The sequence below is a fragment of the Haplochromis burtoni genome, unplaced genomic scaffold (assembly GCF_018398535.1).
Source record: "Haplochromis burtoni strain Fernald_Lab_line unplaced genomic scaffold, NCSU_Asbu1 Contig_7, whole genome shotgun sequence".
In the NCBI taxonomy this organism is placed as follows: domain Eukaryota; kingdom Metazoa; phylum Chordata; class Actinopteri; order Cichliformes; family Cichlidae; genus Haplochromis; species Haplochromis burtoni.
In genome coordinates, this window is record NW_024582368.1 from 1653337 (window position 1) to 1723689 (window position 70353).

The 70353-nt window shown below is 39.8% G+C and overlaps 7 protein-coding genes across 8 annotated transcripts in view; 2 read left to right on the forward strand and 5 right to left on the reverse strand.

Moving 5' to 3' along the window:
* hif1an (hypoxia inducible factor 1 subunit alpha inhibitor) overlaps positions 1-10849 on the reverse strand; it is a 15364-nt gene extending 4515 nt beyond the window's left edge. The window contains exons 1-7 of the mRNA XM_005914010.3: positions 10434-10849; positions 6195-6445; positions 5096-5244; positions 4864-5009; positions 2193-2299; positions 156-219; positions 1-72 (exon numbers count right to left, since the gene is read on the reverse strand). The exon at positions 1-72 is cut by the window's left edge and continues 39 nt beyond it. Of these exons, the coding sequence (XP_005914072.1) occupies positions 1-72; positions 156-219; positions 2193-2299; positions 4864-5009; positions 5096-5244; positions 6195-6445; positions 10434-10613 (969 nt within the window). The 5' untranslated portion in view covers positions 10614-10849. The remainder of the gene's footprint in view (positions 73-155; positions 220-2192; positions 2300-4863; positions 5010-5095; positions 5245-6194; positions 6446-10433) is intronic.
* A 5403-nt stretch (positions 10850-16252) lies between these two features.
* Positions 16253-21393, reverse strand: wnt8b (wingless-type MMTV integration site family, member 8b). The gene is made up of 6 exons (XM_005914012.3): positions 21143-21393; positions 20599-20632; positions 19614-19752; positions 18883-19008; positions 18646-18788; positions 16253-17468 (listed from the first exon to the last, which is right to left on the reverse strand). The coding sequence occupies exons 1-6, from the start codon at positions 21211-21213 to the stop codon at positions 16899-16901; spliced, it is 1083 nt and encodes a 360-aa protein (XP_005914074.1). The 5' UTR covers positions 21214-21393; the 3' UTR covers positions 16253-16898.
* Positions 21394-23553: 2160 nt separating this feature from the next.
* On the reverse strand, positions 23554-26483 carry scdb (stearoyl-CoA desaturase b). Its single transcript, XM_005914011.3, has 3 exons — positions 26199-26483; positions 25227-25459; positions 23554-24332 (listed from the first exon to the last, which is right to left on the reverse strand). The coding sequence occupies exons 1-3, from the start codon at positions 26459-26461 to the stop codon at positions 24124-24126; spliced, it is 705 nt and encodes a 234-aa protein (XP_005914073.1). The 5' UTR covers positions 26462-26483; the 3' UTR covers positions 23554-24123.
* A 1802-nt stretch (positions 26484-28285) lies between these two features.
* On the reverse strand, positions 28286-31325 carry trmt2b (tRNA methyltransferase 2 homolog B). The gene is made up of 2 exons (XM_005914019.3): positions 30471-31325; positions 28286-29059 (listed from the first exon to the last, which is right to left on the reverse strand). Exons 1-2 carry the CDS (start codon positions 31323-31325, stop codon positions 28439-28441), a joined length of 1476 nt encoding a protein of 491 aa, XP_005914081.1. The 3' UTR covers positions 28286-28438.
* A 213-nt stretch (positions 31326-31538) lies between these two features.
* dnajb12a (DnaJ heat shock protein family (Hsp40) member B12a) lies at positions 31539-38436 on the forward strand. The gene is made up of 9 exons (XM_005914013.2): positions 31539-31681; positions 32027-32204; positions 33881-34026; positions 34113-34283; positions 35619-35698; positions 35821-35930; positions 36014-36186; positions 36934-37076; positions 37833-38436. Exons 1-8 carry the CDS (start codon positions 31549-31551, stop codon positions 37053-37055), a joined length of 1113 nt encoding a protein of 370 aa, XP_005914075.1. The 5' UTR covers positions 31539-31548; the 3' UTR covers positions 37056-37076; positions 37833-38436.
* Positions 38437-40907: 2471 nt separating this feature from the next.
* Positions 40908-42739, reverse strand: LOC102298259 (DNA damage-inducible transcript 4 protein). The gene is made up of 2 exons (XM_005914020.3): positions 42486-42739; positions 40908-42245 (listed from the first exon to the last, which is right to left on the reverse strand). The coding sequence occupies exons 1-2, from the start codon at positions 42643-42645 to the stop codon at positions 41737-41739; spliced, it is 669 nt and encodes a 222-aa protein (XP_005914082.1). The 5' UTR covers positions 42646-42739; the 3' UTR covers positions 40908-41736.
* Positions 42740-52222: 9483 nt separating this feature from the next.
* Positions 52223-70353, forward strand: part of spock2 (SPARC (osteonectin), cwcv and kazal like domains proteoglycan 2) — a 39040-nt gene continuing 20909 nt past the window's right edge. The window contains exon 1 of one of the 2 annotated variants that reach the window (XM_005914022.3): positions 52223-52587. In XM_005914022.3, the coding sequence (XP_005914084.1) occupies positions 52399-52587 (189 nt within the window). In that variant the 5' untranslated portion in view covers positions 52223-52398. The remainder of the gene's footprint in view (positions 52588-70353) is intronic. The other variant, XM_005914021.3, reaches the window with a different exon arrangement.

The window sequence follows — 70353 nt, forward strand, 5'->3', positions numbered from 1 at the left end:
AATATTCCTCATGATGGCTACTTTCTGATGAGCCCGCAGAGGGTATTCTATCCTCTTAGGTGTGGGGGCACCCTGGAAGTACATGTAATAGCTGAGCAATCATGAACAGACATGTGGTGGCAATATACCACATGTTTTAAAGTAACTGTACATACTTTGTACCAGAAGTTTACAGTGATTGTCACTCCACCATTCAGCAGCGATTCAATGTGATGCCACCTGAAGACAGAAGAAAAATACAATCAACTAAATCCAGTGAACTGAATGTGTTAGAGCAAAATTAACCATCACTTAATCCTAGCATTACAAATGCAAGTAAGAAACTACAAGCAGTCTAAGTGAAAATAAAACAGAATGTCAATGGTGTAGTACCCCAGTATCCCAATTTCTTGTAATGTGTGAAGTACACAAAGTAAGTGATAGGTTTTCTTGTCATTGGTTGTCTGTGCATTACTGGTGTTAGCATCAATCAATCAATTTATTTATAAGCACATTTAAAAACAACACAGGTTGACCAAAGTGTTGTACATAGTAAAAAAGTAGATCAAACACACACAAAGAACAGAACAAAACTCAGTGACAATTAAAAGCTAGAGAGTAGAAATGTGTTTTCAAACGGGTTTTAAAAATGTCAAGTGTTTGAGAGATCCTAATTTCAAGAGGCAGACTGTTCCAAAGTTTGGTTGCAGCAATCGCAAAGGCCCGATCTCCTCTGTTTTTTGGCCTGCTTCTAGGGACAACTAGAAGCAATTTATCAGCTGACCTGAGAGTTCTACTAGGAGTATTTTTAGTTAACAGATCAGAGAGGTATGATGGAGCTAATCCATTTAGAGATTTAAAAACAAGCAATAAAATCTTAAAATCAATTCAACAACGTACTGGAAGCCAATGTAAATGAGCCAAGACTGGGGAAATATGGTCATGTTTACGTGTGCCGGTCAGGAGTCGAGCTGCAGCATTTTGAACTAGCTGAAGACGAGAGAGCAGAGCCTGGCTGATACCAAAATAAAGACTGTTACAGTAGCCAAGTAGTCAAGCCTGGATGAAATAAATGCATGTAGTCAGCAAATGACAAAATGTTCTTAGTTTTTGCAAGTGCCCTGAGCTAGAAGAAGCTGGCTTTTACAACAGAATTTATTTGTTTCTCAAATGAAAAGCTGCTATCAAAGAACACTCCGAGATTCTTTGCAAGCACTGCAAATAGTACAATCTCAGTTTTTTGGTCGTTTACATTCAAAAAATTTAATGCAAACCATGATTTAATGTCATCGAGGCAGTCTAGCAACACTTTTAGAGAGTCCGTAGAATTATTTTTAAGAGGAAAGTCAATTTGAAAATCATCTGCATAACAGTGAAATGAGATTCCGTGTTTCCTGAAAATAGAGCCTAATGGGAGCAAGTAAAGGGAAAAAAGAGTACTGGGCCCAGGATAGATCCTTCAGGAACCCCACATATAAGGTAGGTGGATGTGGATGAAGAGCCACCAAACCTGACAGAAAAACTTCTATCAGTTAAATAGGATCTGAAGCATTCAAGTGCAGTTCCTTTAATACCCACACAGCTCTCCAGTCTTGATAAGAGAATCCCACGATCTACTGTATCAAATGCCACACTTATATCTAAAAGCACAAAAATGGCAGAGTTACTAGAGTCAGCAATTAATAAAAGATCATTAAGAACTTTTAATGCTGACTAATGCTCAAAGCGGAGTAGTGGATTGTGAATCGTGGACAGATGGACAGACAACTGACTCCTCCCCATGGCACAAGCTCATTTGTCCTTTGGCTACATTAGCTAAAATAGTAAGGCATAATACGATGAGCAGACATGTACTGAGTGACAAAGTGACACAAGACACTACTTTTACACTAAAAAAAGGAAAAGATCATGTTTTAAAACCTCTTAAATGACAGAGGCGGAATACAACGCACGCTTCCTCCTCACATGGATGTGAAAGTGCGACTCAGAGAACTCCATCACATGACACATTAATGTCGCGCTTGCTTTTTCTGGGCTAATTAATGAGGCCAACCTAAACCAAACGACTGATGGATAATCCTGCAACAGCCTGCTAAGTGCTTAAATAAAACAAAGCCATGCCGAGAGCATGAAAACACAACAGCTGACAGGGCTTCCAAGAAATGTTTGCACACATAAGATTGATAGAAAGATCACAGAGATATTATTCTTACCAGTACATTGGGATGTAGAGCACGTCTCCGGGGCCCACGACAGCCTCATAGCCAACAACATTTTTAAAATTTGGAAACTTCTCATAGTCTGGATTATCAAAATCAACCTATAAATGAATAAATAAATTATATAAGAAACAGGAACATATTACTCATCTGTCTTCATGAAATATAAAACACATTTAAAAGATGCAGATTAAAGTTATTAAGGTAAATTAATAAAACAAATCTAATGTTATCACATTAATGACGTCCATGGAATCAAACTTGGGTGTATTGCTACATACAGCACACAAAAGTTTGGTCAGTACTCATCAAAATGTGACAAATAATTATATTAGAAAGTTAAAGATGAAATATTCTTTTCAATATATTATGCAATGTTGTATTATTTTTGTATTTCACAGTTTTTACAGTATAAAAAAAGGAAAGGAGCAGAGTGCAAATGAAATAGAACCCTAACCCTTAATGCAATGGAGCTAAGGCTCCTTTATAATCATAACTAAGGAAGGCCGGAGGAACCCAATTAAAAAATAAAAATATTACTAAAACCTTATCCAGTTTTCATGTGCCGTCTATGCAACTGCCTGGTGTGACACATTTGAATAATTATGTTACTAAATTCCACTAAATGTGTTGTTAATGTGTTTCAGCTAGCAAGAGATTATTTAAGCCTAGCTGACGCAGTGAGCAGCTTCTCATCTCTAAAACAACTCTGCAGCTAGACACATCCTGTGGTTGTGGCGAAGATAATATTCTGTTAGTGAAGGGTCAAATTACTCTCCTGAATCAAGCACAGAAAATCACTTAACAACTCAACAATCATCTTTGAGTTAGAAATGTGGTTTTAAAAAAAGTTTTATAGAGAAAGCATTATGATCTGGGGTTGCTTCGATTGGTCAGGTTGAGGTTTAAGAGAATTACAATTTAAAAAGTGAGGTGTATAAACTGAACGACCAGGTTTTTTAATCAAAGGCTTTTTTTCCTGAGCTTCCAAGATTAATTGGGCTCAAATTGCGAAAGAGTGGTTCAGGGAGCATGAGACATTTTCACACATGGACTGGCCACCCGAGTCGAGACCTTAACCCCACTGAGAATCTCTAGGATGTGCTGGAGAAGACATTAGGCAGTGGGCCAACTCCCCCACTGTCAACACTTGGCAAAACATGAATGCAACTCTGGAAATAAATGCTGTAACATTGCACAAGTTTATAGAAATGATGCCACAATGAACGCATGCTGTCATCAAAGCTAAAATTGGTCCAATGAACTATTAGACTGTGTGCCTTTTTTCTTTTCCAGGCAGCGTATATGGACACAGTGCAGGCATCTGCACGTGAGCATGGCCGAAAGCCTTTTCGCAGGATGGAGCTGGCTTTGGACCGGAGATCAAACATATGAAGCTTTCTGTGTGTTGTGCGTGTCAAACAGGTAAGTATACAATGTTGGGCAAGCGTCACCTTTCAACCCATCATTTCATCTCTAACAGAAAACGCAGAGTGGCACAAACACATACTGGCACTGTGAAAATAAAAATCTGATAGCCTACAGAAGAGAAGGCTATCACAGGATAAGCAAAGGTAACAGTTTCTTCAAATTTGTAATGCAAATAAGGAGTTCAAACAAATGCCGCAGGGCAAGTCTGGAAGAGCAAGAAAACTGCATGTCGGATTGTTACTGATGACCTGCAAAAGACTGAGAACATTTTAACAGTCTCTGGAGTGGTGGTGCACCGTCTTACTGTGCAGCAACACCTCTGCAAGTTTGCAAAGTAACATCTAAGCAAGCCTGACACAATTTGTAAATCCAAACTGATATTGTTGAAATAAAACTGACACCAATAAGCAGCCTGGCTTAATAACATGAACCCCTCCTGAATGGAGCAGCTCAAACACACTTTGGGTTTGTGCTGCAGCTAGTAGTATGGGAACATTTAACCGGGAAGAACGCATTTATGTAAATGCCAACTCCTGGAAGCACATAATGATAGTTTAAAATCCATAACAGCAAGGAACACAAAATACAGGTTGCACCACAGCCCTCAGGCCCTTAAAGTGAACATCAACAATATATTTATAAACCTCAAAGGAGAAGAGCATACAAGACCCATACAAGAGAATAACACAACTACACATCTTGCAGGATAAATTGGTGAAAACTTGCCAAACAAGAATTGAGACTCTGAGTAGAAAGAGGAAAGAAAAAAACATCTGTATGGCTTTGGCAAAGAGGGTGTCATTAAGCAGAGAGTGATCCTTTCCTTTTTTTGTTATTTTAAAACTGCAAAAAATTTAAAAATTTAAAAAAAAATGGAAATAACAGTGTCATCTTGCTGAAAGTTTAAAGAAATTTAGCAACTTTCGGGGTGGCTGTAGCTCAGGAGGTAGAGCATGTCAACTGCTGATTGGAAGGCTGGTGCTTCGATCCCTGGCTCCCCCAGTTTGCATGCCAAATATCCTTGGGCAAGATACTAACCCCGACTTGCTCTCCGATGCATCCATCGGAGTATGAATGTGTATGAATGACAGTTAGAAAGTATAGATAACTGTATGGGTGAACCCAGCATGTTGTATAGACTCCAGTAGAGTAGAAAAGCGCTATACAAGAATCAATCTATTCATCTTATTCTTTAATCATTTGACCAAATTTCTGCACCTACAGTACAACTTACTTGGCTCTGTCTGTCACAGGGGTGATGAACAGGGTATGGATAGAGACATTCAAACTGGTCTGGCGGGAAGAGGATGCATCTCTTATGGCCTTTAATCTGTGCAAAGAAATTCTGCTGCTCGTCATAATGCGCTGGCGTCACATTGCCTGCGGTGACAGATTAACAGAAAACGTAACGCAGGGGTGACAAAAATAACTTTGAACTTATTTTCTTTCTGCTGCCAGAGCCTCACCCTCCATGCCAATGAGCAGGAGGTTGGACGTCAGCTGTCCCCAGCTTCTCTTGGCTTGCTGCTTGTTGATCCAGTTCCAGTTGAAACCAAGAAAGTCAACAACAATCTTCTTTCCTACTGTGTCGTTCAGCGTCTGCTGCAGATATACCCTTGAAATGCACGAGAAAAGGGCACATGCAAAATGTATGAGCCTGAGACAAAAGTGGTATAAAATACACTGGCATTATAGTGTACAATGACAACTTGTTTACCAGCTCCTGTTTCAGCTGACTACATCTCCTTTACACCACAAAGAGAAATTTAGCATTTAAGGAAGTGGCTAGTTTAAATCCAAATAGGTAAAAGCCGCTTTGCGTGTCGGCAAGTCAACAGTCAGCTCTCTTTAGTAAATGATCTGTCTGTGTGTGTGCTGCCAGGCCAAGTCAGGTCACAGGAATAAGCTTCTCCCATGGTTCTCTGGTGGAAATGCTTAGTCATGGCCACCGCTTTCCTCTGCTGCATTACGCTGTGAGTGTAAAAACCCTTCCCTGTTAAGTACACCTGCAGCACAAACACATCTTGTCCCTGACATTCAATGAGGCCCTCGTGCACCATATTTCTATACTTAGGGGTGCACATAAGTGGTCCGCAGGTGCGCATGCGCTGTCAAAATAAAAGACGCGCACCAGATAAGAAGTTGTAACGCGCGTTTGCGTACATAAGATTTTGTGGAGGAGGACAGACATTTGTTTAGAACTCTTAAAGATGTCGAAGAAGCAAGCTCCTTTAAGCAATTACTTTGGTGTTCCTCCACCTCCAAAGAAATATCAGGAGTCCGAACCGCAAAAGAAGCACGTATTCTCGGAAAAGTGGTTGCAGGAGGCGAGCTGGTTTCAAACAAATGATGAAAACACAGAATGGGGTGCAGAATATGCCATGAAAATCCCACTGTAGTGGACAAAAACAGTACCTTTGTACGCAAACGCGCGTAGCAACTTCTTAGCTGGTGCGTGTCTTTTATTTTGACAGCACATGCGCACCTGCGGACCACTTATGTGCACCCGTCGATACGCCTATATAACAAACACACCGCTTCGACTAAAATATCATTTCATCCTACCTTTCATCTCCTCCCCTTTCCTCCGTTTCGTGCATTTGATCCACAAATTCGTTAAACTTCATTTCCATTCGCTGAGACTTCGGGACAAAGTTCTCAAAGTTGCACATTTTTTTCTCATCGTAGTAAAGGAATTTGTGGTTTCCTGAAATGTAAACAGAGAAGTCTCCGTTTCCAATGTTGTCCTTGAGGTATGCGATATCCCATTTGAGAGCTGGGTACACGAGGTTTGTGTCTGTCAAAACCACCGGTTCCTGAAAAAAATAAAATAAAAAGCATTTCAACACAACAGAAAAATCTAACTTTATTTCACGCACTTGAAAGGTGACGTAAGTGACTTTGAACATGGCATTGTTTATGGAGACCGGTCAGAATACTTCAGTCTGATAGGAGGAAAAAGTAACTCATCACCACTCATCACACCCAATGCATAAGAGCATCTCTGAATACAAAACGCATCAAACCTTGAAGATGGGATACAGCAAGAGAAGACCAGACTGGAACATGGACCATGTCCATTTCGCCTTGTATCAACCATTCACGCTCCTGGTGGTGGTGAAACGATGTGGAGGATATTTTCTTGGCACACTTTGGACCCCCTGATTCTAACTGAGCATTATTTAAACACCACAGCCTACCTGAGCATTGTTGCTGACCATCTCCACCCCTTTATGACCACAGTATCTTCTTCTGATGGCTGCTTCCAGCAGGTTAACATGCTATGTCACAAAGCGCAAATTATCTTAAACAGGTTTCTTGAACATAACAATGTTTACTGCATTCAAATGCCCCCCCTATTCACCAGCTCTCGATGCAATAGATGACCATCACCATTATAGTGAAATGGGAGATTTGTATCATGGGCGGGACTCCAAAAATTCTGCACCAACTGCGTGATAACAGCATGTCAATATGGACAAAAATCTGCCAAATGGTTCCAGCAACTTGCTGAATCTACTACTACTTTTAATTCTTTATGGCAGCGTGGAAAAATCTCACAACTAGACTTCAGTAGATTGCAGATTACAGTCAAGTGATTTCTGTTTTTCTACTCAACCCAATTCAAGCGCCTAATCCTAGCTACAATGGCCACCATAGGTCAAAAAAACCCAAAACAAAAACAGCTGGCCACTGTTCGTCTGCAATTAGTGCAGGCTGTCAGTCCACTGTTTACCTTATCTGTCAATATGCCAATTTTCCACATCTATTTACTCTGAATGACAACGTCATTTTGTGAAAGGAGTCCAATATGAGTTGATGGATCAGTGAAGTTCACAAGCATGTTTTGCATTTTTTCATATTTCAAAGGTCTGACTTCAGTTCAGGAGATGAAACGTGGGGTGAGAAGGAAGAGGATGAGTGGAAAAGAGGGAAAACAGAGACATAATGAAAATATACATGTAAAACTGTTAAATAGTCAAACAACTACTGTATTGAAGACAGCCGGTCAACTTGGTGGCTTTTGCGAATCTGTGCCCTGTCTGTTTTTTTATGGACTAATTCTAGGCTGTTAAAATGCATCAATCTGTTAGAATATGTAATTATACACTAATAAGTGTAAATCTTTGATTACAGTGTTCTTTTTGCCATTAGAAATCCAACCCAGTACTACCAGGCATACCTAATATAGTGGACAGCGAGTGTACAATGGTAGGATAAAAATGTAAAGTTTTACTTTACATTTCTCACCTTTATGACCAGCACATAACTATGCTGCATAAATTAAGAGGAATGCAAAAAGACTGCTGAAGTGTCTTTCAAGGGCGACTTTTCAAGCTTTTAAGTAAAAATAATAATAATTAATTAATTAAATTATTAATTACACATAAAAAATAAACATTAACTGTTGCTGCGTGTATCACCATGTTGATTTTGTCGCATTGTTGTTCATAAAATCTCCCAAAATATTTGTTTAATAACTGCTCTGAATGCCATTAAAATAAATATATCCCAGCAGCTTGCAGCGGGCTGCACGGGGAGTATATGGCAGCACACTCTGAGCTACGAGGCCTACGTGACTAACTGAACGTACACCGCTGCGCGCGCCCCCGCCGCCCGCGTGTCTCGTACGTTGTGCACTGTGCTGGTTCTCGGTTTCACTTTCACCGGACAACTGGGAGAATTTTCGGTGGCAAAGGCTTGAAATGATGCTGTAAATCCTCGACGCCGTCAACTAACTGTAACGTTTTGAAATATAGACACTTTAGTTATGGTCTGTGTTTAAATTAAGATGGCAGGTGGAAGCAAATAAGGGGGGAAACTGCCATTTACTTCAAATACATCTTTTTTTTTTCTTTAGTTTTTACGCCCGCGCTTTATGTGCGTCGTTTTAAAATAGTTTAATATATCTCATTATTTTCCACTCTGCCTTAATACTGCTGGGAAAGAGAGTCGGTAGTTTTAATATGGATGTTTTTGTTAACATTAAACAGCTAATAAGGCGACACAATTGACATGTCACATTTGAAGCCGTGTTTGGTAGCTACAGGGGTCACTCCTAGCACAACCTGTGATCTACATTACACATACCCCTCAATGTGTCTTTTTTTTCACTCATGTATTAATGGTTGAATCACAATGGCTGCAGCTGTTAAAAGCAGTCTCTCCAATATGACAACACCAAATAAACAAATTCCAGTGTAAAAGATGCCTATGATAATGAATAAACGGGGGCAATTATACTAATTTGATTATCTCTGAGTGCATTTACCCACCCTAACCTGCCTTTGCTAAATATTCTACACCATCATACATATTACTATTTTTTAACTGTTGCACAATTTGCAAAGTAGAGATCTTGAAGCCCAAATACAGATAACTGCACCAGTTTTGAGGAAGTTGGAAGAGCACAATGTGTAAGAAAAGGTGTGAAAATGTGTAAGAAATTTTCACTTCCCTTGTTCCATATATGGTAATAAAAATGAAGTGTGAAACGTGAGTAAGCTTGACAATATTACTATCCGTGTTCTGTTACTATTCTTAGATAAACATGTCTCAAGAGCTGAAAACTGTCATGGATTAGTGTGCAGAAGAATAATAAAAAGCAGAGCAGGAAGCTGGTTTATTTGGAGAAGTATTAGTAAGATGACACATCTACTTCTGTGCAAACCAATTCTGATTACAAACAGAGAAAGTGTCAGCTCTATTAATGTGCCATTTTGCAATATGCTTTTGTTGGGCACATACACCTACTCCATAAAGTTTTATAACGCATACCATATCTTAAATGAGGAAAGTTAATATGGTTAACAGTACCTTTATAGCTCTATATTCCACATTAAATTCTTGTGAGACAACACTGAAGTGATTAGAGTTTTCTATGGAGAGTGACTTAGGTGTCACTTCTTTTTAAATGCAATGGCCTGCATAGAAGCCATTCACTTCTTTGCAGGCCATGCACCTATACATGATTGGTCAGTGGCCCATCAGTAAACTCCTGTAACGGGTAACTATTGTCTAGAGAGGTCTCTTGGTAAAAGGCTCCAGCTAAATTAAACAAAGAATAAGAGCAATAAAAGACAGTGGACGTATTATGATATCGTTTGCCTGCTCAAGATAGAAATTATTACAGCCTCAACCTTAAGCAGACGAGGCATGCATTTCACTTCCATTTGTTATGGTTGGAATTAACCTACAGCTGTTTCATCAAGAAGTTGGGGAGAGGTGAAAAACCTATATCAGATAAGACACCACAGAAACGCTGATTCTTATAAACACTTCTGTGTGTAGACCACAATGATGATCACCCCAAACAGCTCTGCAAAGTCACAAAGCACAGATACCGGATCTGCTTATATTAATACGTTTGCGTCCAAATGTAGAAGAAAAAGAAAGCATCTTGCTTTGGGTGTAATGTGCTGTCACGAAAACCCATTTACAGTGCCAAATTCTTACATGGCAAGCTGGAACTCTGAGGATTTGAGCTTGAAAATTAAAGTCTCTGTACTAAATTTAAATGCAACATACAGATTTATGTTGACCACACTGAGCTGATGTAGTGTTGTGATAAAACAAGCCTAAATCTGTCCAGGATGTGTCCTTGGACACTAAACAAAACTCTAAGATTGTTCGCGATCTTTCACCGTCACCGCGTTGGTAGATAACCTGAAGACTGATATTTCTTAGATGAAGCTGTTACTAAAATGTTTGTGCTGCAGCGGTACTTTTTTGGTTTCTGTAAAAACACGGAGTGCAATTTTAGCGAATCTTAGAAGTTCCCATAAGCTAACTTAGCAATTTTACCTCATTGTTTATTAGCATTTCTGCTCTCGGGTCCGTGTGAGACAGCCTGGGAATGGGCTTGGTGGGGAAAGAATACTTTCGGAGCTGGGATTCATCCCAACCCCGGCTCTGGACGCCAGAGAAAGCGGCACCACCTTCGCTCGTCGCCGGGTCAGCTTCCACCACGGTCGCCGCTGCCATGGTCGTCGACAAGCGCTGATTAGCCGCCTCAGTCTTCCCCTGAATAAAACAACCATACACCGGTTTTCGCTGCTAACGATATCCCGCTAGGCTACACAGTCAGCAACGGCACTCTCTTACAAGCTTTTCCATTCACAATTATTAATCGGTACAAGAAAATGTGCGCAGTCCCACAGAGAGCACACAGCTCCGCTCCGTGCAACTGTTTGTTGACAGCTAGAAAACAAACGAAACCAACTCATATATACTCTGGTCTGATAATGTGATGCTCAGAATACCGGACAGCGACTCCTAGCGTTGTGGCTGACTAAATGCTACTATTGCATCTATTTCCTTTCACCACAAGGGGGAGCAGTCGCACTAACTTTTTTCACAGTTGTGCAGAAAGTCGATAGCAAAGAGGCAACGAGCCCATCAGTGATAGGTTAAAAGTCACACTTATATCATCTAGTGTGCAGATACAAGCTGGAAGACTTTGTTAACATAATGTTGTTACTTCTGAAAAAATATGTCCTAATTAGAGCTCAGCCTGCATGTAATATGAATTTTTTTATTTAAGTGCTTCACTTTATTCCTCTGTTATGCAAAATTTTATTGCATAAATCCGATATTGCATGGTTTTCTTCATTATTTTCTTCTTTTTTGGGTTGTATGGAAGCCCCAAACGCAATTTCATTGTTCTTGACAATGACAATAAATAAATAAATACTAAATACTAAATACTTTCAATACAGGAAACGCTAGTGTAATTTTAACAGGACTTTTAATTCACAGTGACAATTAGAATAGTTTAATATAATGGACATCAATTATATTGTTCTATACAATGGCAGGGCAAACGATGGGGCTGAGTTGGCATTGACCCCCATAGTTAAAGTACCATAACCCTCAATCAGTGTAAATATACCTCCACCATCCACTTTATTAAATACACCCTATTAGTACTGGATTGGACCCTTTTTTGCCTTCAGAACTCCCTTAATTTTTCATGCCATGCATTCAGTCAGTTGCTATCATGTCCAATATAGAGACAGAGTTGCCGCAGATCTGTAGACTGCACATCCATGGTGCACTCCACTCCACTCCACTGCATCCCAGAGGTGCTCTATTGGATTGAGATCTAATGACTATGGAGGCATTTTGAGTACAATGAACTCCTTGTTGTGTTTAAGAAACCAGTTTGAGATAATTTGAGATTTAAGGCATAGCACATGATCCTGCTGGTAGCAGCCATCATAAGATGGGTACACACTGCTCATAAAGGTGGTGTGGTGTTTGGTCTTTAAATGATGCGCAGAGGAACTACTAAGGAGGAGCCCAAAGTGTACCAAAAAATGTCCCTCACCCCGTTACACCACGGCTGAAAGCCTGAACTGTTCAATGTTGTTTGTGCCAAATGTTGGCTCTATCTTCCAAATATCGTCATGTTCAAAGTCACTTAAATTGTCTTTCTTTCCCATTGCGATGCATAGTTTGAGTTACGCAGGTTAGCTAGACCATATCCTACATGTCTAAATGCAATGAGTTGTTGCCAGGTGATTGACTGAGTAGACATTTGCATTAATAAGCAGTTAAAAAGGGTACCTAACAAAATGTCCAGTGAATGTGTAACTATGTAATGTTAAATAATAATATTTGCAAGTTTTAAAAGACAGACTCCCCCTCACCTACCTCACAGTGGTTTGGTATAGTGGACTGAAACCTGTCTTAATATGACAAGACATCCTGAAAATAATGTAGAGAAACACAAACTCTTACTTTAGGGACAGAATGACATTTATTGGCGTGTTATTTAATGCCACCATAATCATGAAATGATATAAAATAAGATCAATCACACACACATTAAATACATGAAATACAATAAATTAGGACCAGAAAGAAAGGATGGCAGCGGCTTTATTGTGTAGTAGTATGTACATTTGTTTGTGAAGCCAAAGATCCCTGGTTCAACTGTGGGAGGAGGCACAGATCCTGCAAAAGCAAATATGTGGCCCTATCTACTGTGGTGACCCCTGTGTGAATAAGGGAGCAACTGAAAGTAGCTTCTATATAAAATATGTAAGAAAAAATAACAAAACTGATGAAGTTAGAAGCTCCGTGAAGGGAATTTTACATTAAACAAACATGTTAAAAAGCTCCACATGAGGATTGAAACTGTAAACCAAAAAGCATGTATTGTACCAAAATACTCTTTTAAATACTTTTGTTGAGTAGTTCCATGTTAAAGTACTTCTACTCCATAAGATGTCAGGGGGAAATATTGCATTTCCCCTTCAGTGCTTCAATTTCTCAGCCATAGTGGCGGGGATACTCTTCAGATTATAATAATAATTAATATTTTTCCTGTAATATTCTGAATTCAAGACTCATACTTTGAATACTAATTTAAATTTGATTATGTGTCCCAGTAACACCACACAGTAACCCAGACGAGCCACCTATATAAGTCAAACTTTCTGCTTCAGATAAAGGAAGATGTAGTATTTTGATAGTGTGGCTCTCATTTCAGGAAAAAGACCAACTGCTTACAACAGTACTGGTCTTAACAAAGCACTGCATATTAAAAGTTTCATGAAGGTTAATCAGTGATGATCTGAAACATGGGACAGCGTAGTCTTTTTTTACTCTAATATTTAGGTACTCACACACTATGCCATGCTCAGCAGGCTGATTAGCCGATGCTGCCTTGTTCTGTTATTTAAATAACAACTGCTTTTAATGCTACACATAATTTTAGTTCAATAATGCAAATGCACTTCCTTTATGTGTTTTCTCCTGATTCAGTATTTATGTTCCCATGCTTAGTGTTGTTTGTTGTGGAGATCAGTGAGCTGAGCGGATCCCTCTGATGCTTTATTTTTCCCGTAGTTACTCACAGCCAGGAGATCAAACAGCCTGGTGAGTCACAAGAAACTTGTTGCTCCATCCTGCTGACCAATACAAGCAAATCTACCACTGCTGTCTTTTCCCCAAACAGCTGACAAAGCAATCACTCTGTGTTACAGTGGATCTCTACTGACGAATAGAAGCTGTTCATATCTATAGCACTTCCAAAAGTTGCAACAAATGTTGGCATTCATTGAGCTTTATAAACCAGAGTAGAGCGCATGATGGAAGTAAAACTCATCTGTACTCATCTGTGTTGCCTTTCATGCTGACCCTCTCCCCTCTAGGTGTTGCAGGTCTAAAACCCCTAAGCCATAAATCCTATTAGCTGAGGATTCTCTGAGGCATTATAAGTCATTTTCCCAACTTTAATTGTTTGCAAACAAAAATACTCCACATCAAAAGCTCAAAGTCTTAAAATTAGGTTTTAATACCGACGCTACTGTACAGATTAAAAGAAAAAAAATCTTTTATACATTATGCATCTCGCTGTTTTGGTTCAGAAGTTCAGATTAATTATTTAAACTGTGAAAGTAAGCAGCTGCTTTAAAACAGATCCCACAGTTCCCGTGTGGTGGTGGTGTAACCTGCTTCCCTGTCACCTCAGGCTCATGTGTTACCGCAGATTGAAAATGGCAGGGCCGGCCCGAGAGACGGAAGTTAAGACCGCTCGGTCAGAGGTCGTGTCACCTCTGCGTGGTGGGAAACTGTGTGCCCGGCTCAGCGACGAACACTTTGCGCTGTTTCACACATCCGTGATAATATTTGGTTAATTCAGGTCAGCTCTCTTCAGTTCATCAGGGTGTGTGGTAGCGCATTTGAGGAAAATGCTGGTGTTTGCATCAAACTTTATGTCTGTCTGCCAGCTTTTTTCTTTATTGTAGTCCAAATATATTGAAGGTATTTAATAGTAATAAAAAAATTATAGTAAAGCAACGATTTAGAGTTAGAGTGAGCATTAATGTTCTCTGTCCTTGTGAATCTTCTCAGCTGATCTTATAGTCCAGCCCCTGATTTTAGATCTCATTCAGTGAACAGGAGAATAATTTCACAGATGTGTCAAACTGCTCAACTTTAACCTCCTAAGACCCGAACTCTTTCATGGCACGCACTTTTAGTTTCTCTTTGCTATTTGGGTTGATTGGGACCTGATGAATGTAAAAACAAAGAATTATGTGATTTCTTTTAACCTATTTTTACTTATTTTTGTTTCTGAGAAAAATGAGATCCACATATGAGGACATTTGCTTTAAATTCTGATATAACAGTATAATGTCCTTGTAAGTGGATATCAGGCCCTTGTAGAGCAAAATTTAGTATTTTGGTCTAGACAACCCAAAATGTGATGTCCACATATGTGGACGCCAGGTCCTAGGAGGTTAAAATGTGTTTTTCATGTTCAGCTTTCCCACACGTTAACCGATTGTTGTGCCAGCATGCTTTCCTCACTCTCTGGGGTGCTTTTTCACACGCGGGTGTAAGTGGGCAGCAAACGACTGCTGATGGCGAATTACTGGATGGCAGCATGGAGAGGAAAGCACAAATGAGAATCACTGCATTGTGCACACTGAGTCTAAAGTGGCTTTGTTAGGTTTAATCCAAAACGCTTGTCCTAATTATATTTCTGCATTACCTTTGAATGCAGTGAATGAACATTTTGTGCCTCTGTTGTACTCCCTAACACAACAAATTTGCAGGACTGCAGAGCCGCGGGGCTTTTGTTCGTGCGAGGGTTTTGCTGCATGCCAGTCGGAGCGATCTGACCAGCCCACGGGGGTCATCAGAGGAGAGAGGAGTTTTGATTATAATCATTATTTGGTAAATAAGATGTCAACAAGGTGTTTCCTTGACACTTCATTGAGTAAAAGGAGGAAGGTGCAGAAATGAATGCCCCCGTCTCAATAGGGACTCTAATCTCCCCTTTCATGTCTCTTCTTGTCTGAAGGGTTTCAGCTTCGGCTGCCATGTGCTAGTTTGCCTGAGCCTGGCACTTCTTACTCGCAGGTGGGGTGAGTATCCTGGCAAGCATGTGTTTATAAAACCCACTTGTTTGGGCACAATACTTGAACTAACTTCTTTTGAGCGAACAGTGTGAATCTGTGCAAAGCCTTTTCCCAAAGTCCTTTAGAAGGCGACAGCCCATTGAGAGTGGAGAAGAAGGGATTACCTTCCTCGACAGTGGTGCATTTCCGAGAGAGCTGATTAGCTCTGCATTCATTGTTAAATCGAGCAAAGGCAGGCCCTAGAGGAGTGAAAGGATCCAAATAGGTGGGCCCAGAAATAAAACAGCCACAGGAAGCCTTGCACAGCTAGCCCAAAGTTTTCCCAACACTTCTTTCCCCCACTCCTAAGGAGGTGCGGCGTGAAAAAGGAGATTAGCATACAAAATTAGAGGCGGGATGATTTTTAAGGGCAACTTGCCTCATGCCCTCCACCCCCATGGTCCTACTCTGTCTGGACAAAGTTAATTAAACTAGTATTAAACAGTGAAGAAACTTCCAAGCGCTCAGGAGTTAGGGGGCTCTTTGAGGATTACCATGATGAGGGAGAGAATGGGAGGTATTTGTTGAGGCGAAATTGAGAAAGGCGTGATGGAAGGAAGAGTATGCTGGAAAATTTTCTATTCTTGTTGGTATCCGAACCCCAGTGGGAGGAATGTGAAGCGTAATGCTGTGTTTACTCCAAACGGCAGGGTATTACTGTCACAAAGAGTGTGTTAAAGAAGGATGAGTACTTTCTCCAGGCTGAATGATAGACAGGGTTGACGGATTTATTATTCTTTTATGGCATTTTAATAGTAAACAAACCACAAAGAAAACTAACAATAAAGCAAAACTAGAAAATGCTTCGCAATAAATTAACAATGTACAGTACAAAGTGCTTCATTTTATGTACAATTAAATACATGAAGAGGTGGGGCAAAGGTCACAACAAGCCAAATGATGGGAGAGAAAATTCAAAACTTGACACTGATGGGTGTTTTATATACAAAGATTACTGACAGGTTCATATATATGTATATATATATATATACATATATATATACACACACACATAAGTTATTTATGCCACAATAGCCACATCCACCAAGATTGTATATCTGCATGAAAATAAATACATGAAGTTGTGGAGAATTTTGAAAGCAGATAAAAACTCTTCAAATGCCCAGTGACTTTTCAAGATGTTGTAAAAAATATAAAAAATATATCTTAAATACATTTATTCCTAACCATCTATAAATTTGTTAAAACCCTTCTCATCTCCTCTATCTTGTGGCCGTTGTGTTTACTTTTAAAACACTGTGGACACTGACGACGGGCTGAGATCATCCTTTTATCCAAAACAAACTATCTAAAAAAGAATCTGCCGAGGAGCTGCAAGAAATCATTAAGATCCTCAGTGCTTCTTCCTCAGTCTGAGGTTCTTCCTGCGGCTCCCGGCGCTCTCACTTCTTCCCCTCTGACCTCCTTTTTTCACACAAAAGTACTTGGTCACTGTCTTTCTGCACTGCTCGCACTTTACCGCACAGCACCAGTGAAATTTACAATTACAGCTCGACACCATCTCAGCCTTACGCTCCTCCACAGCCAGGCCGCACTCCCCACATAGTCTCTTGCAGCTTCGCTTCTCCCATTTGCTCAAGTTCTTGCCTTTCTTTAGGCACTCGCGGCCCTCAGTGCCAGGCAAACCCAGAGTGCGATTTTCCAGGCAGTAATCAGGAGAGTCCTCGAGGTGGACCAGCTCCTTACGGGAGATGGAACTAAAGGTCTCGGCGATGGCCCCCTTGCTGGCCGCGCTGTTCCCCGCTCCTCTCAGAAGGTCTACTTTCAGCGCCCTGTGGTACTTCTCCTTCAAGTAGTTCCCCACCTCTCTGAACTCTGGCAGCTGCAGCCAACAGGTCTGAGTTGTGCAGCTTCCTGACACGCCATGGCACTTGCATGTCCTCTGCATGGTTCCCTTCACAGCCTGGGCACACAGACACAGTTCATGTTATCAAAATAAATAGGAATAGTTCACTGCATTAAAGAAAACTGTGTTTTGCTCTGAGTTTAGTGGAAAAACTGTCAAAACATAAAAACCGTAATTGTGTGTTGGTGCATACATTTCCTGCAAATTCTTGATTGACGTGTGGTCAAATTAACTGATTGTATTCTCAAAGTTTTTCAGATAAAGGCATGAAAGCGGTGAAAAGGAAGAAATGATAGCTTCGAGGTCCATCGCGGAGTTCCTTGTCATCCATTGTGTTTCCTGACTTCAACCAACACAAAACAGCTGTCAATTGAAAAGCGGTGTTTTCTTTCCGTGAAGAGGGGATGAACTTTCTGTTGAAGTGAGGCTGAATCAAAGTTTCACATCAGGTCGCATTGTTCCTCGTAGAATAAATAGAAGTATTTATTTAGCATGTTCATTATCAACATGTTTTCTAGTGTGAGACGACCCAATGGAGAGTCCCATTGAGTGGATAAATGAAAAAGGAGGGTTTTTTCCCTCTCTCTTTCTATCCCCATTTTTTTCTGTTACAATGATGCTCCAGGTGCCATGGGGATCCCAGGGCCCAACAGGGGGGAGCAAAGGCACCGTAAACAAAGACCACTTCAGCTGCACGCCTGTGGTCCCCTCAGACTCCCTCGGGGCCAAACAAAGACCAACATAAATGTGGGATCCTTATTGCAAGAATAAAACTAAACACTTATTTTAAAAAAGCAGAATAATACAGAATGCCGTGCAATGTCTGGCTCCCCAGGATCTCTAATTAAGCGTGCACCAGTGATCCTGAGATTCTTGAGTTGAGGTTTTGTCATAAGGAGCATTCAACACTGGTAAATAGGCCCTTCTGGTACACCGAACACGCTGTTATTATTGGAGACGAGTGGCACCTCACTTATAGCGACGTGAAAGGGATGCTTGGGTGGCACACTCAGCGTAATTCTGCGCAGGGAAAAATGATTCAAAAGGTGCTTTACAATCTGCAATCAGTCGGAGGGCCGTGTAAGATTCTTACATTTTAAGCCAGGATGCCACCCAGTTTAAATAATGAGTGGTTAATTAAAGCCGTAATATTGCATGATTGTACTGCATCTCATGCAAGATGCTCGTTTTTCATTTGCAAGTTGATCGGGTAAATTAAGAGGGCATACTGTACCTTGCGCCCAGCCTCGTTGTTATGGAGATTCATGGCTGCCCGTGCATCCTGTCCAGTCTCTAAAGCATCAACAAACTGTTTGGAGATGGCCTCACCAAAGCCAACATTGTCACTGCAGCCACCCCAGAGCCACCCGTGACCACCTATAAAACAAAAAGAATGAAATTACTGGAATCGCTTTAGGAAGCGAAAACTGTCCTTTCGCATGTCATGTACGCGTTCGTGTATCTCTCTGACCTCGTTGTCCATTTCTGCTGTCATCACAGCCGCAGTTATCAAAGTCTCCAAGGCTGCAGTTCCGGGTTAGGGTGTACATAACGCCAGCTGAGCTGATGGCGTGGACAAACGCCGTCTCTCGATTTGCTGTTATCATCGGAGAAACTTGTTAGCTATGTTGTCTAATACATTCACACAATTATACTCCAGTTGCTTCCTTCCACTAAGTTAAATCAACTACAGAGAGAGTTTAACTTTATGTATTTTGTGTTGTTGCTGTTGTTTTTTTAATGAAAATTATTTTGAAAAAAAATCCCGCCTTCGTGCCAGGAGAGTAAAACCCTCACTGACAGTTATTATAAATATTCTCTAAATTAAACTAATTTTATTTTATATTACCTAACAAATCTGTCTCTTTGTGTTTGTGGATCTCTGTATGTAGAGGCTGTGATTCGGTGGGACATGAGTGCTTTTTGTTTTGGCTCTTGTCTTACTTGCCTCTGTAACAATCCCAACTCTTTGGACTAAGCAAATATTTGTAAGACACAAAGAAGACAAAAAAACTCAAGCATCAGAAATAAACCTAAACTAAAAAAAAAAAAAAAAAAAGCACACAGTTGCATACCACTTTTTAACCATCTTTGAAAATCTGCCATGTTTGCCATGAGCTGGAATCTCAGCCTCGTAGGCGTGTGGGAATATTTGGGATGGCGTTGAGTTGTTCTGTGAGGGGTGGGGGGGTCAGGACTTACCACTGCGCAGGCTGCTGTGCGTGGATAGCTGCAGAGCTCGCTCGGGGCAGTTCCAGCGGTCCCATGCAAACTGGTATTTGCACTCCTCTATGCCACTCTGAGCTCCTGCTGCCACGCTGCTTGAGTAGATCAGGTATGCCTGCATTATAATACAATGCACATTTTACAGCAACAGCAGTGTGATTTCACAACATGGCATCTGCTGTGATTTCAGTACCAGGATGCATCCTACCTAACAAGCATCATATTATATTTTTAGGAAACATGGTTGAACGAGCTTGATCAAGTACAGGGAAAGTCAGTCGCTGCTCTCTACGGGACTAAAAGATCATGAGGGACTGGATCAAGGATGTGCAACTTTCACATTTGTTAGTGTTAAATCCACTGCTTTCATGTCACTTTCTTATCAGTGCAAAATTTAAGTTACTATGTGGAGTTTAAAATGTGGAAGAAGCTGGTATAAAGTGGTTACTCTTTAACAGACAGATTAAATATATATCTGTCAGTTATGTGACAAAAACACTATGAAGCGGCTCAGTTTGCATGTGGAGGTCTCATCAGCTGCAGTAAAGTCTCAAAGCGCCGTCTGTGCGGGTTTCGCCTGCCGCTCTGCTGCTTGTTCGGACTGTGTGAATGATAATATAACTAATATGTCTCAAGTGGCCTTCAGGGAGATGGAGTACCACCTCTTTCACAGGGGTCTGGATCACTAATGATGACCACCCACTACAGCAGTGCCTGCTCTTGCCTCTTAACACATTCAACCCTCGGCTACACAGAGCCTTTGAATAAGGTCAAGTGTACGGATGGGGGGGTAAAGAAAAAAAATCACAAAAGTCCAAGAATATCACAGATGTAGCACCATTGTTCAACGCAGACAGGTACCAGAATTTGTCCCTAAACTTGAGTTAAGATCTCATAAGAAGTGTCTTTCACTTTTGTGGAAAAACAGAGAGGAGAGAAGATCAAAAGAAAGTTGGCTTACCTTGGGTCCAGTCATCAAGAAATTATTCACTGACCTGGAAAAGGAGACAGCTTATTCACCCTGGGAAGCTCAGTGTCCTCCACAAATTCCTCTGCTAATTCATCTCTCATTAGTGCACTTTGTAACATGTTAAACTATGACACCGGTGGGTATTCAAACTTTAGTGAACCACACTACTGAAAGATTTTTTAAAAGTGGGAACTGATGTGGAAATGTTATTTTATTGACTTAAAAAAATTTCGCTGGTTGATGGATTTTAGTTTGTAAGAAATCTCAGGGAATTTTCAAAACCTGGCAACCCGCAAATCGACCTCATAAACGGCTTATATTTAGCCAACACTAAGTGCTTATTAACCGCCTTCGAACCCAATAAGCCCTTTATAAAAGGTTCCTTATTGAATAATTCTATTAAATAAATTGGGCTTTTATTTTTCGAATGAATAAAAGTTCCCCGCGTGTGTTCAGTTAATCCTTTTCAGTAGGCTATTTGGAGCGGACGTCATAGCCAAGAAAGTGGCTAATATTTCATAATAAACCAACTTACCAGCAGCAGGTGGACCTCATGTGAGTCAGGAGAATGAAAATGTAATAAAAAACCTCCCAGTGCATGAACATCCTGACAGGTGAGGGGAGGGAAGAGACGGCAACTCGTCCAAAGCTGCAGACGGCGTGAAGATGGAGAGGACACTGAGCTACCAGCACATGAAACTTCACAAGGGCTTCCAGGATTCAAGGCGGGGGCTCTGAAATGGAGCTGCTCTCGTCCCAACAAGAGATTATCTGCTTAATTAAAGATTTTCCCCCTTCTTACTCTCTTGGCCAATCAGAAGTATTGCACCAAGGAGAGACTGAAATGATCAAAAGGGCACCCTGGGCCTTCAGGGCCGGGCAACGGTAGGTTCCCTGCCTTCCTTTAAAAGCAAAGGCAGATCTGTTTAATCCTTTAGGAAAAGTGTAACAGTGATCCCTTGAATTTCTGCGCAGAGAAAATGTTTATTTAAGCTATCGAAAAGCAGTTGATTTGTCGGGGATTAGCTGGAGGATAGCCGTTTGTCAGTTTGATGGGACAACAGAAAACTTTGGTTCAGTTTAACAAAGGTGTGATTGAATCAGTGTATCTGTCATGGAAACTGTTACTCAACGAAATTTAACAGCACCGAGCGAGTGTGTAGTTTCATACAGGGTCAAATACTCCCGATTAGTGATTGATTTTTAAAATTTATTTATTTATTTTAATTAATATTTGTTTATTTATAGGAGAGTTAAAGCAAAATTCTGCAAATGAATGATGTTTGTGGGGGGTTCTTGATAGATGCATTCTCAGAATAATGTGCGATGACGTGCTGCAGGGAGCGGCGATGTTTATTTTGAGTGTTTAGCAGGTTTTCCCTTAAAATTTTCTATTTATTTATTTTACTGATCTTAGTAGGAGTACATTTTTGTTTACTTGCCTGCTATATTGTAACAGCCACATAAAGGTGGATTGTGACAGAGTGAAGACCAAGCCACTGATCAGAAATAGGACATTTGCATCGCTAATCCAGACGGCCCTTTCCTGACACTGGATAAAGGGTTATTCCCCAATAACCTCGTCTGACCTTTAGGTCCCTTCCTTTATCTGAGGCAGGACTTTTGCGATCTTCTTGTGTGCAAATTGGGATTTGGGGGGGAAGGGGGGGGGGTCATCGTGAGGGACTTCTGAGGGATGTTTTTGGATTAAGATTTAAAAAGAACTCAAGTAAGATGAGATGAAATCAGGAACCACGTTGTTGTCTTAGCTTCTTTTTTTGTTTTTGTTTCTCCAAAAAAACACTACATTTATTTTTTTTCTTATAAATGAATTGGTCCTTATTTGGCATTTCTATACTCTGCCCACTCAAGAGCCCCCCCCCCCCCTTTTTTTTTTTTTTTTTACTCCAAGTCATATTCACCCAATCACATTCACACAAGCATTTTTTCTAACGTTTGTATACACCCCACTGGATTGGGGGCAGCTCTGGGTTTAGTATATTTCCCAAAGAAAATTTCTCATGCAGCCTCGAGTATCCAGGGATTGAATCACCAACCATTTGATGGACAAGCCACTCACCCTCCTGAGCCACAGCCACCTCAAACATAGAGTTCCTCATTTTTACATGTGGTCTCCCAACTAACCGGGCCCAATCCTGCTTAGTTTCCCAGATCAGATGAGAATGCTTAGGGTGCTATGACCATGAGCTACGACAAGAAGTTTGTTATTCCTTACCTGAAACAAACACCAAAAATTTAGCACTGCAGATTTCAGTAAACATGATGGAAACTGAGTAAATTTTTAGCTTCACACAGCATAAAAGTATAGCGTGAAGAGGCATTGTTTATGTATGTGTCATAATTGTTCAAATGTGTGACAGTGTATGAATATTTAATCCCAGGCACAGAAGAATACTAATCTTGCCACACTTGCAGTGCACAGTTTATTTTTATTTGTAAGTTAGATTAAATTCAGAGGTGTCCCACACAAATGCTGCCTTTGTCTCACAGCAAGTTTATCTGCATTTGGTCACCCTGCCACAGTAAAAAAGGACAATGTCAAAGTTTAATGGAGCAGACACGTAATGCTGCAAGTAATGTTCAGACCATATCTGAAAAGCATGTCAAATGTGTGACCTGCAGATGGATATGATCCAAACTCACACAGCTATCAGCAAAGATAAGTGATTTCTATAAGGGTCATTTTCACAGAATCCAATATGTGGCGCTGAAATGTAATACTTAATGTTTTTGAGGGTTTTTAGATTCATTCACACAGTTCATGTTTTTGTCAAGTCATATTATTTTTTTTTATTCTTTAAATAATGTCAAAGTGCATAATCTTCTTGTCTAAAGTAGCATTTTGATTAGTAACATATACTTAGCTGCTTTTGAGTGATTCTTAGTATAGATAGTATAAAAAAAACAAACAGCACTGGTTGTGATTCTTCCTTTTATTTCATTTTTTTAAATTTACATTATTTATTTATTTTTATTCGGAATGTGAATAGTTTTACAGTGCTCCAAAATTTAAAAAAAAAACAAGAAGTCCATTCTGGTGTGCAAAGAATTTGGTGCGTGCTCAAGGTTCATACATACAAAAAACAACAATAAAAAAAGTCTGAAAATCAAGAACAAAGTGCCTTTATCAGTGTAGCAAGTCATTCTTAAAAAGAGACAAACTACTGATTTGGTTGTTTGCAGCTGGAGGAAAGAAGAAGAAGGTCTCTTGATTTTTGTAGCATCCTTATGTGCAAATGGTGATGTTGTCTTTAATCTTCAGTGGACTGATGGAAATCAATAAGTCAAATGTCAGCAGTAGAAATCATGAAGCTGATAATCCCGTGCATCCATACAACAAACATGGTGTCCAACTGACTCTGCTCTCGAGGGTCTAAAAGTCTTTTTTATGTTTTTAAAAGGAAAGAAGAAAAATACACTGTTACACTAGATAAAAATCAGTCTTGAGAAGACCACCCGATGAGTAAAATGACACCATCTTAATACAACGTTGTGTCACTTGCAGCTGTTTGACTCGTTGTTGCCGTCACCCGTTCGCCGCATGCGAGCAACGATTGTTTCTTTGGAAACCGTCTTTGGGTCTTTGGCCAAACCCAACGCGCACATGAGGTTTATAAAGGCAGTGGTGAGGTTGAGCCTGCTGCCAAACTCACTTGCAGCATAGTCGTAGGGGAACGTATGGTGGTAGTTACGGAAGCCTTCTCCTGAAAAGCAAACAGAACTTAACTTCAGAACCATAACTTCAGTGACGAGGGCTGGTGATGATAACTCATCACAGAAAAGCAGTAGGGAGACAGACACTGGTTGAAGCATGTGAAGGATAATTTGATGCTGAGTACACTCGTTTTTCCATTTAAAAATCTTGAAAAATAAATAAATAAAAAGATAATCACACACATTTGTATGTTAAGCTAAGCACCTGTGATTAACATCCTTCCAAATCCCTTACTTGTGAAAACATTTTCTCATTATATATGTACTTTTACAATTACAATAAGTCTGGCACCTTCTAGGTCATTATGATCTTGACTTCGATGTTGTAAAGTCATTCTTTGATCATCTCTCTCTTCTGTAGTCTTTCAGGCCTGTCGCTGTTGCCGAGCTGGTTAGTATATTAGTTCTTACTAACATGCTAGATTTTGATTTGGCCTCTCCTAATTTTTTTTTTTCCTCTCAGGTTTAGTTTTGGCTTTTCAGCCTATATCTCTTTGAACCTTAAATTGAGGGTTCGGCTAGTAGATATTAAACTGAAGTTAAACACTTGGAATCAGACTCCATAGCTTTTATCTGCTTAACCTTTAATGAAATAAGAGCAGGCCTAAGCAGGCCTCTCCTGACATTATCAGTCAATTCTCAAATTAATTTAGATTCTCTGAAAATGGGATCCTGTGGACAAAAATGACTGCAATTCCCAAACAGTTAATGCAAAAATAATCTGTTTAACCCATTGAATTCAAGCTGAACGTCTGCACTTCAGTTTTTTTTAAATCTGCTGTTGTGGTATATAGAGGTTAAATTAAGAAATTGTGACACTGTCCATACAGTTAAGGACCTGACTGCAAATAGTAACTTTAATGAGTTGTAAAAGAAAATCTTACCTATGGCACTGAAAGAAACAAACTTGTTTTCCCTTGGGTTGATGTTCTTGTCATAAGGTCTGTTGCCCCACATGTGTGCAACACTGTTTACAAGCCAGGTGGCATTTAGGACTGCAACATGTCTGAGGAGCCCAGGGACAAAGCACCCCACAACCAAGGATTCACCCCAGAAGTACCAGGGAACCAGCATCGGCAAGAGGAACCAGAGGACCAGCATAGACACCACGAAATGTCTGAAATAAATCAACAGATAGCATCTCATACATCCATTCTTAGTTGGCTACAATTTGGTTTGCAATGAACATTTTTTTGGACTAGTTTCAAAGACGTACAAACTCTGAATGGTAATTGGACAAATTCTTACATAGCGCCTTTCTACTCTCCCGGAGGACTCAGAGCACTTATACAACATGTCTCATCCATTCATTCAGCACATTCAGCAAGTGCTTTCTATGTAACATCCACATACATACTTGGGTTAGTATCTTTTCCAAGGCAGGCAGACTAGAGCAGATAGGACCTGCTCTACCTCCTGAACTACCAGTGACTCCAAATGGAACAGAAATCAAACAGCATGAAGAGCACCAACATCATCATTATTAGGGCAACAACTTCCTCAGTACCTCTGACCAGGTCACTGACCATCATTAGCAGAGGAGGATTTGCCCAGAACAGTGTAAATGTTTACTAGTGACCAAAAAGTTAACATTACTAAATCAATTCAAGGCCAAACTCACTTTTCAACATTGTTTTGCAGAAATCAAGCTCAGAAACAGTAATAAAGTATGTCTGTGTAGGTTCTCAGTCATCCAAGTCTTGCTACTCTAAGGAGCTTGGAAAGAAATCAACTGGACTACCAATAAAGTATGAGGTGCATTATTGCACTCTGTGGCTTGTTGTTGATTGAATGAGTCTTGCATAACTGTACTTTTTTTATGATCCAAATCAGTGTCTGCATTAAGGTTTGCTCACCGTTTCTGGAACATAACCACTTTATCTGTCGTCAGGTCAGACAGGCTGAGTTTCTGTTTCTTTTCAGTGCAGTCAGGATGTTCTTGGACCAGGAGCCAACCAATGTGGGAGAAGAAAAATCCCTGTGAGGCATTGTGAGGGTCTGCGTCTGTGCATACATATTTGTGGTGGAGGCAATGGTCCCTCACCCATTCATATATGTTCTTCTGCATACACATAGACAGGGAGAAGGCATGAAGTATATCACATCTCAGACTTTGCATTTTATTTTATGTACAAGTGTTCAAAAGAAGCATCACATCCGCAATTATGTTTTGTAACTTAATAATATTAAGTATTTAGGTACATCAATGTTTTATGACAAAAAAAACAATATTTTCTTGCTATATTACAGTATTTAATTTAATATACAGTAAAAACAAAAAGTGCAAATATTTTAAATTTAAAAAGCACTTGATTAACAGATCAGCAAGTGTGAACACCTCTGTAAAAGCAGTAGCCAAATACTTTTCCCGTGTGGAATTACATTGCATGTTTTTAAATGGCCATTCAGTTATTTAGAACGTGTCAGGTTGTCAGGTTTTAGATGTGTCCTTGATCCAACACAGCTGATTTAAATGGCTAAATTACCTCCTCAAAATGTTTTGAGGTTCTCCAGAGGCCTGGTAATGAACTAATTCAGGTGTGTTAAACCAGGGTGATATCTAAAACCTGCAGGACACCGGCCCTTGAGGCCTGGAGCTTTTCACCCCTAATGCAAGGTCTAAGTATCGCCTCATATTACCACACTGATCATAGTCAAAATGCAATACTAGTAAAAAAAAAATGCCAGCGCATATAATTTCCACCTGTAAAACCATACCTGTTTTGGGGGTTATCTCATTGTTGCTGTTCTACTGTTATAACAACCCCCTCTGCTACTTATCTGACCAGATCAGTCTCCCAGATGTTTAACTGTCTTGATGCTGCTCATGAAATTAAAGGATTGAAAGGTATTACTTCATTTATTTGAGTAAATACCAAAGTCCATGGATTTGTGTGTGTTACTGTTTGTGTGTTACTTTCCATTAGTTAATTAATGGATTTAATTAATTAATTAATTGGGGTGGGGGGGGGACCTCAAACATGCACTATGAAAAATGTCTGAACCTTTTTGTGCTCATTATCACATCTACTTTATAGGCTGTAGCACACGTTAACAGAAGTTGATTCAAAGTGCTTCAAGGACATGGACATTTGCATTTGAGGTCTACAAAAAACAGTTTCAAAATACATGAAAACCTGGAAAGTGTACTTTGCTGCATTGATTAATTATTTTGGAAAGTTTAAAAAAAATCATAGTGATTTACTGTATATATGTATTAAAATGCATAAGAATGTGCAAATTGATGATTCATCATGATGAAGACACATTGCTCTCCCCTACATTAAATAGTATCAGTGATACTGATGCTTTTATAGTTTCAAAGTATCAGTACTGATATTGGCAATACTGGCACTGCATGTTCTGTACTTGATGTCCAATTGATACCAATATTTGTAACATGGCACAGTATCAATTGAGATTATGTGTGTGTGTTTTGGTCTATATTGAGCTGGACACCAACTAGGAACAGAACAAGTAAATATTTGGTTGTTTCTTGAAGCAAAAGTTCAGCTTCTGATGTGAGTATGGCTGTTAGGCTGCAAATGGAAACACGCAACAGAAGGTGGTCTTTTGTCTATAAGAACAGTGATAATAAAAGGGCCCAGACGCCTGTCAGGAGAGCTGCAAGACCTCCTTCTATAAGGACTTTGGTAAAGCACAATCTGTCAGAGCAGAGTAATAAACCCCCCAGCGCTGTATTTAGAGGTGTTTTATGTCACTCTAGGTCTGCTTAGTCTGATAATGTGAAATCAACAATGTCGATCACCATTAAAATTAGGATTTTTCCATTTTTTAGTTTTCAGTATTTAACGTGAATATATCTGGGGATTGACTGTTGGATATTCATCTTTCTAATATTTTATAAACCAATAATTACTCCAAAACAATGGCACGTTAGCTGATTAATAATCTAAACAGTAACTTGTTGCACTGGTAGCACAGAGTCCTGAAAGCAAACAATTGAGAACACGTGGGTCAAACATGAGTATAGGATGCGCAACGATTTATTTTATCATCTAAAATACAGTACATCATTATTCCTCTACTTACAAGCTTTCAGGGTTAAGGCCAACCTTTGAACAAAAACTATTTGCTACCTCTCGAAAAGTATCACCACTTCACAATGAGGAGTATGTGGGAACAAGTCAACGGGCACAGCCAGAGTTGGTGAAAATGCTTCTCCTGTGAGTTTCTTCTGTGAGTTAGGATCACAGCAAAGTTCCTTGAAGTTCCTCATAGCTTCTCCGTCTGGTTTACAAGAAACGTAGACCAGCCTGCGGATAGCCGGTTGGTTTCGCAAAGCCCGGACAACCCTGTGGTGGAGGCCGGCTCGAGCAGGATTTACCACGACTGTAAGGCATCTGCCTGCGAAGCTCAGCTGAGATATAAGGCCAGGAAGCACAGCTTCTGCCTTCCCAGAGATAAACTCACAGTTTAACACATTATTGAGAGCTGCGTTGTGTTTAGCGTCTTCCACTGCCTGTTCTATGAGCTCTATACCGATAATTTTGTCCACTCTGGGAGAAATAGTGATTCCCATGGCACCCGTCCCACAGCACACATCTAGAAGAGTGCTGCCAGCTTTTGTTTGCCCTCCATCCTCCTCAGTGTTTGGGACACAAAGGTCTCTCACTGTGGCATAGAGGACTTCAGCAGCTGCCTGGTTCACCTGGAAAAAGGCGTCAGCCGAGATGCGGAACTTGAAGTCCAGTATCTGAGAATCACAAGATGACAGAGGAGCAATGAAAAAAACAATCATAAGGTAAAAACACATTAAACAGTAGCTACCCACTCTTCTCTATTGCCTACATAAATTCAATGTTTATAAGGATGGTTTTATAAGTAAAGCTAATGTTATTGTTTTATGGCAACTGACAACCAACATGAAGGTGTATTACTGCCACCTGCTTGGCTAGAGTAGTGGTACAAGACTCCAAAATGCAAGCCTGCAAGGGATGCAATGAAAGGGAGCAATGGCTGTACACACAAAAACACACAGTTTTATATTTCATTGCTAAGTTTGAATAATGACTCCTGTCTTTTTTTAAAGAGACAGTTCCCCCTGGTGGGCCACGAAGATACTGCAGGTGGGCCACAGTAATAACAGAAACTCAGTTTTAATATACTAAGTTCATTACAAATGTATGAAAATATACTTATTTATATAAAAAGTGAAACAAAACTGGTAATATTAGGTGGTTAAGTTGTGATATTAGTCATTACTCTGACCTAAAGTTACAGCTCTTGAATTGACATTTCTGTCTTCCAGTAGCAGTCGGGTCACACACTGGCCTTAACACCTTGTGTCTGACTGCGTAACATTAGGAATTTATAGACAACAGTCTGTGTTGTTTATGTTATTTAATAAAGTTTTCAAGGAAATACATCTCTTTCTCTTGTATTTTAATTTGGGCGAAGATTCAGGGCTTGATGGGCTCCGTTGGATTTTCTGGTGTTTAATGAGACACAGTACTCTTGGCTTTGGGAATGGCCGACTTACATTTTAGTCCAGTCATACATGTTCCACTGCTTCCGTGATGCATCTTGTGGGGGGTTTTCCCAGTACTTCCACAGCTGTAAATAAGCTGAATTTCCTACATGGCCTATTCTTAACCTCAAAAATATTATTTCTTCCCTTCTGCTTCTCCCTATTGCCTTGCTATGATAACTTTGCTATTACAAATAATGCTCTTACATGCCTCATTTACATGTCCTTAGATACATTACTGTGCAAAAGTCTCAAGCCAACCCTAATTTCTTCATATTTTGCTAGGAAAATATGTGCAGCGACTTACTGAAACATGCACAAACAAGTACTGAATGATGTGCAGCTCTGCATGAGGCAACTGACATCAGCTTTCAGTAATGTTTTTCCAATATTCTCCGATTCTTTTGTGCGGGAATGGATCGTGTTAAGACATTATATAGCCAAGAGAATAAAAGAATAACAGATTTCAAACACTTTATTTAAATTTAAGTGTTTAAATGTGCACATTTACCTATTTTTGTTTCCTATTTTGGCAGTGAATCTGAATTAAAATATACATGAAATTATTCATGAGAGCAAGCACTTGAACAGTGTCTGTGCAGCTGGACAAGGGATTATTAAATCTCTGTGAGGTTACCTCCTCATATATGTGTGGCTGACCATACAGAAGCTGGTAGGGAGATTGCTCATGGGTGCACCGAGTCATGCTGCTCTCCTGGAAGTACAGCGAGTCCAGCTGACAGACCGATCCAGGACCCTGCGTGAAGTAATCCACCAATTCCGCCTTATGGACGGCCACTTCTGCTGGGGTGAGGCTCTGTGGGTGAAAGTACACGATGGCCATGGTGCAGCCCTCTTTATTGGTCCTCACTGTGATCTCTCTCCAGTGACCCCCAGTGTGGAACAGCAGGCAGGGCTCCAGTGAGGACAGGCGGATGAAGTCTTGGTAGCACCTGGCCACCAGTTTGTGCTTCTGTGGCATGTTGAGCAGGTGGTCTCCGCTGACACAGACGATGTTCCCCTTCCTGCCTGTGCCCACGTAAAATCCAACCGTCTTCGGATTGCCATCCACTCCTCTGTTGACTGAAAATGTGGACTTGTTGCGGTAGCCATCTCTCACTGGTGAGGGCAGAACAGGCAGCACAGGAAAGCTGAGTTTATCCCTGACAGGTGAGTCGCCAGAAAGATGCCCAGAGAGCTGGGACAGGATCTTCTCCTGATTCTGTTGCTTGAGCTCAAGCTGCTTATCATAACTCAGCCTCCACAGAGGGGTGACCACATCTGCCAGCCTCTCCTCCCACGACACACCATCAGTCCATGAGGGTGGTTTCTTCTCCTTACCTTTCCTCCATCGCTTCTTTGATGGTGGGTTCCCCTGTTTGGTTACAATAGTGCCATTCGCTAGAAACCGCGGATAAGTTTTCCTCAAGTAACGCAAAAGGTCACGTTTGACAAATATAACTGACTTGCTGCGTGCAGCTACCAAGGCCATTTTCTACTTCTGAAAAACTTGCTACTATGGCTGAGGGTCCTGCAGGAGGATTAGCGCATTGTAATATATAAGGTGTACACGGCAAAAGACTTTACCGGGTGTTCACGAAGCACATGCTGGAGGTTCAAAGAAACTCCTCTGACGTCTTATTTACCGGACAGATAAGCTTGCTGTCGACATCCCCCTGCGTCCCAGGGCAAGTAAACATTTCCGCTGTGTCGCGATGGACTCAAACAAGGACGAAGCGGAGCGGTGCATTAAAATAGCCCTAAATGCAGTCAGTAACAACCAGCCGGATAAAGCCAGAAAGTTCCTGGAGAAGGCACAACGCCTGTTTCCGACAGAGCAAGCCAAAAGTACGTCGAATAAATGCCTGTTTGGGAAGTGATTGGGGGGTTTTAAATCATGGGTGCTAGGCCGTCGCTGTGAATCCGAAGCAGCTAACGCTAGCATTAACGTTACACCAGCTGCTAGCCGACACTGGTATTTGTAGTTTTTCAGCCTGGAGTCGCGTTTGTCTAATACGTTTGGTTTCTTCAACATAGTGGACGATTAGTCGGTATTCGCAGTTTTATCCCTTATAGAGTGGTCTTCGTAGCAGCTGGGATGCTAACAAGTAGCTAACCGTGGTAGGATTAACGACATAGGAAACGTGAACTCAGGTGGCAACCGTCGATAATGTCTCCTCTGTCTTTTCACAGACTTACTGGAGTCTTTAGCGCAGAATGGAAAGCCTCCGGAGGAGAACGGCAGTCATGTGAACGGAGAAGGACCCGCTATGAGACACCGCGGCGGCAGAGAGGAGCCCGAAGTGTCCGCACAAGCGACGGCGGACTCGGGAAAGTCCTACACAGCCGAGCAGCTGGAGGCCGTTAAAAAGTCAGTTCGCGTCTATGTGCTCCCTTTGTTGCAGTGAAAATGCTGGTAGAGCTGGCTGACGTCGATATCACTTGACGTTTATCAAAAAGTCAGTGTGATTATAGTGAATATACGCTACCTGACCAGTTTATTAGGTACACTTGCTGGCAAATGCAAGGATTTCAACAGCCAATGACATGGCAGCAACCTAGTGCATTTAGTTATGTAGACATGTCCAAGACGACCCCTTTAAGTGCAACCTGAGCAGGAGAATAGGGAAGACGTGTGGTTCAAGGGACTTTGAATGTGGAGTGGTTTTAGGTGCCAGGCAGGCTGGTCTCAGTATTTCAGAAACTGCCGATCCACTGAGCTTGAGTGTGATTGAGATTGGCTAGACTTCTTCCAGCAGTAACTCAAATAACCTCTCATTAAAATCAAGGTATGCTGAAGAGCATTTCTATAGGCAGAACGCATCGAACCGACACCATTGAGGTGTCACTCCTGTCAGCTAAGAACAGCAAACTGAGGCCAAGATTCACACAGTCTCACCAAAATTGGCCAGAAGAAAATTGGTAAAAATGCTGTTTGGTGTGATGAATCTCAGCATTTGGATGCTAGGGTCAAAATTTGGCATAAACTGCATGGATTTAACCTGCCTTGTATCAACAGTTCAGGCTCTTCATTGTGGGGGATGCTCTGGCCTCCTTCGAACCAATTGAGCATCCTTTAAATGCCACACCCTGCCTGAGTGTTGTTGCTAACCATGCCCATGCTTTTATGACCTCAGACCACAAAGCTCACATCATCTCAAAGTAGTCTCACAGTGAGTTCACTGTACTCAAATGATCGCCAGCTCTCTATCCGATAGAGCACTTTTGGGATGCGGAGAAATGGGAGAGTCACATCATGGATGTACAGCCAGCAGATCTGCAGCAACTTTGATATTGTCATGTAAATATGGAACAAAATCATGAGGAATGTTTTCCAATACCCATGCCGTAAAAGAATTAAAGCACCTCTGAAGGCAAAAAGACATCCCATTCAGCAAGGTGGCCCTCATAAAGTGTGCAGTGACTGTATTTCACACATCACTCAGTCCAGCAGATATAGTTGACCAATAGGTCAACAGGTTTAGGTTTAGGATGACAAGATATCATTACTACTGGGATGTGATGACCACATTATCTAATCCATCTATATCACATTGCTCCAGACTTATTAGTTCCTTTTATCAATGCTGACATGTTTTTTTGCAAAACAGTGACGTCAAACAGACGTCTTCTACACACCCAAGTGATGTGCAAATCTGTTTCCCCCCTCTACAGAAAATTGATCTAGAATCAATAAGAGAAGTGATAAAAGTATCGGACCCATAAGCAATGTCAGTAGTTGCACCGGTGTCAATATCGGTCCCTAAAGATGGCAAAGCAGGTAGAAATGATGGTTCATGTAAAGTTAAAGTAGTTAGATCTGAAGAGAGAGAGAGCTCAAACTGGGGATGTGAATGTTGTAAATATATATATATTTTTTATTATTATTTGCGGAAATTAAAAAAATAAGCATCATAAAATCCACATAGTGTAAGACTCAGAGTCACATCTTTGTAGCTCTAACTACATATTGTGTTTATAGTGTTTTATTTTATTTATCGTGTGTAGTCTGCTAACAATCTCTGCTGTATCATTTTTTTCCTGCAGGATTAAGAGCTGTAAAGATTACTATCAAATCCTAGGAGTGGAAAAGACTGCCTCTGAGGAGGACCTTAAAAAGGCTTACAGAAAGCTCGCTCTGAAATTTCACCCAGATAAAAATCACGCACCAGGAGCCACAGAAGCATTTAAAGGTAAATTAAAAGTTATTTACGGGAAAGACATGGACACAAAGATTCAGAAAGTGCATAACGGTGGTGATCTTCTGTGTGTCTTGCAGCTATTGGTAATGCATATGCTGTTCTGAGTAACGCTGAGAAACGAAGGCAGTACGACCAGTATGGCGAGGAGAGAACGCACCCGAGCAGACACAGACACCATCATGAGTTTGAAGCAGATATCTCACCCGAGGACCTCTTTAACATGTTCTTTGGTGGAGGCTTTCCAACAAGTAAGTAGAGCTCAAAGGAATAATAACATCCCAGTAAAGATGTTTGGCGTGTTTTGATACACTCTTATCAAAGCAAGCAAGGGATCTTAGAAATTCTGCACAACACGAGAGTCAGCTAGTGGTTATTACATAACCATAATATGTAATCTTCCCTCATATCTGGCGGTTTTACAAAGCAGCTTCCCAGATTACCTTTCTAAATGCAGAAAGATAATCACTCCAGACTGAAAGCCAGCATATTCAGCTGGTTTTAGATGCTTACATGTGTTAGAAATGAGTTGAGTTGAAAGGTTTGAAAAACTCTTGGTAATCATCGAGGATCGTTTCGCCTTCACCATTGTCTGTCCTTACCACCAAAGTGTCTGTATGGAGGCAGTGAAGGAGGAACCTGCAAACCAGCTTATTGTGTGAATCTACGCATTTGTTGACCATGCATCATTTTCATCCTCCACAACAAGAAAATGCAGGCTGACACCGGCACAAACGGACCTGGGTACATCTTTATAGCACTGCTGCTTTATCATTTAGCATATGAAGAGTTTGGAGTTTGGGGAGGTTTTTGCTTTCAGAGACCCTCCTGGGAGGGTTTTTTTTTGTTTTTTTTTTAAAAACCAGGACAAACGTGTTCATGTTTAGTTCTCCAAAATCCCAACTGCACTGTGCTTGATGTCGATGACGCTGTGTTGAGTGGGCTGTAACAAGGAAGGGGGAGACGGCAGCATTCATGAGGAATGGGAATTGCAAAAAAGCCATCAAAGGCCACAAAGCACAGCACGAAATGCACAAACAGCAGCTCCAGTGGACACTCGGATTCACATCAGCTCTTTGTGTGTTATTACTTCAGCTTGCTTACAGACCAAGAAGAGCACAAGCAAGAGTAGCCCCCAGACCGGTTGTACCACATATTTTTCACACTGCCCTCATCTGTCAACAGACACTTTCTGCAGGTAGCGGGCTTCCGTAACTGCCCGCACACTGCCAACAAGCTACCGCTACTGATTCATCACTTCTCCATAAATGTGGTCGGCTCCTCTGTAATGTTTAGTTATGTGGTAGTTGATTGCTGAAGAGATGCTTTCTCTGACTTTCTCTGTAATTGTTGCTCAAGTTGTGTTGCAGTATAATTAGGAGAGATGATGTCATGAACACCAGACCGGTTTCACCAAATAACATGATTCCTTGGACCAGTTGTTAAAAATAACAGAACATCCTTCTCTGTGGTTGAGCACGAGAATGCCATAAGTGATTAGGCAGAAAGTTTGAGTATGCTTTGGACTGAATTTTACATATCCAAGAGGCGCAGTTTCATAATCATGATGTGTTCAAATTTTGCAGGTAACGTACATGTTTACAGAAATGGAAGAATGCACTTTGCACACCATAATAGGCAAGAAAGACGAGAACAACAGAGAGATGTGAGTACAAGCTTAAACCTTGTAAGACCTTAAATACACTTGATATTTATACCACCTGATTTAGTGTCTGATCTGTGGTTAAAAACTAATCAGTCCATTTTTGTTTTTTCCTCTCTTCACAGGGAGGTCTGGCTCTGTTTGTCCAGCTGATGCCCATCTTAATCCTCATCATTGTTTCAGCTCTCAGTCAGATGATGGTCACCCAGCCTCCATACAGCCTTAGCTACCGCCCGTAAGTGGTGCATTGGTTAATGAGGTTGTGCAAAAGTGTCTGAACATCTGTCACACCCTCAGTTATACATGTTTCTATACCAGGTCAGCAGGACATATCCACAAAAGGCATACATCAAGCCTGAAGGTGCCTTTTTATGTGGGAGAACGTTTCACTGAGGAATATTCTGGAAATATGCTGAAGACTGTGGAGAGAAGTGTAGAAGAAGACTACATCTCCAATCTAAGAAACAACTGTTGGAAGGAGAAGCAGCAGAGTGAGTTTACAGCATTAGCTATGATTATTATTGAGTTTTACATTGCCGGAGTTTAAATATTTGAAGTAATTATTTGATTCAAGATCTGATGCGAAACAAGAAGAAAACTGGAATATTTTCACATTTTTAGGGTGGAATTATTCTTTTTTTCTTCAAATTTGGCTTTAAAGATTAACTCTTATTGTTTACATTTCATTTTCTTTTCTTCATTGAATATTTTATGTCACCTTGTAGTGCTTGAGCTTGTTTGGTTAACATCCCAAGTTCTTTAAAACAACGTCCAACTGAGCAATTTAACACCAGTATAAAAAATAGATGTAACCACCATGACGTCACCTGGAGGTCGGAGGATTCCTGTTTTGCAGCCTTGGGTTGAGCTGTTATTGCTGCCTTGGTGTTTGGAAACCGAGTACGTCCCGTGTGAAACCAAGGACACTATACGACCCTGTATTATCTTTTTTAACTCCGAATGGGATCATAGTTTACAAAATGAACTTCAGGGTTTATTCAGTTAGATTTTAGCCTAGCAATTGAGGTAATCAAGTCGTCAGAAAAGTATTTACTGGGATGACAGAGCAGAACCAGACCTGGAGGAAAGCTCCCCCTGCTGGCTGTTGGGAGTTGGCTTCGCACTTCAAACCAGGAGCCTAAATCCATATTTTATTCTATGTTTAACACTTAAGTTCTGCCTGATTTTGAACCAGTTAATGTGAATTGTACTGACAAATTCTATTCTTGTACTTTCAGAGGAAGGCTTACTGTATCGTGCTCGTTACTTCGGGGATTCTGAGTTGTACCAGAGAGCACAGAGGATGGGGACTCCCAGCTGTTCCAGACTATCTGAGATTCAAGTCATATTGGATGGCTAGAAAACACTTCTGCACATATGGGTACGTTGCTGTCTGTGGCATATAGTATGAGTGCTACAGGATGCCGTATATGGACTGGAAAGAATTCAGAGTTTTTGCATGTTTTATCTGACACATCCCCCATTACTCCAGCCACTCAGAATGCTGTTTTAAATTTATTTTTAATATCTTACAAGAATCAGTCAGTACACCTTGTTTTTGCGTGGCTTGATAATCGAGCTGTGTCAGGGACTGATACCAGATATTCAAGAGCAGGGATGTCAAACTCAATTTACATCGCAGGCCACATACAGCCCACTTTGATTTTAAGTGGGCCGGATGAGTGACACTCTTCTTCCTGTCAGTGTAAAGAAGTTTAACTACCCCTTTATTCCCTAAGATGTCTTAATATAAGGAAAACAAGTGCAATTTAAACAATGTGTCACAGTTTTTCTGCATGGTTAAAAAAAAGCTCCTGCAGTAAATGAAAGAAATCTGTCTTTGACTGATTGTTTAGCCATATTGAGCTAAGGAAACATCCCTATAAATTAACTTTCCACCTTTTAAAGTAGGAACTACAATTCAAAAAGAGTGACCAGGTGTAAAGTAACAGTAGCTGGTTTGGTGAAAACATGCAAAATTATCTGTATAATTTAACCTTTCCACTCGTGGTGAATGTTACTGAGTAATAGTGATAATGAATGATATTTTTAAGAAACTTAAATATATATAACATTGAAGTGATTATCCTGTGATATGAATGGCTGTATAACTGATTTATTCTCTTGGCTTTCTCAGGTTCGTCAGTACTTGAATCTAATTAGAAGAAATCGGTCGGAGCCCACTCAAATTTGACCACATTTCTGCAGCAAACCAAGAGAATCAAAAAATGCCTTACGTGTAGTGGGCAGCAGACCTCATCAGGGAACCTCTCTGCGCCTCGGTGTAGATTGACTTCCTGTAGAACTGTGAGAAGCTTTGAGTTCACTGCTGACATCGTCTTACTAGAATCTTTACAGTGGTGAGAGGCGGCCGGGTAGTCGTGCTGAAAAGTAAGAGCATTGTTGTCGGTACGCAAAGCTACTAAGATTAGCTTCCTCTGTCCCAATCGTTTTCTTTTTCTTAAATATTTTGAGAAACCCGATGGCCTTCTCATAGACAGATGTCTGAGCCACTCACAAGGAAAGCGTGTAATTTTTGTAGTTTTACCAATGTAAATATTCATTTTACTTTTAACAGTGCAGGGGTTATTGAAGTCATTTACATTGTTAAGTGGATTTGCTTGTAGCCTGTTGGATCATAATTACTGTAAACTGTTGCACAAATGAAAGTAAACCATATTTATTAAATTAACATGCTAAAATTGTATAAAAGTTTCTTTGAATTAAAATTGTCCAATGATTGACTGGTGCACGCCTTTTGTTTTACATCATACATACACGTACACACACTCGCTTATGTGCTTCAATAGTAAGTCAGTTTTTGTGTCCCAAATTCAAACTTTACACTATGTAAGTCAGGGTATAAAAGAGGGTTTCTGAGTGTGCCTAAATGCAGCGTTCACAGAAAACTGGAATCGCAGTTCAAAAGCTTTACATTTTTAATTTTCAGTTATTTCTCCACGTTTACAGTTTTGACGTCCTCGTTGGATTTTCTGTAAACTGCTTAAACTGTGTGCTGCAGTGTATGTAGTAGATATGGGGGTGAGAATGATGACCTATAGCATCACAATATCCCCCGTTTTGGTATTTGCTGTTTCTCTGATGGCATAATGTTATTCTAGGACCATCACTGCAACTGATCAGTCATGCTGTTTGTGTCATATGTTTGTGACTTTGGTGGGAAATCTGGAAAAAATACCACAGAAACACTTAAAAGCTGGATGTAAAAGGCCTTCGGGAGTCAGCAACCGGCCTTCAGCTGGTTGTGGTGGGTGAACAGACGAGTTTCGCTCTGGGAAAGTAGAGATTTGTGTCCTCTGTGTTTTGTGGTTTTGTTTTTGTTTTTTAAAAAAAAAAAAAGGAAAAAAAATCAGTGTTAAATTTTATTTTAGACATCTTGCTTCACTATACTTTAAGGTTTCAGTTGCACTTCGGCTAGCATTTGGAAACAACTGTGGGTTTTGTTTTTTTTCCATGTTTGCTATTCCTAGGAAAGCTTTTTTGGGAGTTGGATGGCCTGAAAGCAAACTTCTCACATGTGTAGGAAAAGGTGACACATCTGCTTCGTGACGCATTCACTTCATGTGAATCATCACTCTTTGAACCGCCGGTTTACACCTTGTCTAATGTTGGCTTTAGGTTCAGACACACACAAGATAAGTTGGTTCCAATGAGAGTTTTATTATGATGTACAGTGCTGCGTAAAAGTAATGAGCCTCTCATTTCTTCATATTTTTCCAGGGAAACTGATGCAAACACACATGGAAATCATGATTTATATATATTATATATATTTATATATATATATATATATATAAGCAAAAACAGTTTGTACATTTCTAACAAGCTTCAAAGTCAATTTTTGGTGTGGCCACTTTTAAACTTAAACACAGCCTGAGCTCTTACCAAACTTTCTTGTCATTTCTTTAAGTAGTTCAAAGCTCTTTGTTGTGTGGCGGAGGCGTGGCCCCGGGCGCAGCTGCAGGGGAGGAGTGGAGCGGAAGGCTCAACAGGGCGGCGCTGCGAGGCCGGTAAGAACAGCTGATGTTGTTTATGGACTGATGATGGTCTCCCTCCGCTGTGTTTATAGTGAGACGAGGAGGAGCGGCCAGGGAGAGATCAGCTGGGCTCGTGAGCTGTCAGACTGTGAGACTGAGTCAGCTGTCATAACGCAAATACTGAATAAATGTGGAAGTTGGCAGTACATACCTGTGTGTGCGTGTGTTTGTGCCTGGCGTATTCCACAGTTTGTTGACTGCTTTTTTTATTATGTTCTCTGTCAAAATGATCCCAAACTGCTTCAGCAAAGTTGAAGTCCAGTATCTGGGGAGGCCAATCCATGAATGATTGATGGGAGTGCTCCATTGTGTGGAATAGTATGCTTTTTCTGTATTGGCGATGTGTTTGGGATCATTTTCATGCTGAAAAATGAAGTCGCTGACTGATTAATAACTAATTGAAGGTCTCTCAGGTCTTTCAGATGCTGTTCATCTGCTGCAGCTTTTTCAGGCCTGTTACTTTTCCAGATTTTTAATTTTTTTAAGGCCACACTTCACACCACGCTGTGCTACGCCAGGAATTTGGCTAATAGCTCTTTGGGAATCATCTTGTTGTTGCAAAAATACAGTTTTATGCCCTTCGAACTATGGTAACTTTTTTTTTTGTAGGTTCAACTAAAGGTTTGTCATTCTGTTAAGTGCCTTTCTTATGCTTGAACGATGTCAAAGATTTTTAGTAAACCTGGCGAACTAATGCTTAAAACCTTTTTAAAATGTATAAAGTTGTTGGAAACAACATTTTTAAAACCGATGCGTTCCTCAAGACTTTTGAATATTACTGTTGAACATTCACACTTTTCCTATGATAACCGTTATCAGACAGTACTATCTCACTTTTACTGGTGTCTGCCAGTTTCCCCTGTTATCTTTAAGGTTTCTTCTTCAAGATAAGTTGGTTAACTTCATTAACTACACCTGTTGACTACTCCACTCCATATAGAGCAGGGATGTCAAACAAATTTTACATTATGGGCCACGTACAGCCCACTTTGATCTTAAGTGGGCCGAACCAGTGAAACACCTCTTTCTGTCGGTGTAAAGTTTAACTACACATGTAAGCCATAAGATATTTTAATATAAGGAAACAAGTGACGTTTCAACATTATAGCTCAGTTTTACTACATGATAAAAAAAAATTCAATTGCAAGAAATAAATGTGTAAAATTATAGAAAAAGTTCTGTTAGCTCATTGTGCAGACTGTCCTGTGACTACAAATTAAAAAACTGACAGAATACTTCTCCTTTTTTTGTCTTTTTTTTAAAAAAACTAAACCCACTTTCTGTGATTTATGTACTTAATTATTTTGGTGTATAATGGCCAAGGGGGAGGTAGAGTCTAAAATTGATATCTTCCTTCACATTTCCCATGCCATCCAAAGGGCAGAGTAGAGTCTTTGGTGGGCAGTTCTGGACTCCGGGCCTCATGTTTAACACCCCTGATGTCAAGTCATTAAGTACTGACTACTCTAAGAAAACTGCTGGAAGTATCTGTTTACAGCAGTAACATAACTGAATGGTTGGTGCAAGAGAAATAAAATACAACATACTGCTGCTTTACTGTTTTGTCTCAGCACTGCAGTACATAGCATGTATGAATTTGTGTGGATATGGGACGCAGACAGATAAAACTCACACAAAAAGTTAATAAAAAAATAATTTATTCTCTCATGTTAAAAAAAAAAATACAAAACGAGTGTCCGTTGGTATATTTAAATGTCACATACATAAGGCATTCCCTTATAGGTGTGGCTTCACATTCACAGGAATGAAACTGACCCATGTGCAAACACTAATCTTCACTGCACCCACATGAGTAGCTGCTATGAGACAAAGGTAGTTCAGTATTAACCCCGTCATACATCATCACAGACAGGTCATCATTGTTATGTCTCGAGAGTGCTTTTGTTAAGATTTTGCATTAATTAGCAGCTTCTTTACAGTTTCTTTAGAGTTCAGCTTATCAGAGACAAGAGTGCTCAGCGATCAGCACTCCTCAACCAGCAGTGCGGCTGAACTGTACAGTTTCCTCTTGATAGCCCTGAAACTCGTGCTCAGCTTTAGGGTGTCGTGGTACTTCGGAGACGATGAGGATGTCTGTGCTGGTTTGCTACTTTTGAAGAGCTTCTGAACTTTTGGCCACAGTCCACTGGACTCCACCCTCAGCACCAGTGTCACATGGAAAGTTGGGACAAGGGATGGATCTACTGCTATTTGATCCACAGTACATGGGGAGTCCTGTTTCCCCATGTCAACGCACAGGTCGATGAGCGCTCCCCTGAGACCACAAGGCTCTATCGCGGCCAAGTGGAGCAGCTCTTGGCTGATATTGTGTAGCAGGCAGTCAGGGAGGATGAGTTTGGAGCAATCCAAGCTGGTGTGCGATGCATCACTGAGACTATGTGCAATGGCAGTCACAACGTCTGCAGCCAAGGTCTCCTCCAGAGGATAGAAGAAGGAGCTGATGTCTAACTCTGACAGATCTGTCATAGATCCTGAAACAAAGGAGTAGCTACAAGTTAGTAAGGAATATATAGCAGTGTGGGATTCACCTTTCTTTTTTTTAAAGTTTTCTAATCATTAAACAAAGTGGAAGAAAGACTGACAAGCATATTTTCTTGGTACTTTAAGACTTCATTCTCTCTTGTTCTCTGTTTCTCTTTCCAAAATGCATTTAAACAGAAATTATACATATATATTCTTGAACAGTGTTAGTTCGATCAAATGACACTCACCAGATTCACTGCTGCAGTACTGATCTTCTGTCACCCTCTGATTGTGTCCCTTCAGCTCTGTCAGCTTGTGAAGCAAACTGCTCCAGGACAGCCGCTGTGAGCCCCTGTCCTCCGATGGAGATGGAGGAAAACTACCGTACAGAGACTGATTGCAAGACATCCTTAAAAACAAAAAAATTAAAGTGCTATTGTATCCTCGGATGGTGGCCCCGTCCCTTGAACCAGACCAGCTGGAAGACCTCTGCAACAATGGAACAAAGCCTTAAATACCCACGAAAAGAACACCCCGCCCATCGTATTTTTCCACCAATGACGATTCAGCTCACGTCCTCAGCATTCTGCCTTGCCTGGTAACACTGCTGATCCCTTTGATGATTAGGCAAAGCCCCTCTGCCGGTGTATTGCAGCAACAGCCCGACCCCCATCCTGCATACGCGCAGAAGTTCCTGATCTACTCTTTATTTTTTTACTCATCTATTTGTTAGTCATTTTAAAGGTAAAGTAAAGATTGCCACACAAATCCCACTAAACGATAAAGAAAGATCCGCCCAACAGAAATTTCAGACGAAAGCCCAGAGGAAAAGACGATGACTGTACAGCTGTTGAAAGATCGATTCCTGTGAATGACATGGGGGACACGTCTCGCACGTAGACCTCGTTTGTCGTTTCCGTCAAATGGTCAGAAAGAGTGCTGACCATTAACTTTACAGCTTTTGTTTTAAACAGCGCCCCTGGGAATAATTTATAAACGTCTAAAAGTCTCTTCAGCAGGGGCCAAACCTAAACTCAAACTGCCAACTCAAACTAAACTTCAACAGGCAGTTTCTCAGGCATGAAGTAAGCCCAGTCGACATTGCTGGCACAAAAAACAGATTTTTTTAAAGGGGGCGTTGTAGTGATCATAGCCTATCTTATTATTTTAATGAGTTTTATTTTCCCCTCTGCACATCCTCATAGTTTCATTCTTCTTTTTCTTTTATGATAATTTTGTTTTAAAGTTAAAGTTGGTTTAAAGTCTTACCATTACCAAAAAACCACTGTGTAAAACAGAATGCAATCAAAGTCAAAACTCTTAAAACCATATATTATTCACAATAAAACATAGAAATCTTTTAATAATTTACTATTTTATTAAAATGTTATCTCATTCTGAATTTGATGGCAGCAACAATTGTTTAAAAAAGTTGTGAAAGAAACAGGTGGTGAAATATTTTTAACTAATTAAGTTAATTGGCAAAAAGTCAACAATAGATTGGATATTTAAAAGAGTTTGTCTGAAGTAAAGATGGGCAGAGGTTCACTAATCTGTAAATAAAACATCTGCATTTACAAATTGTGGAACAATTTCAGAACAATATTCCCGAAGGTAAAATTGTAAAGATTTTAAAAATCATCTAAATAAAAAAAACATTATCATCAAAAGATTTTTAAAATCTGGAGGAATCTCTGTGTGCAATCAGTATTGGATGCTATATAGTCTTTGGGCACTCGGGCAGTATTGCATTCAAAACAGACATGATTCTGTCATGGAAGTCATTGCATCAGCTCAGAGACACTTCCAGAAATCAGGTTTTAGCAACATTTGCTCCATCCAGCTGATGTCCTTTCCAGGACCCACACATCCTAGATCTATTACAACAGCATGGCTTTGAAGTAGAAGAGTCCGGGTGCTGAACTGCCTTCAGTTCAATACAACAAAAATACAAGAAGATCCAGGACTGTTGAGCACATGGAATTTATATCAGGCAAGATTGGAAGAACAGTCCTTTCCCAGAAGTTTCTCTCCCCAGTTCCTAGACATTTATGGAGTGCTGTTAAAAGGGGAGGGGGTGATACACAGCCTAAAACATGGCCCTGTCCCACCTGTTTTCACATTTGTTGCTGCCATTTTCTCAGTTTAAGCAGCTGATATGTCCCTGTGCTCTTCTGTGAATAAAATATGGGTGTATGAGATCTGAAAATCATTCTGTTTTTATCTACATTTTACACAGCTTACACATGCTAGTTTTTCCTTTTTAAATGTTAATTTTTTTTCAGTCAGTCAATAAGCTTTAGTGACAGATTGGTGTCACAACTTTATGACCATGTTGTTCACTTAAATGCTTTAATAAATGACTAGAAAGTGTGCTATTCTCAGAGACCCAAAGTTTAAGAAAAATCTTGCACAATTCTGGCTCATGATTTCTAACAGGGAGGCTTTACCATCCCCCACTGCTGCAAATGCCTCCAGACCTGTTTACAATAGCAGGTAATTGCTCTCCAACTTAAAGTCTTAAGCCTCTGTGTCCATTCATGCCTCTTATTTTTATGGGGATTGTAGGTTACTTACATCCCATTCTGGGGACTGACCTTCTCTTTGACTAGGTTTGTTGGAATAAAAACCCAAAGAAACACAGAAAAGTACTAGTATAATTTTGAAAACTACCACTTGCTTTACACTGAAGTTGAAGCTTAGTTGATTAAAACTATGTAAAACCAAAAGTATATCAGATGTAAAATATACACTCAAATTGACTATATGAATGAACATTTCAGGAAATTCTAACAATGCAACACAAAAAAAGTTGATATCTGACTCAGTTTACCTGACTGGTCCTTGTTTAACGGTCTTAAAAACTAAAATAGCTTTACAGCACTCATATGATAAATTGCTATGATTTTACATTTGCAATATCAGAAAGCCCAGATGGCCTAAGTGTTGCAACAAGCAGGAAATAATCCTGTTTGACATTTGTTGATGATGTCATCATTACTACAGCTGCTAATGTGTGAGCCCCCAAGAAACGGTTGCTGTGAGTTAGTTTGTATATATACAGTATATGTGTGTGTGTGTGTACATATATATATATATATATATATATATATATATATATATGTTTATTAACTTTTGTTGTTCATTGTTTAAACGTGGTCCATTGACTTATTTTTCACTCTTCAGTTTTCGGTTCGTGTCTTTTTATGATTATTATTATTATTATTACTACTACTATTATTATAGCCTAATAAGATTCCTATTTGTGCTGAGCAAGATTTGAAAAGTCCATTATTGCAAGTCATATCAAAAACTGACTCACAGTCAGTCACGTAGTCATCCCAGTCTCATAATATGCACGCACCAGAACCACCTGATACTGGTTGTGATGACACATTTGACCTCACTGACTAAGACTAAAACTCTCTTTTTTTTCTCTGCAGCTTTACGTAAATATAGTTTTGTGAGCGCTAAACTTTTTTTTTTAAAGTTTACCTTTTATTTAGCACATAAACAGTGTTGTGATAAGACTAAGAACGCTGCAGAGATGGGGCAGAATGTGTTGACAGAAAGCCTCATTTGGTTAAAAAGAAAACACCACATTTGTGATAACTGAAATGGCACATGCAAGGATACCGATGGTTAGACCCTCGTGCACTAAAAGTATGATGTATCGCGAGACACAATAAGATCGCTGATCACGTTCCTTTACTAATTCACCTGCACAAGGCAGCTGTAGCAGTTGTTTGAATTTAAACGACAACTTTATTCTCCACATTTCGACTTTATTCTGAAAATGAACAACAACATATATATATATATGGTGTTACCCTAATAGTCGTAGTAAAGAAGTAGTAAACAAGGAAAGGTAAAACAGAAAAATTTCAGTAGCTGACTACACAAAAAAATTAAAAAGCTGAACTACCTAACAATAAACTAATGCCAAAACTATTTAAGCTACGTTCATTTCATAGTGCAGTTTGTGTGCTTAATCGCACTTAACCTAGTGGTGAAATTCCACAGTCGGCCCCCGATTGATGTAATGCACTGCATAACCAGATAGTGGCGTCACTGTACAAGCTTTAAGTTTCACACAACGAAGAAGCTGCAGCCAGTGTGGTGAAAGTGCTTATGTTTGCATGGGAAATGTTTATGCCCGGTTGCATCTATTGTTTGTGCCCGTGAACACACAGCAGGCTGTCTGACGTGTCGTTTTCACGGGCGTTTCAACTGTAGCAAGTGCGTTTTATTCTGCTCCATTAATGTTTCTCCGCACACAGCGCCGGTGCCGTTTTCCTGAGCTTAAGCCTGCAGACTACACTGTTTGGGGGGAAAACATTATTTGTACATTGTCATGGAAGAAAAGTAAAAAGGGAAACAAAGCGTGACAGGCAGTGTGTTTTACAATTCAAACAGGCCTGAGAGGGCTGTTAAGCTGGCCAGCCTCGGGCTAATTCATGTATAATAAATCTATTACCAAGTGGCTTGTTGAGAGTGCTTTTTTTTTTGTTGTTGTTGTTTTCTGGAAGTACTTCCTTTAATCAGAGGATCATTGGAGCGAACCACAAAGAAAATCCTACCTGTATTTTTTTTTTTCATCCCAGCAAACTACTTGTTTCAGTAACTGGTGCGAAAATAACCCGAGCAATTACGATGCACTTAACCAGAATGTGCTCAGATACCACCTTCTTCTTCACGCTCTTTTGCATACGCTTATGTTAATGAATTCAGTAAGAGGTGAAAGGGTCTCTGGATTGTGTTTGGGAGGCTGTGACTATAGCAACGGCATGCCGTTGTGAGCAGAAGTACTTTATTGCTGTTTATCACTCCTCGTGGCATGAAAAATGAGGTGGTGTCTGTCACTCTGAGGAGACACTTCCAACTGAAGAAGAATAACCTTTCCATCTCAGCCCTCCTCGTGTTTATCTGAAAAGGCTTTTGCAGTAAATGCAGGATCGGCTGTTTGGCTCGGCGAGGCTGCATCACCTGACGCTGGACCTGGGACAGGTTTTGATTTATTGCTGGAAGAAGCAGAAACAGACCCACACTCTCAGGGGAGTGGAAAATGTGATGTTTAGCTTTTTCTCTCTCTCTCTCTCTCTCTCTTTGTTTGTGAAGATACACTCTTCTTTATTAAAGTATTAAAACTTTACACAACACTCCAGAGGGTGGATCTGCTGGGCCTTTCTGCTCAAAGATGATAGATCTGAAAAAAAAAGAGGAAAAAAAAGAGGCCTAGATAAAATCTAGTAAGGAACATTTTACCACTATCTGCTTTAAATACATTTCCAGAGGTGTAATAAGCCCTGTGTCATTCATTTATTATTGTTGTTGGTCACGGAACATGAGCAACGAAACAAAAAGGTGTTATCGTTTCCTTTCACTGACTGCCAACTTGACATAAAGCACCCAAAGGAGGTGGATTATTTGCATTTTCCAGCTTTGGTTGCTGAGTTTGTGAACGAGTTTCATTATTGATATTGATCGAGTGTAATTTGGCACAGAGGCTGCATTGCTAAGTGATAGGTAGCAGAGCAAAAAAGTCACTGCATGCATGATGACTTAAGACAGAGAAAAGGATCCCGATCATTATTTATAAGTACTCTTAGTGTGACTTGTCCCAGAGTGAAGCTCTCTCTCTCTGTCTCTCATTTTAGAAGCATGTGCATTATTTAGCAATCCTGCCAAACACAGCTTTCCTCGGCTGTTGTGACTGCTCTTTGAATCTTAAAGTATCCTGGATATCGTCCGTATTTACTGGACTAATACCACCTATTAGTCTTGAATGGACGTTACAGTTTAAGGGAAAAGTTCTGCAGTTTGCTTTTTTCCAGCCCAAAGTTAAGTAACATCATTAATATAATGATATCTGTAGGGAGACCTGAACCAATTGACTGACCCCTTAAACAGACTGCTAGAAAGTCATTAGTAATGGCACACATTCATTAAAAAAGTATTAATTAATAAGCTGACAATTAACTTAGGCTCCAAGACTGGCTCATGGATACACACATCTGTTCTGGATGACAGAATCCAAAATGTTTCGTTAATGAACTTCACTTTATCTGTGCGGTCATCACAATTACATCTCTTCCTCTGAGTCACAAAGCATCAGACCCAGGGAAAACACACTCACATGACACAGGAGTGTATTCACAGTGCTTTTATAAGATTGCATTACAGCCTATAGTACTATGACTCAAGGATTTCTCAGCCATTTATTTCCTTTTCTGTCTTCAAAGAATGAGATGAAAATTGTCAGTTCCCGTGTTCCTTCCTTTCACTTTCTGCTTCACTGCTCCGTGACTGTCATATCACATCTGTCTGGGTTCACGGCCAGGCCTTTGCTCGATTCCTGCTGCAGTAGCTTCAGGTTTTCCTCCTAATATGTGACTTACAAGAGAGAAGTTAATCACACTGTAATTTTTCTTCATGCTCTTCATTGCTTTCAGTTTGATTAATGTTGCTGAGATTAAAGCAAGGAGATTGCATGTATTCGTGTCTGGCTACAGTTAGCTTTAGTTGAACGCAGGAAGTACAAACTAAGCAGAGTCCAACCAGCTAGAAAATTTGTTGTTTGCACACATGAATATTTTATTCAGCTTGAGTGTGTAGCATTAAAAATAAGCATTTGCATGCTTGCTGTATGCTTCACTATATGTGGATTAAGCTCAGCTGCTTTCACACACTTGCTTGTATCACATCACATAATTTCCATGCACGAGTCCATGTTCAGTTCAAACAACTTCCTGTCTTTACGCCTGCCTTTATTAAGGTCTCAAATACACTTCTTTCAGGATGAAATAAAGATGGCATCAGTTAATCCAGCATTTCATTTACAAGCTGTCATTCACTGCTCCTCTCTAGGGCTGAGACTGCAGCAGGCTATGCAGATATAGTCAAACGCTATAGCCTGGCAAAGTGCAAATGCTGTACTTCCCCAAAAAATGCATCAAAACATTTTATACAACGCAAACGAGACGTATCATAGAACTACAGTCAACATAACCACATCGCATACCTCTTTTTGCGTTGTCATTAATCCAGATAACAATCAACATTGACTCTTTTCTGTGTTTTTTTTTTCTATTTTAGCCAACTGTGTTTCATTGTTATAATGTAGATACAAGGGCAAAATGCAAGGTTGTCAGTTTGTCAATCAAGATATAACAATGTAATTAACTATTGCTTTAACTTTATTCCATATGAAAATCACATGAAATCAGACAGCACTGTGGTAATTTGTTTCATTTTTATTAAGACTGAGAGGTTTTGATTAAGTTCACATACAATAATGAGTTTTGACAGCATGAACAGTACAGTTTGAATAATTCATAACATTTGTTGTAGGTGTGTTGCACTTAGGTATCCCATTTCTAGGGCCTGGTGTCATGTATGCTGCCCCTTACCGGGACACTTAGCAGAGTCGTGTGAGATTACACCTTAGTTAACACCTTTTTGGATGCCACAGGAGAAAAATTGTTGTCCACTGCATCTTTAAAAGTTACATGAGAACAAAATCATGTAATTTCAGTCCAGTTTTAAACAGCATCACAGAACTGAGACGGTGCCTATGAGCGTCACAAATGATATTTTTAAAACTGCTGACACTGATGAATGTTCTGTCCTTGTTCTGCTTGACTTAAGTGCAACATTTGATGCAACAGTCCATAAAACGTTTTTGACTGAGAGGCTGCAGCATCAGGTTGGTATATCTGGAACAGCTCTACAGTTTTATTTTTGTTTTGTTTTTTTACTGGTGACCACAGCTCTCCCTATTCTAAAATCTGGAGTCCCCCAGGGGTCTATACTAGGTCCTATCTTGTTTTTTAAAAAATTATATATACATGCTGTCTCTTGGCACCATTATACAGAGAAATGATATTTTGTTCCACTACTATGCTAACAGCTTAGTATTAAATGAATGGTAAAATCCACAGACTTATATTTTCTAAAAAATTAAACTCAGAAAAAAAAAACAGAAAATCCTATCATTGGTCCAGAAACGCTCCATTTACTCATCAAGTCCTCCCTTGGTTATCAGTTCATGTACAATCAGTTGTCAGAAACCTGGGTGTGCTTGAGAAACACATAAGCAAGGTTAACGAGTCCTGCTGCTACAGTGTAGCAAGTGGCGCTGCTACACTGTTTACACTGGCTGCCCTTTACTTTAATAACTGGTTTTAATATTCAACTTATTATTTTAAAAAACATGCATGGCCTGGCTGCAGTTGCACAGCCTGAGATCCTCCCAGAAACCTGTTTACTTTTCCCATCACGCTCACACTTAAAGGTGATCGAGCATTTGCTGTTAGGGCTCTTCAGCTGTGAAATGACCTGCCCGAGGAAGTCCAACTCGCTTCCTCAGTGTCTTCATCAGTGTTAATTTATAGCACTTGGTAGCGCTTTTATTATAGATTTTATATCTTTGACATTCTTAGCTTATCTCCATTTCATTCTTTAAACTTTTACATTTTATGTTAAATGTATTATTTCCTATGGAGTCACATTATATTTTATTGTCTCTTGCACTTGAGTCTCGTGTGTTTTTTTATAATTGATATGGAAAATTGTTTTTATAATTTATTCCTAGGGGGCTTTTAAAAAAAATTACGTTTATTGTTTGTTTATTGCGTGTTTTTGAGAAGCACTTTGTAAATGCTGGTTTTATTAAGTGCTGTACAAATAAATTTTATTTTATTATCTTTATGGTTCATTGACTTTTAAGGCTCTGTTTGGGCAGCAGCTGTAATCTATCACTCCTAAATTGTTTTAAATTTTCATACAAGCTGCTGGACCATGAAACCAAATGATAATTTCTAAATACTTGTGTTATTCTTCTGAAAATACTTACATTTACTATTTTATATTAAATAGATGATTAGGTTTTGTCTATATGCAATTGGATTCGAACTTTATATTATATGTCATATTGTACTGTATTTATTATAAAGTCTCAACTTTGTAAACAAATGTACTCTTGAACTGAGTAAGTGCAGGCACTTACTAGATAATTAAATGAATTATGCGGAGCAGATTCATAGCCTTACTTTCAACAACTACAACAAATGCCACAGCCACAGTAATTGATTATGTATTATAAATAATAACGCCATGGTCTCTCTTGGAATAGATATCTTAATCTCAAGCACACTATTTTGGATGAATATATCTGGATGAATAAAGGATAACTAACAAGATAAGCATAAATAAAAAGAAAAATCCAGTCACTTTAGAAAAAAGGGGGGGTGAAGTGAATCGCCTAATAGCTGCTGTTGATACCTGAAAAGTTTGATTCATTTGAAATTAATAAATTGTAAATAAAACAAAAACATCCCTGCCAAGTGATTAATCTCCATGACAACCAAGAGAGAGCCGCATTCATTGATGAAAGTCGTGTGATATGATTGAAGCCTCTGGAAAAGCTCTAAGTGGACCCAGTTGGTATTCTTTTTCCAAACGAACATCGCTAAGTACATTTGCATAGCTCTTTTGTAGATAAAGGGTCGCAAAGGGTTTCCCTGTTGCAGTGAAATTTTAATGAAAAAGACATCTTACCGTGCTGCAGCAGAACTGCTGGCTGAGTGTGTGTCAGAGTGGGCTTTTTACTGACTGAAGGCTTTTTTTTAACATAGACATGAGCTGGAATGATCAGGAAATCCAATCTACGACTATCCCGATGCCAAAATTTCTCAAATAAAAACTAAAACCTGTCTAATCCCAGCCTTTCAGGTGGAAGGTTTTACTTATCTCATCAGAAATAAAGGTGATCTAAATATGTTTCCCCTCACAATCCTAAAAGAATTAACTGAGGAGTCAATAATACATTATTATAGCCTTTATTTACCTGCCCCACAAACCAAAGTGTCCCACCTGAAAAAGCCCAGAGCGGAGAGGAGTCAATGAATGGCGTCACGTGACATTTGAATTCGTTGCTTGTAAACACCAACAGCACCCAGGAACATGCAAATAAATGTGTGGCGTGTTCACGGAAACACACCCTGAAAATCTCTCTCTCTCTCCCTCCCTCTCCCTCTCTCTCTCCTCGAGCAGAAGGCGCATCCTATAGGCTAATCAGGTGGTACTTTCAGTCCAGCCTCGGTATCCTCCTCCTGCTGCCGACAGTCGGTGTGCGCGAGGTGTTTTTGTTTGTCCGCTACCATGGTGGGAAATACGGATATCGTGTGCCTTCTCGTCCCGCTGGTGATGCTGGCGGGGTCAACCCTCCAAACCGAAGTGAAGAGCGTCAAAGAGGCGGAAAAGACGGGGAATTTCATGGAAGACGAGCAGTGGCTGTCCACCATTTCACAGTACAGCCACAAGATCAAGCACTGGAATCGCTTCAGAGATGTAAGTGTTGATTGGGAGATCCGCTGTAATGCGGTATGAGATGCGCTGATGGGGAAACACGCACTCCACATTTCGGAAGTGTAGCCTAATAGTTATTATCACACACTTTCGAAGCGGGTTAAAGCACAGAAACTTGGTGCTGGCAGTTTTAACACATATAAATGTTTCAAAATGTGAAAAAACATAGAAAATTAAGCACTATAAGATCTATTTTACACAGAAAGGCTTTTATAGTAGAATTAAATGGGAAATACATGTAAGTGACAAAACATGGTATTGTGTATTATATTGAATTCGGGTGATTTTATAAATATTGATTCAGTAAACTTCCACAATAGAGCCCAAGAAAAAAATGCCACATTTGCAAGCACAGTCCATAGTGTATCGACTGCTGTTCTTCCTACTTTTCGCTTATGAGCCCTTTGCTCATTCTAAGCAATTAAGTTTCAGCCCCACTTGCACAGAGGCATAAACCTATTCCATCACACTGACCTGACTACTGGTTGCCCCAGATGTGCTACCAGACGTGTTCCAAGAGATTTCACAAACAAGGGAATTTAGCAATTAGAGCAGAGCCAGTGATTGATTGATGAGCATTTTCACCTACTAAACACACTAAACTGGGCTGCAGGGATTGATTAAAGCTTTCAGAGCACTGTGATATATTGCCGTGTCTGGGGCTGCATAGGCATAGTTTTGCCTTCCTTTGCTTCTCTGTGAAATGATTAGTAATGATCCCAACACGATTTGGGCAATAGTGCAGTTGGATTAGGTTCCATATGACTCCTGTTAATTGGGTTTTAATTGATCCTATGTGGTAACTGCACTGAATGATAGGTATCATTATTGGATCTGAAATGTGAGCGGTTTGCTTCAGCTTGAGCATCTGTTGTGAGAACAATGGCTTATCTGTTCTGGAAGAAAAGATGAGCCTTTCGAAGTAATAACCTTTCCCGAAGAGATTGCGGTGTCATTTCTGATCCTCCTCCTTAAAACACGGGTCGTGGTCCCCGGAGAGGACGTGAACGTGTGTGAAAACTGTCAGCATCCCCTCTCGGGGACGGATTAGTTTGACTGTGATTACTTAAAGAGTGTGTCCTCTGGAACTGTACTTAGGGAAGTAATGAAATTGTGGGCATGGAAAGATTAAGTCAGAATTATGGTGGGATTATAACTCACTGGTCGTGGCTCCATATTTGATGCAGAATGTTTGTTACAGCAGCGATGTCATTATGAATTCGGCACTTCGTGATTAGCTATGCAGAAACATCACTTTTCACAAACATGACAGGAATTTGACGAGTATCCCAAGATATAAACAGTTTGCTTAACGATAGAGCTTCTAATATAAAGATGTCACTTTCTCTGCGCCCCCTTTTCTCTTAATTTAACATCAAAGCTGCTGTGCAACACAAACGGCCCCTACTTTTACACACTGAATCTCTTTCATGATCATTATTCTCGAAGGTGATTGTCTCAGTGTGTTAGTGCATATGCGTGCATGCATACAGGCATACAGATGTGCTCTTGATTTTGGGAAGTCTTAACGCCCGTGTGCATGGCGGTGTCTTTGTTAATGATGATGATGACAGGAGAAAACATCAGAGGAAGTAACCAGTGAACATCCAGAGGGAATCGCCAGTAGAAACTGCTTTGATTTCAGCTTGCTGCTGTAGCAACTGCAGTCTCTGGATGAAGCACGTATCACTGGGAATTTGATGACTCTATCCACTCACAAGTCTTGCTTCAGGGTGTGGGAATAAATGGAAAATTCTTTTATTAGGGTTTCTCAGTAATTAAAACTGTAAACGTCCACAGCTGAAATACAGATTTCGCAACCAAATAGTGCTGGGGGTTTTTCTTAATAGTTGCCCCATGATGGTCTTTCAGTTAAAAAAAGACAAAAACTGGAGCAGTTCAGTCCCTGGGAATATTTTGGTTAGTGTATAAATGACTGCCAATGACACAGTTATAGGTATTGAGATTACGCAAATTCACTTGCACAGTCCTCTGAGAGCCAAATGCTAAATATTAATCCAACACTGGAAAGCAATAATCAAAGCAGCACAACATGAAAGAGGAGCTCTTCCACTCTTGCTTTGGCATGTACGGAAATGCACACAGATGCACACCAAACCTCCCCCCACAAAAACACACTGAATACATAGGGTGCAGAAAATGCACCGTAAATATTTTATATTTATTCTTTTGCAGGTTTTTAAAAGCAGGATCAGGATAAGAGGCTCTTTCACTTCCAATACAAAAAGGGCTCCCACACTTCAATCTATTTGGCATCCGAGGCAGATAGATTTAACAGATACAGTCAACAAATAATAGAATGGGATACCTTCAATCCTTTAATCTGACAGGTGCACTCAACATTTCATTCCACTAATGCACCAAATCCTGGAAAAAACTATAAGACAAACATGGGAACAGGGAAGACAATCATGGTAACTGGGTGCAGATTTGTTACATTACCTCAAACATGAACAACTTTTGTCAATTTTTCAATTTTTATGAAGAATTGGTCACTTTTTAGCTTAAATGACAATCAATTAAGGGTTACATTGACATTTTTTTACATTTTTATATCAGACAAAGACAACTCGAGTAAATATTAAAGGAAATTTTTAAGGGAAAAAAGCTATCCAAACATAATCCTACCAAAGTAATTGCCCCATCTTGTTACACTATTAATTAACTGGGATTAACCACATATTGAAAGCCGAGTTAAAGTTCACTCACCACACCCAGGCTTGATTACTGTCAGACCTGTTGAATTAAGAAATACCCTAAATAGAACTTGTCGGACAAAGTGAAGCAGACTAAAATCAACATGTACATGCTACAATCTAAAGAATCTCCAGAACAGGTGAGAAACAAGTCACTGACATCAGTCAGTGTGGAAATGGTTGCATAGACATTTCTAAGGCTTTGGGACTCCACCGAACACGGTCACAGCCATTATACACAAATGGAGAGAACTTGGAACGGCGGTGAACCTTGCCAGGAGTCGCCGTCCAACCTAAATCACTCCAAGAGTACATCAACCACTTATCCAGAAGGTCACAAAAGAACATCTAAAGAAATGCAGGACTCACTTGTCTCAGTTAAGGTCAGAGTTCATGATTCAACAATAAGATAGAGACTGGGCAAGGAGAAAACCACTGCTGATGAAAAAGACTGCAAAGACTCATCTTGCATTTTACAAAAAACATCTTGATGATACCCAAGACTTTGGGGGAAATATTCTATGAACTGACATGACGAAAGCTGGAACTTTTTTTGGAAGGGTTGAGTCCCGTTACATCTGGCATAAAACTAAAACAGCATCTTATAAAAAGAGCATCATACCAACAGTCAAACATGATAGTGGTAATGTGATGGTCTGGGGCTGCTTTGCTGTTTCAGGATGACTGATGGAACAAAGAAATTTGCTTTCTTACACAAAAATCCTGAAGAAGAATGTCGGACCATCAATCTGTCCCCTGAATCTCAAACACATTCGGGTTATGTAACAGGAAAATGATCTAGAACACACCAGTAAGCCCACCTCTGAATGGCTTAAAAAAACAAAAACAAATGAAGGTTATGGAGTGACCGAGTCAAAGTCTGATCTGATCTTTGGCGTGACCTTGAACAAGCCATTTATATTTGAAAATCCTCCAGTATGGCTGAATTAAAACAACACTGCAAAAACGAGTGGGCCAAAATTCCTCCACAGTGATGTGAAAGACTCATTGGCAGCTATCACAAACACATGATTGCAGTTCTTGTTGCCAAGGATGGCACAATCAGTTACTAGGTTTAGCGCGCAATTACTTTTTTCACACAGGGCCAAGCAGGTTTGAATAGCTTTTCTCTCTTAATGAATGAAATAATCATCTAAAAAAATCATTTTAACTCAGGTTATCTTTTTCAAAGGCTAAAATTTGTTTGATGATCTAAAACATTTAAATCTGATAAATATCCCCCAAGGAAAGATCAGGAAAGGGCCAAATACTTTTTCACAGCACTATGTATAGACAGTGTACTAAATGATGGGAGTCTGCTGTAATTTTGTGTATATGCAGATCCACTTTTATATTATTAAAGCAGATCAACAGTAGATTCCATTTTGTTCTCAACTTACCTTGTAAAAAATAATAGCGTCCATGAAATCGCACGGGCATGAAATTGTTCTGGTCCTTTATTTCTGTTGAAGTAATATGAACATATATATGTGTCTAGAAATTGATGATAACAAAGAGTCAGCAATTCAACTTCATACCGAAGGATGCTCTAAATTGTTAGCCTCAGTCAAACATGGCAGCATGTACTTGTCAGAAATAGCTCAGTGTTTAAAACTGGATTTTTCTGTGTACTGTATATATTTTTGTGCTTTCCCCCTTCCTATCCTGCACTGTCTGTGCCCTAAATCCTTATCTTAAAAACATGCACGTCTCCAGTCAGGCATTTCAGGACCACCCAGTAGCAATCTTGCCTGCACCTGTTATCCATTCACTTCATTTTTAATGAACAGAAACTCGTCGGCCTGCACAAAAACATCAGATCCCTCGTCGATGTCAGTGAATTAAATATGCAGAACGGTGGAAGCACTTGGAGTAGACTCTGACAGTTCTTATTGAGATGTGATGTTGTATTCTTTTGCTCCAAAACACTAGCAGGTTTACCTTTACTACCTGTTCTCACCTGTCTGTTTTTAGTCTCTCATGCCATTTATCTGGCTACAGTGCAGCAGAACTGTGGGTGCACTCTCAGTTGCTTCTTTTATTATTTCACCATGGCATACAGAAATGATTGTGGATAAATCGTCTGTAACGCTGGAGCCAAACTCTCCATTAAAGGCTATCCAGACGAACAGTAAATTATCATCACTACCCCGACGCTCAGTCTGTTATTCCCACTGCACATGCTGTCTGATGTTAAAATAGACTGCTACTGATGCATTAATGCTATGAATGATGATAGCGGCTTATCAGAAAACCATTAATCTATCTAGTCATGCTTTGTTCTGGCATGAGTCGGTGCTTATCGCTCACCAGATTCTCCTCGAGGCTGTAAGCATCCAAAGCTCTGAGGCAACGCACACGGAGTGCATCTTGATCGCCTCCAACTGTTTTGGGAGAGAGGGTCTGCTTGTTCAGAGTTTAGATAGAGTACTGGTGCACTGTGGGGTGTCTTGGCTGGTTACCAGAGGCCTAGGTGGGCTGTAATTGAGTAGAAGAAGAAAAAAAAAAAGAAATAGCCTTTCATCGAGCCAGGCTACAGCTGCTTCCTACAGTGGTACAATAGCCACAGCTGAAGGGAACAGGTGTCACAAAGACAAATTTGCTAAAGAGTTAAGAGGGTGATTAATTTCAATTTTCTTGGAAGATTCAGTTGTTTACAAAATGGAATAAGTGCATCACAATTCAGAAGTCTTCATACAGGTGTGACTAATGCCTGCTTAACAACACTTGGGGCTTTAAAACAGCCATTTTCCTTCCAGTTGCCAGCAATCCCTGCCTGCCTCGATTTCTAAGTGACCTTCTACTGCATTTCCCACACCTAGTATGGGAGTCTGTTTGCCAAACTTGCTGCAGGAAACACCTAATATCCCAAAAACTACCAATAAAGAGCTCTTTATGGGATACTGCCAGTGTCCTGAAGGTAAACGACAAAGTTAGTAAAGATCCCATTTACTGTTTTTTGGAGTTGTTTGGTTTTTCTCCGAGGTGATTTAAGTTGTGATTTGGTTAGACTTAAAATATCAAGCACGCATGATTATGCATGGTCAGAGGTGATATGTTGTTAGAGGCAGCGTAGGGTGTTCCAAGCCAAATTGTTCCTGGGGGTGAGAAGACAGACAAGAGTGATGATATCATAGAAAATAGAGGTACATGGCTACTTTGCCAGGAAATAGTTACTTGGGGCCAACCCTGCAGCCATGCCTGGCCACAAGGAGGTCTGGGCATCTCTTTTTATACTGTTGCCCCCTTGACCCACACCTGGATAGAGCAAGATGGATTATCAACTGAAAAACACTCCAAATTAATTCTAATTGCATATCAGTATGACATGTTTATATGAATTCTGGTGCAAAACAACGTTCTATATATAAATTTGTTTCATGAATCTCATTCGAAAAACAACAGTGCAGCAATCTAAGACCCAGTGAGCCTTTTGAGGTTCTTTACAGCAGGTTCAGTAAATCTAACTTTGCCCCCTTTAAAGCTAACAATAACTTTAAGTGCCAGTAGCTGTCTCCACAGTAAATGCAGTTGGTCTTGAGCCAGGCTGATTCACAGCCAGTGTGAGATCAGGCCCTGTGGGTACAGGAGTGGATACCAAGGATTTTGATTAGCACTGTGGAGAAATTGTTAGAAGTGGTTAGAAATAACTGTACGTATTCAGATGTTTTAGCACCTGGGAAACCCTGAGAGGAAAAACTGTTTGTTGTAATCAAACTGAGAAAAACATAAACACACACGCAAATATGTCATGTGCACATATAAATCCAGTGTATGGAGCTATGATTCTTGTTTTGAAAGGAGGTTGGCGAGTCTGGTCCTTCAGATTTAAGTTTTAATTGATAAAGCAGCATTCATAACACTGCTGTCTTTAAAACTAAAAACACATGAGCAAAAGAGCTTTGATGAGTCAAATATACACTCATAAGATTAGTTAATTTCCCACCTTATGACAACTGTATGGGCTGGGTATATTTTTTTTATATAAGCTGTTTAATTGTATTTAAGCACAAATTTTTTGAATACTGAGAAAGTACTGTGGTTATTTAAGTCACTGAACAGGACCTTTTTTTATATGGATACAAATAATGTGGCTTGCTGTGAGATTAATTGTATTAAGAGACTGATCGAAAAGTCTGAGGCCAGGTTTTGTTTTTTTACTGAGGGAAAGACAATATAATTTTGGCTAGGAATAATGAGCAGGTATTTGTATCAATATGACAAACCAAGCTGACTAGCTTTAACTGAAAAATTAGCTTTCCACCCTCTTGAGCCCAGTATAGTAATGGAGTTCTGTCAGGACAAGCAAGGCAAGCTGTGCTTACCCAGTGCAATCTAAAGACTGACAATAATTCAAACATAACAAAGTGAAACAATCCCTCTGCTTTTATCTGAAACTGTGTTTTATCATAAAGCTTACCTCTTTGCATTTATCCTTTACATTACTGTGATCATGTTGCCACAACTGTCTATTGTCACAAGAAGCAGGTTTGACATTGATTCCAATGAAATCGTAGGGTGTCTTTCATGGGCATTTCAGTTTCTCCTTAACAGAGGCATGAGCTTGCCAAGCTGAGAGGCCAGTAGCTTCTTTCTTGTTGTTTGTGCATGGTCTGTGAAGTCAGAATAAAGCTGCCACTGTCTATGCTTTCACTGCACTGAGATCAGTTACTATATGTACGTTTGTGGAAACAGAGGTAACATTAGTAAGTAAACTACCTTCTGTGGTTATATTGCCAACTATCTTGGCCAACATATGTGATGTAGAGGAGACGGAGTGTAATAATTCTTTTAGCGCATTAGCAAAGAAAGCTTCAATGATGGAGAAAAGAAATCTAATCTAATTTAATAAAACATGCAAGTTAAAGTCAACCATCACTTTTAAATTAGCAACTCTTAGAAGTAACTTGGTAGAATGAGCGTAAACTAACCAGCTGTTTCGCCAACACACCGCCTTCATTTTTCTGAATATTCTTAATCCCCCTGAAGATATAAACACTTAACCATGTCCCACAGCCCCGAAGCCTTGTATTTCAGCTGTCCTTTTATTTATTATGAATATATTTATTACACTTTTCAAAGTCAAGGCCTGTTTTTCTGACCTGTTTTTCAGAGATACGTAATCCTTGCATGGTAGCTAATAAAGAAATGTGATTTTATAGAATAGGGTGCATTACTAGAAATTAAACAGAAAAGTTTTTAAAAGTAGTTCAATAAAAAAGATTAGTCATCTTCAGCATTAATATTGGCAAATATAACATAATTTGGGAAGGTACTTTTATTTGTTATCATTGTTTTGATCATTTATGTGCAGTTTGACAAGAATAGAGTTTAGATGTGATTTTTATAGTGTTTATTGTTGTTATTATTATAATTATTATTATTATTGGAAAAAGGAATGGTTTAAAAAAATCTCCACCACTTTTCAACTAATAGTAAATATTTAGTAATATATTAAATATTTATTTAACTAGAAAAGTAATAACATTTTACAGTTTTTGTGCAGAAAGGTGAAGACATCCAGGAAGAGTGCAGCAAATTGCAGGAGACTGTCAGCATAGATTAAACAATAAAAGTCAAGCAGGGCAAACTGGTATGTTTTAATTAGGCCCAGTTTTTTCTTGATAAACTATGAACAAAGCAGTATGGTCATTTCTGGCTCCAAAAAACAATGACAGTGGTTGTGTTGCCAGACATGATGACTTCAAACTGTAGTCGACAAACTACTGGCTGATGGTGGGCTACGTCCATCTTTAATATAGAGACTATGAGTACTTGACATTTCATAATTTATTCTTTTTGTTCAGATTAAGTTTCCAAGCAGTATTCTTCTTACGTAAGATGACATCAGCTTAACTGAGCAGTGAGTCACCAAGTGGACATTATTTATGTGAGAAATTAAGCACCTATCGCTTCACAACCGAATAAAAATGAACTTGATTTTGACTGATTGGGTCTGTGTTAATTCTGTGCTTTAGGTAGGTCATAACCCTACGTCGCAACATGATGTGTACCTCCCGAGAAATGCAGCAACATATCGCGGTTGAAACAGTCCACATGGGCGTAACTGTTGACAGCGGTTAGATCATAGAGTCCACGTAGATTCACCCCAAAATTCAGGTTAGTCTCTGGTGGAAATTAAGAATTTTGGGGGGGCTTCTGAATATCTTGATCTGTCTGCCTGTCAGTATTTGAAACACCAAAAAGAAGAGCTTGTTTGTCACAAGACCCATTTGTTTCAAGATAACATTTCAGCAAAGGGAACTTCAAGCAGACTTCAAGCTGAACCAAGGAAGCTTTGGTGCTAAAATTCTTATCTCTTACCTACTGATTATGAATATTTATATACTGACATTTCTTAACAGTATCCCAAACAAGGAAAAAGGAATATATGTATGAATTTTAAAAAAAAATGTATTTTAGTCAAAATAGGAATTTGTGAATTTTAGCAGGGTCTAAGACTGAAATTAATAGACCCCCATATCTGCTTTTCACATGAGATGAGCCAGGTTTCAGTCCTGTTGTGTTAACGTGGATGTGACTCTTGTCTGATTACACTGTTTTAGACTCCCCTGTCTCAGAACATCGGCCAATTCTTATCCCTTTTGAAACCCTTACCTAGGCAGCTTCATTGATTTTCCATTGTCGTATGAGCCTGTTTTTCAGTTGAGCTCTGTGTTTTCTGCAAAGTGTGAAGCTTCTTGCTGTGCGCACCAGATTCTCCTGTGAATTGCACACTGTTTTCTTATTCCCCACAGGGCCCTGAAAGGCACAAGGGCTGATTTTATTTATAGATAGTGAGGACAGGGCTGGCATGAGTGCACAGAGGTTTCGTGGACTAAGTGTGATTTTCATTTTGTTTGTTTTTTCATAACCGGATCTGTGCATGTCTGCATGCCTGTTGTGTCTATGCTTCATGTATTGCCAAACAACATGGATGATTAAAACTGCATGAAAATGTCTTTTTTAATTCAGTGTAGCCCGTCCTTTTAGTTTTGTTGGGGTTTTTTGTACATTTTAATGTGTATTCACTCAAATGGAAAAAACAATTTACCGTTTGTCTAATTAGATGCAGTTTTCAGTCAGGCTTTATATTTGACCTTTTATCCATTCTTTGCTCTCACAGTATTTCTGACGTCATTTGTCCGTGAAGCGTGAAGAGTGACATTAGAGCCTTTCTTGAATGAGAATTATGTATAATGCACAATGACCATATTAGCGAAGTACCTCACTGTTTAGTGCAGATGTGAGTGAATGCTTTTTATCCACCACTTGCAGAGTGAAGGTGATTACTCATTCTGGAAAAAGTAAGGAAGGGGGTCATGTCTGTTTATTCGAGGTAGAATCTGTCCACATCTGCCTATATTTTTTGTGCTTTTCTTCGATATTAGTTGTATATAGACACAAATCTGTGCACCTTTGCGCTGCTCAAATGCTCGCACAAGAAAACCCTCAATGTTCTCAAGACTGAAACGACTTGACTCAAACCTCTCCAATCATTCTTTGTCTAGTGTTTTCTATTTGTGTCTTTTGGTTTGATGCCTCCCTCTTGTAAAATACATTTTTAAAATAGCACTAGTTCTGTTGGTGCTTCTCTAAACATCCAGAGACTTGCTCTACAAATGCAGGTTTCAATTTTGCATCTTCAAAACCTTAAAAGCTTAAAAAAACCCACAGAAAATAATTAGAAAATAAATAAATTAAAATAATAAACCATTTTGATTCACCGCTCTGCCTCTGATTTTCAGTCCAGTCCATGGTAATTTGGCGTACCTCAGCCGTCTTTGAGAACAGCTTCTTCCATCTTCTCTGTATAGCTTTTTAGCCTTGCCACCTAATCCTTTGTCCTCAACTTGTCCAGTTTCCTTAAATCTTTTAACCCTTTAAAGCCGTTCGGAGCCGGCACACTCCATTTTGCATAACTATTTTTAAATCCCGGTAGCACTGCAACCACGTAAGCTAGCGCAATAATGGTTTTTGCATATGAAACCGGAGGAGTTGTACTTACATCTTATGCCATCAGCTTGTCCTAGGTCACAGTTTCCTTCCACATATAGCTTTGCAAAAGCTGCATAAAAATCACTTGCAGCAACAAAAACATAATATTCCAGAAACACGCTTTGCCGATCCGATCAGCTGTTTGTAACACTTCCACGTCCATCAGCGCGAACTATCGCATGTCCGCCATGACCTGTCCGAAACCGGAAGTGACGTCATTTTGCGGAAATGTAGCTTTTTACCATCAGGGCCTTATGAGCCTATATTTGTGTTTTTAAAAGTTATGTTTGACTTTCTGTGTTGTTTCTGGGATGCTTAGGACTCAAATTGCACTGCTGGAAATAGTTTATTTTGATGCATATGCTGTTTTTTTTGCAAATTTTCATTATAATATTTATTTTAGTTTTTCCTGCAGTATATAAAATTGGTGTATTTCAAAAATAAAACTATGAAGACACTTGAAATAAATTTCCTATGGTGGGAAACTATTTTGTGCAACTTTTTTGTATTTACAGTTTTGAGGGATAAGCCTATTAAATTTAACTAGAAATATATGTTAAAAAAACAAAAACGATTTTCAATTTTTTTTGTAGTTTATTGCATTTTTTGCAATTTACTATGCACTTAATGCATACATATTATTAAAATTTGGGCTTTAATGGTTGTATTGATGTATAGCGACTTGAAATGCTCCCAAAAATGGCACCACACCATGTAAAAATATAATATAAGCTCTGGCGGACTTGGTTCTATGCTAGGTCTTAAAGGGTTAAGGACACGCTGCACACCATGCTGAGATATGCCAGGTTTTCAGCTAACAGGTCAGTGTTAAGCAGCTTATCAAACAAAAAACAACATTCATCTGAAAACGAGCAAATGCAAGGTCTCAACTGAAAATGAATAAAAAAGCCGCCAAAGTCCAAAGATAAACTATGAAAGGCCTTCAAAAAGGCTGGAGAACTATTGCTCCAGACCACTTTTAAAAAATACAAGAAAGTTTGGCTCATCAGAAGCAAAATGAGAGGTGGATCAATACATTTGCACAGTGCTGTAGATTATTACTTTGCCCTCTTGCCCTCACCCACATTTTGACCATTGATTGAATTCTCAAAAAGTACTAAACTCTGTTTCTTCTTTTACTTACCCGGTCTTTGGAGCACTCTTACATAAGCCTCTCTCTGTCCTGTAAGCGCACAAGCCTCTCAGCATTTGATGCCGTGCCTCTGCTCTGCCTCTGCTTTGCAGTCCTGGCTTGGTGCATGCAGAGATAGGAATCTGCAGGCTTGCTTCTCATGCCCTGTAACCAAACACGCATAAGATCAGGAGAAAGGATATAGAATATGAATAATGTTGAGGGGATTTTGTTTCATCTCTGGTATGTGATCCGTAAACTAAAGCCGAGAAGCATGTGAACAACAAGCAAGTTTTTATGAGGTAGGAGGGAGTGGTACAGTTCTGTATGTAGCATAATATATTAAATTTATATTGCCTTGAGGTTTTCTTCAGCAACCTCAAGGCAATATAATTGCATTTAGCAGATCTGGAGGGGGTTGTACAGCTGTTACCCGACCAAGTTTATATCAGTGTGCTTCCACAAAAATTTCATTGATAATAAATAAAACATCAGTGCATAAGTATGTCTTATAAAGATTGCACTAGACGCTGCAAGTCTCATTTTCCAGCATTTTAAGGTGAAACTGGGTTGATTTTTTTTGCTTGTCACTTAGCTAATTACTATTTCCACCAGACAGAAATTCTTATTGTACATTATGAGCTTCTTTGTGCCCTCATCCTTCAGTCCCTCTGACTTTGGGCACGAAGCCCATCTGTCTGTGAACTCTGAAGGAAGATTATGTTACATTAGTATGACCTTGGTGTAAAGTAAGCTTAAGAGTGAAGATCCTGCAGGTCCAGGTAGCAGTCTGTTCACATCCTCACTAGCCTTGAAGAAAAAGCATCAGCATCGATTTTTTTTTTCAGCAAGTGCAAAAAATTATTATACTAGTTAGTGCTTACATCTGGCTCTGCATTTAGATTATGTAATTATTTTATATTTTATATCCGTAATTTATATTTTATATTGTGATTTTTATCTGTATCTTGGTTTACTGGAAAGCACTTTAGTGTACTTCGGTCTTTAAATGTGCTATATAAATAAATTTGATTTGATTTGATTTGATACTTAGGCATTACAGATGTATATATATTCATGCACTGGTGGGTCTCTATTGGTCTACCATCGCAAGTGAAGCTGATTTGTTCATCCTGCACTTGGAGCTACCTGCAAAACAACAGTTACTCTTACTGAAACGAAGTAGGGAGGGACTTTGATTCTTGAGTTTAATACATGTGTTGTCAAGGCTAGGGGAATGATAAATGGCTTGTGTCTTTATGGGCAGAATACAATCTGTTTTATTAACACAATAAGCAACAATTACAGCCTATTACATTTGGTTTCACTGAGGTATTATCCTCGTGATAATCAATATACTGCACTCAAACCACGTATTAGTACCAAACCGAGCTATCACAGCAATGTAGTTACATTTCTGGGATGGACCACATCAGGCTACAGCACGCCGTAGATTGAACACGATGCTGTAAATGAAGCATCACCAGTGCAAGGCCAAATATTAAATCAGTTTTATTTTAAAATTGCATGGACAAAGATTATATTTTGTATTTTAAAGTTGACAATTTGTATTTTTTTTCATGAGCTACATTCAGAAGTTTTCTTTTTCCTTAATTAGACATTGTAGAATTAGACATGTACTTACTTGCTACGATTAAACCAGAAACAGTCATCTGCTGTTTTTCAGGAAACAGGGACACAGAAATGAATATTTTGCATCAGCATAAATTATATGTTTGTGAGTGGCTCACATTTACACGTTTGTGTTTAGTATGCAACAGCTCTGAGGCACTTCACCTCCCTCACAAAAGGGTTTTGGCTGCTGTCATGCTTAAATAATTTTGTTATTGTGTGAATTGTGTGGCCCCTGGTCTCTTTTGATGTTGTGGATATGCCAGAGCTCTGTGAGGTTTAGCACGAATGTGATGAATCCACTGAAGGCCGATATTAACAGAAATTGCAGCAAAAGGTCAATAAAGTTCCATCCAGGCTTGTACGCATCTCCTCCAGAGAGTGTTATTACTGTATCCTTTGTTACTGATGAGCCCGTGATGCACTCTGCAGTTACCATGAACATACCCCTCAGGATAACCGCAGAGTGCATCTGACAGCTGACATTTACCCCAAAACACTTGTCAGTCACACGTGTGGGGGACATACACCCCCACATTCATTTCAAACGCTTTCTTGTTTGTTCTTTTCAATCCAGCAAACAAGCACGACCTCAGTCTGTCAAGAGATCTTTGTGACTCTGTGCAGTTCCTCCCGAGTTGAACCCAATCTTTCGGTGGACAGGCTCACAGGGTTGTGATCCTCCCCCGACAGATATGAGGGATTGTGATCTGTCAATCAGTATTGTAGCCCGGCAGCAGGACGAACACTCTGCCGTGTTTGATATGGAGGGTAAGCTTTCCCGCTCTGTTTAACAAGAGGAGATCTTTCTGATGTTATCAGTTAGATCACAGAGCTCCTGGATGCACCTGAGTGTTTTCATCTCTCGCTGCCTGCTACCTCTAATCACTTCTGTGTAAAAGCCAGCAGTGTTTTCATCAGAGTACTGGTCTGTGAATCATATTCGAGGTGATGTAATTTCTCCGCTGCGTGCCAAACTTGTCGTCTTGTTCCACGTTTCATGCTCACTTTCAGTTTGCACTCAGGAGAATTTATTTTCCCCGAATACATTTTCTGCTGTCTCTCTTCTATGAAATCATTGATTTCCAGTCCTTTCAGCGCAGCAGGACAGTTTCCTCATCAGTCCTGGCAGAATCACAAATACAGAAAGGCTGCTAAATAATGCAGGAGCTGTAGCATCAATAAGAGAGGCATGGGAGGCATCGGATTAATGCCCAGGTTGTAAACTCTTTGATGTCTACACTCTAAATGTGTGACTCCATCAGACCAGACAAGGTTAAAGTGCATAACCAGCAATCGTCCATAAAGCTCATCTGTAGTGTTGAGTTAAGATTTAGACACGAGCCAGGTTACCAAAGGAGGGGGAATAAGCTTGGCACTGCAGCGAGCAGAGGATGAGCAGAGCATCTGAGCTGCACTGGGGTAGATTTTAAATCACAAGTGGAGCCTTTGCTAGTGATGAAAATACTTACCTCTCTGTGTTGCAGTGGTGAGGGTCAAAAAAGACGATCTTGGCTTTCACGACGGCTGCTTTTCTCGCATGTTGTGTTGGGATATATGACCTTCAGGGGAGCGGTTTGGCACGTTCTCCCAGTACAGTAAATGTTTACAGTTATGAGTCAGTCATCGCTAAGGAGGGATGGTGGCTGATTGTAAATATCCTAAAATGACTCATATTTATTATTTCAGACATGGCAATATGCTCCAAACACTTGTTTTGCTAACATTAAACTCTTTAACCCTTTAAACCCTAACCCGTCACTGGTGACGGTTAGCATTTTTAGCAAGAGTGGGCAACTCCAGGCCTTGAGGGCCAGTGTCCTGCAGGTTTTGGATCTCACCCTGGGTCAGCACACCTGAATCAAATAATTAGTTCATTACCAGGCCTCTGGAGAACTTGAAGACATGTTGAGGAGGTCATATAGCAATTTAAATCAGCTGTGTTAGATCAAGGACACATCTAAAACCTGCTGGAAACCGGCCCTTGAGCCCTGGAGTTTCCTTCCCCTGGTTTAAAGGGTAAATTAGGTCAGGGTTTAAAGGGTTAACCGTGTGCCTGAACTAATCTACAATAACAACAACTTATCATACTGTGTGTGTACACAAAAGTAGAAGCTTTGCAGAATTTTACTGTTATTTTGATAGTCCTATTGTAATCTGTATAATCTTTTTGCCATAAAGTATTATTACGTTGTCACACAGGACTAAAGATCCACTGGCAAATGAGCGGCATCCCCTGATCACTGGGGAAAAATATGTATTCCCTGGCTGATTGGCAAGTGGTGGCTGGAGGTTGCTGGCTGTCTCCAGATGAACACAAACAGTGTCCTCCACATACCAACTTCCTCGTGATAACCTGCCAAGTTAAATCCTCTAGGTATCTTGGTATTCATCTAAATTACCCTTTGAGTTGGAATGACCACACTGGTAATTTGAGTTTTCCTTTGCAGCAAAGGCTGTATTTTTTTTTTTTTTTTTTAACGCAGGCTGAAAGTCTCGGAGTACACACGACAACTCATGAAGTATGAGACGTTGTGGTTATGGCAGCTTATGTGTACGGGCAAAATCTAAGCCGTTGCATCTGGTTCAGTCCATTTCTGAGCAGTCTGTACTCAGACAGACACAGAGGTTTCTGTCAGACATGTTGCATATCCTCCATCCTAAGTAGGAGCTCCTGCAGGCAGATGATGAAGAGCCCCAAAATACAAGCTGAAGTGTTTTAAAAATTAATTTTTCCCCATGTCAATCAAGATGTTAAATAACAATTTTTAAAGGTACAGTTAGTAATTTCTTCAGGTTATTTAGAAAATTGATGCATTCTCATAAACTTAGTATTAATCCATTAAAAATGCATAGGAGCAGGTAGATGCTGCCATGGTGGCCCGCCTAATAGTTCCCCCTAATCACATCTATATGGCTAGAGACTGGCCTCATATGTAGCACACCTTATAAGTTACTTTTAATTTAAGCATCACAAATAGCTCCTTCAAACTATATATGACCATTTAACACCTGCACATCTATATTTTCATCATCTCTTTGTCATTATGTCTCTCTCCTCCCTTATTTTCACCTCTTCCTCATTACTGAAGCCTCGTCTCCTGAACTGAAGTCAGGGCTCTAACATGACTATTCACCTCCAATATTGTCACAGTTACTTATTGTTAACAGGTTAAACATGCAATCTTCCCGTCTCCAGACAACTGGCTTAAAAACAGCAACAGTAGCTGGATATAAGCTAATGTTAGTCTAGCTAATGTTAGGCTTAAGCATCCAAAAAAATTAAACATTCTCTTTGATAAACATTTGTTTTGTTTGACATTCTTACATTGTATTAGAGTTTATTCACTCAGCAGCAGAGTCTAACAATATTAGATCCACTTAGAAGAAAGTTTCACTAACACTGGCTAACAGAGGCTAACAGCAGCTAACAGCGTTAAAAACAGCAGACCAGCAGAAAAGCTCAGGATATCCTCAGCAACGCTGTTGGTGAAGTCATTTCACAGTTTCACTGCTGCTGCTTGGTGAGGAGTTGGCAAGTGTTTGCAAACCAGTCAGCATCTTTCGTGCAAACTATGCGGGGCTAAAGCAATGACAGAGGGTTTTCAGTGCAGCTGTCACCCAGAGACACCCAGGGACCACTTCATATTCTTGCATCTTTATCTGTCATTCAATTTCTTTGAGCTATTAGCTTTGCACTACACCACAAAGGGAATGCTGCTGTATGTAGCTAAACTGTGACACGTCAGTCAGTCATGCAATTATTGTAAATCACAAATAAACATGTATATTCTGATGAGTCATGCCAGAAAAGAAATGCAGTTTAATACCATAAAAATGTACAGAGGCATTCTGTTTCAGCGATTCAGTGTACAAAATTTACTGTATTTCTAATGCAGTTTGCCACTGTGTATTTATATCAGGACATAAATTGCATCAGGAAAGTACTGACAGGTGTCCCAAACCTGAAGATGAAACAGGTAGAAAACTGAAATGTCATATGTGCCACCAACTACAGGTTGAGACATCTGTCACCTTGTATTCTTACGATACTCATTACCCTTCTTTTCCACCTTTTTCACCTTGTTTAGGTTTGTGGTGAAGCAGTGTTGGGAAAATTTAATATTGTGTGTTTTTATGCACCAGCCATCATTCAGTTACATTTAGTGATAAGGTGAAACCACTTTCCTAATGTTGGTGGGTCTCTCTCCGTCAAATCTAATCTGATCTGATCTTCTAAATTTGTGGTAAATAAACAAAATTAAGCAA

What these genes read in the sequence shown, in the direction of transcription:
- wnt8b (XM_005914012.3), bottom strand. Translation starts at nt 21,213, where the DNA reads ATGTTCATGCACTGGGAGGTTTTTTATTACATTTTCATTCTCCTGACT. An exon ending in TCTTGATGACTGGACCCAAG is followed by an intron (nt 19,753 to 20,598) that starts GTAAGCCAACTT and finishes ATTATAATGCAG; the next exon opens with GCATACCTGATCTACTCAAG. An exon ending in GCACAGCAGCCTGCGCAGTG is followed by an intron (nt 19,009 to 19,613) that starts GTAAGTCCTGAC and finishes CGATGATAACAG; the next exon opens with CAAATCGAGAGACGGCGTTT.
- scdb (XM_005914011.3), bottom strand. Translation starts at nt 26,461, where the DNA reads ATGCAAAGTCTGAGATGTGATATACTTCATGCCTTCTCCCTGTCTATG. An exon ending in GTGGTTATGTTCCAGAAACG is followed by an intron (nt 25,460 to 26,198) that starts GTGAGCAAACCT and finishes GATTTATTTCAG; the next exon opens with ACATTTCGTGGTGTCTATGC. An exon ending in TGTTTCTTTCAGTGCCATAG is followed by an intron (nt 24,333 to 25,226) that starts GTAAGATTTTCT and finishes TTTGCTTTTCAG; the next exon opens with GAGAAGGCTTCCGTAACTAC.
- trmt2b (XM_005914019.3), bottom strand. Translation starts at nt 31,325, where the DNA reads ATGGCCTTGGTAGCTGCACGCAGCAAGTCAGTTATATTTGTCAAACGT. An exon ending in AGCCACACATATATGAGGAG is followed by an intron (nt 29,060 to 30,470) that starts GTAACCTCACAG and finishes TGTGATTCTCAG; the next exon opens with ATACTGGACTTCAAGTTCCG.
- dnajb12a (XM_005914013.2), top strand. Translation starts at nt 31,549, where the DNA reads ATGGACTCAAACAAGGACGAAGCGGAGCGGTGCATTAAAATAGCCCTA. An exon ending in AGCCACAGAAGCATTTAAAG is followed by an intron (nt 34,027 to 34,112) that starts GTAAATTAAAAG and finishes TGTGTCTTGCAG; the next exon opens with CTATTGGTAATGCATATGCT. An exon ending in TACAGCCTTAGCTACCGCCC is followed by an intron (nt 35,931 to 36,013) that starts GTAAGTGGTGCA and finishes TTTCTATACCAG; the next exon opens with GTCAGCAGGACATATCCACA.
- LOC102298259 (XM_005914020.3), bottom strand. Translation starts at nt 42,645, where the DNA reads ATGTCTTGCAATCAGTCTCTGTACGGTAGTTTTCCTCCATCTCCATCG. An exon ending in GTACTGCAGCAGTGAATCTG is followed by an intron (nt 42,246 to 42,485) that starts GTGAGTGTCATT and finishes CCTTTGTTTCAG; the next exon opens with GATCTATGACAGATCTGTCA.